The following is a 69191-nucleotide window of genomic DNA, read 5'->3' as shown; positions in this document are numbered from 1 at the left end:
CCGTTATCATGCATAGGAAAATGAGGAGGCACCATGTGGTAGTGTTGACTGTTGAGCCCTTTTACACCGAAAGAAAACCCCTTTTGCATCAATGAAGCTAAAGCCAATTTTCTTAGAACAATCACGCACATGCATAGGAAAGTAACAGAGTTTTCAGAGGCAGATCCAAATGAGTAATAATGTAGGACTAACATTTTGCCTTGAAAGTCTAGCCCAGTCCTTTTGCTTTTTGAATAGATACACACATCTTTGCTTTTTGAGAAACAGAGCATGGCTGGAGAAAACAGAGCCTACAGAGGCTATTATATGTGGATAACAGACTAACACGCATCGTTTCAACGCTTAACCAAGATGACTTGTCGTACATATTTTTTCTAATTAAAACGACTGTCGTATAACAGATTCCAGAGGACCAGAGTGTTTAAATTCAATACATTTCAGAGAAAAATAAAAGAATGCTGAGTGGATCCGATACCTGACTACATGATGAACTAATTCAAATCAATTATATTCAAGCAAATATAAAAAATAGAAAATCAATTCTAATTTTTTTTTACCCACTCATTTTGTTTTATTTAATAAAAACAATGATAAAGCAAGGAATTTTTTTTTCCACCTTGACTATCTGGGTTTTCTTGGGGAATGTGGAATTGGTAAAAGAAAATGTACAAAAGCACAACTTTTACAATAATTTTGAAAAATTTTAGTGGCAGTGTGAGATAGCACTGATCGTTAAGCATAACTTTATTTTTATTTTCCATTGCACCAAAGTCTAGTGCACCATGTGAGCATATACCTTGGCCCTTCTCTGCATGATTACACCAATTTATGTATAATATATATATATATTTGTGCTCCATTAAACTAAGGACGGATCCACAGGGAGGGGGCCAAGGGGGCTCAGCCCCCTGGCCCAAAGAAAAAAATTGTGCCTCATTCTTTTAAAAACTTAGACTCCCTCTCTTTTAATTAGCCTAGCCTAAATAGTAATTACCAAACTCAAAAACTTAACAAAACCAAAATTAAAAAAAAAAAAAAAAAACTCAGTTAGCCCAATATTAAAGTACTAGCATTGGGTGTTCTAAATGGTAAATATTGGGGTGTTTGGTACATGTTTTCAAACAACAATTTTCAATTTTTAAACATTACACGTAATTCCACACCTATTTTCACTCACACGTATTTTTACACATATTTTTAAATAACAATTTTCAGTTTTTAAGTGCATGTACCAAACATCCATTTAGAACACCAAAATCAAAAATACTACTGTACGAGACATTTCAAATGCTATATTAAAGTAGTTAAAGTAAGTTTTGGTTTGTGAATATATATATATATATATATATATATATATATATATATATATATATATATAATCAACCAAGATCAATACATAAAATCATTGTTTCTTAATAAATTGTTTTTTTTTTGTCCCGCATAGTGTCTTTTCTTCCAAAAATATTTTTTGAAATGATCTCTCCTTTTTGTTGAACAAGCACAGTTTTTCTCATAGCACTTTATCTGCAAATCTTTTCTTTTACAATTGTCTTTAAGTTTGCTATGAACCTTGTCAATTTCTGAATATATATATATATATATATATATATATATATATATATATATATATATATATATATATATATATATATTCATTCTTGCAACAATTGATGCTCTTAAGAACAATATTATTTTGTATTTTTTTTTGTCTTTTTTGGTAAAATGATTACATCTTAATGTATTAAGAAACACTTATTTTATTTATTGATCTTGGTTGATAGTTTGTTGGTACCATATGAATACTTATTTGGATTTTTTTTTTCTTTTTATACTTCGGCCCCACTAGTTTAAAATCCTAGGTCTGCCCCTGCATTAAACACTATCTAAAATGACATAAGAACATTCACATTAAGGGTTTTAAAAATTTTAGCATCCACATCGAGTAATTAACTATATCATACATCACATTCCTCAAAATTCTAATGCTAGAGCATTAGCACCAAATGTTATTAAAAAAAAAAAAAAATTCTATTTTAAGATACAGAAAATTTACTTAATCTATTTTAGCACAGCATTTAATATTAAACCCTACATCTTATCTCTTATTTTAACTCGTCACTTATGAAAATAACCTAAAAAGACACCTACCATCTAGTAGAAGTGTCCTATAGCATGTGTTAATATAATTTGGCATATGACACATGTGATGAAGATGTATTTTTGGTATTTGATGTTTTAGCATTCGACACACCTCATGATGCCAATGCTCTAAATTTTCTCTGATCAACTATAGAACTTGTGTTTTTTCTCATGTAAATTTGAAAATAGACAGTAAATAAGTTAACATTTATCAAGTAGTAAGTATTCAAATTTGACTTGACATCGAATTACAAATATAAAATATTTAAGTTTAGTTGATAGTGAATGTAAAATGTTTAAACTTGGCTTAAGCTTGAACCAATCCTATAAATAATGTTCACATTCAAGTTCAAGCTCATTAAAAAGTTTAAAAACTTGAACTTGGCTAGATCCATTAGTCAAGTTGAAGCTTAAACTCAAGCTTAATATCAAGTTTTTGAGCTTAAAATCCAACACAAATATATTATTAAGCCCATATAAAGCTTATTGGTTTACACAAGTAATCACTTCTCCTAATTACTTAAAACCTTAATAAGATAAGAGTGTAAAGGGGAAGAAAGTTACCGTTACTAGTTTTCCTTTATGAATTTCTTAGAAAGTTACATTAATCATGCACGGCTTTATGTGTTTTCTAAGAAATTTACCATTACTTCTAGTCTTCCTTTATGAATATTCTTAGAAAGCACTAACTATATCTAATATCCAATCAAATCTATACACACATCGTTACAACACTTAACCAAGTCGACTAGTCATATATATATGTTCTAATTAAAACGACTGCCGTATAACATATTTCGGAGGATCAGAGTGTTTAAGTTCTGTTTCTCAAAAACGAAAAAAGAAAAAAGAGTGTGTAAATTCAAGAGAAAAAGAAATGAATGCTGAGTGGATTCGATACCTGACTTCATGATGAACTAATTTAAATCAATTATATTCAAGCAAATATAAAAAATAAAAAAATCAACTCTAATTTTTTTTTTACCAACTCATTTTGTTTTATTTAATAAAAACAATGATAGAGCAATGATTGTTTTTTCCACCATGACTATCTGGGTTTTCGTGGGGAATGTGGAATTGGTAAAAGAAAATGTACAAAAGCACAACTTTTACAATAATTTTGAAAAAAATTTAGTGGCAGTGTGAGACAGCACTGATCGTTGAACATAACTTTCTTTTGATTTTTCATTGCATCAAAGTCTTGAGCACCATGTAAAGCTTGTCAGGCCCAATATGAAGCTTATGAATTTTCTTAGAAAGCTACCGTTATATCATGCACAACTTTATGAATTTTCTTGGAATGTTACCGTTATCGTGCATAGGAGAATGAGGATTGAGGAGGCTCCAGGTGAGAGTGTTGACTGTTGAACCCTTTTGCACCAAAAGAAAACCGTTTGGACCCATATAGCTACCTTTTTGCATTTTCGAAGCTAAAGCCAGTTTTCTTAGAACAAGTATGGTCATGCATGGGAAAGTAACCGAGTTTTTAGAGGCATAGTAATAATAAATACACATATCTCTGTTCTATTTTATATATACTAGTTACTGATCCGTGCGATGTACGGAAAAAATTACTTAAAGAGATTTAAAAAAATACTAGTAATATTTTCAAAAGATTTGTTTACTATGATGTTATCAAATTAAAGAGATTTAAAAATACTTAAAGTGATTTAAAAATAGTAGTAATGTTTAAATGTTAGTAATTATAAAAAATATATATATAGAGAGATAGTGTGACTGTCATGTATTTCTTGATATAAAACATAATATAATCGATATAAAATATAGTTGTTACCCCAATGCCACCAACCATAACAATACAAAGAAAAGTATATAGGTCACAAATTCGAGAATACAATGTTTTCCAATAAAAATTGGTAGTAGAAATAGAAATAGCTATCATTAGAAACTTAGATAACACATTAAAAACATATATAAATCCCATACATATTTTTTTGCTTGGTAAGTGGAGGAAAAGAAATAACTTTTAGTCTTGTGTTTGATACTTATTTGGAATTTAACTGTATTGACATTTATTAATTTATTTTCCTGTTTTCTTTTTTATGAGAAAAAGGTTGAAAAATAGAATTCTTTTTGGGTATTTTATATTTTATTGTTTTTGAAGAAAAGAATACTTAAAACTACATGTTGCGGCGAGAACAGAGCATATATAACAATGTTATTAATATTGTTTTGGTTTATTTAGTGGAACAAAATATTTCGGTACTGGTTAATTTCAGCGTATCATTTCAAGGTATTTTGAAGTTTCTATTACTTTTTTTTGTATATATAAAAACGTAATTTTTTTTTTAAATATATAAAACTTGTTATTTTAAAATTAATCTAACCAATTCATTTAAACTACTATTACTTTAGTTAAAATACTAATTAATTTTTTTAATGCAACAAAGAAAAATTCGAAAATAAGGCTGGACAGTGGCTTTATAATTTGGCTAAAGCACATTGCCCAAGCCAACTCTCTTTACAACATTTCACTTTCTTCTTATTTTTAAAATATTTTTCTCTTGTTTTTTCTCATCCATACAGGTTTTCCTTTACGAATTTTCTTAGAAAGTTACATTAATTATGATGACTTTATGTGTTTTCTAAGAAATTTACCGTTACTTCTAGTCTTCCTTTATGAATTTTCTTAGAAAGCTACCAGTATATCATGCATAACTTTATGAATTTTCTTGGAATGTTACCATTATCATGCATACCTGAATTCTTGATGAACTAATTCAAATAAATTATATTCAAGCAAAATTTAAAAATAAAAACTCAAATTTAGTTTTATTTTTTACCCACTCATTTCTCTTAAATATTAAAATAGATTGTGGGGTCAGTTTTATGTCTTTTTATTTTATTTATTTAATTTTTTTATTAAATGAGACTCATATTAGTCCAGCCTTAATAAGCACTGCATGCTACTTGTTAACATTTGCTTTTAATAAAAACAATGATACTCCCTTAAAAAAAAAAAAAAAAAAAAACAATGATAAAGCAAGGAAATTTTCCACCGTGACTATCTGGCTTTTTGTGGGAAATGTGGAATTGGGTAAGAGAAAAGGTACAAAAGCACAACTTTTACAACAATTTTTTAAACATTTAGTGGCAGTGTGTGACAGCACTAGTCTTTGAGCATAGATTTATTTTTATTTTCCATTGTATCAAAGTCTTGAGCACGCTTATCAAAACAAAAAAAAAAAAGTCTTGAGCACCATGTGAACATAGACTTGGCCATCTTTACACGATTACACTATTTATAATTAAATATGTATTTATTATACATTACATCCATCAAAATTCTAACATTAGAGCATTAGCACCAAATGTGCTTAAAAAAGAAAATTCTATTTTAATATACCAAAAAAATTACTTTATCTATTTTAACATAATATTTAACATTACACCTTATATCTCATCTCTTATTTTAATATGTCACTGATTAAAATAACCTAAAAGAACACCCACCATCTATTAGAAGTGTACTATAGCCTGTGTTAAAATAATTTGACGTATGACACATTTGATGGAGATGTATTTTTGGTATTTGATGTGTTAGCATTTGGCACACTTGATGCATCTTAGTTATTTCCTTTGACCAACTAGTTATCTTCTTCTTTAAAATAAAAAATAAAAAAGAAAAAAGAAAAAAGAAGAAGAAAGAAAAGACAAGTATAACTTTTTTTTTTCTCATGTAAATTTGAAAATAGACTATAAATGAGTCAACCTTTATCAAGTAGTAAGTGTTCAAATTTGGATCGACAATGAATTACAAATATAAAATGTTTAAGTTTGGCTCGATAATGAATGTAAAATGTTTAAACTTGGCTCAAGCTTGAACCAATCCTATAAATAATGTTCGAGTTCAAGCTCATATTTTGAGCTCAAGCTTAAACTCGAGCTTAATTTCAAGTTTTGGAGCTTGAAATCCAACACAAATGTATTATCAATCCCATATAAAACTTATCGGTTTGGACAAGTAATCACTACTCCTAATTACTTAAAATCTTAGTAAGATATGAATTTAATTGTCAAACTTATATCAAGCTTATTACTGAGCCTATAAACTAGTTTAGGGTCAACTTGTTTTGTATTGAGCATTAATGTTCACAAGTTCGTTTATGAAGATCTTTTTTTATATATATATTTTTCTACTTAGAGCTATCTCGTTTATTAAACAAGCAAAAAATTTAGGCACAAGCTTGATTAATTCAAGTCTAAGCTATTTATGAATGTTTTGATTCATTTATAACCCTACTTGAAAATCAAGTAGGTTGGGTGGTGCAATATTTCTAGTAGTAAAGAATTACAATGTTAATTATGTTTGTTTAAGATATTTATAATTCATTCAAGTCAAGAGTCTTGTAAGTTAGTGATATAGTATGTTTTCTTTTATAAGGATAATTAGGGTTTAAATCCCCCTCCCCTGTATGTACTATCAATTATTATTATTATTATTATATATATAATTATAATTCATTATCTTTTTAGAGAGCAACCCAAAATTAATTAAATTTGGATTAAATTAGGTTAGTTCTTTTCTACAAATTTTCTAATTTAAATTTGTATTTATTAATACATATTAATTAAATATGTATCATGCATAAATATACTATTGTCAAAAGTTTCTTGTAGATAGCATGGCCAATTATCACTAGTAATAATAGTCCCTTCGGGGACATCCGATAAAATTGGAATATCACTAGTAATAATATAAAACTAAAGCCTACATTTTTATTGAAAGTTTACATTTTTCCTAGTCATCATTCTTTTACACATACATACATACATACATACATACATATATATATATATATATTGGTTTTTGGAGTTACAAAATAGTACTAATTGAACCATATAGTTTAAACTAATTAAAACTTATTGTTTTATTTTTTGAATGGTAAATAGATTCTACCTTAAATTGAAATTTATTTCTTTAAATAATTTCTAATTAAATTTGGTAAGTTATTTTCTACAAAATCTCTAATTTAATTTTTTATTTATTAATTTATTAATTAAATATGTATCATATTTATCTATATTTTTTTCAAGCAACGTGACTAGTTTGAAAAAGTTTGGTTAAGGCTTAAAAACATCCTAAGAAGATACAGTAAGCATGCAAATATGTAAATGGGAAATGCACAACAAATATTTAAAGAGAAATTTTGTATTTTGTTTGATAAGAAACATATATTAAAATTGTGTTGTTACAAAATTTGTTTATCTCTTTTATATAAATTTGATTTAATTTCAAAGTTCTGAGTAATTAGTTTCGAATTTTCAACTTTAATTAAAGAAAAGGAAAGATGAAACTAAGTTACGAATTTGTTTTTTTTAAAAAAAAAAAAAAGAAAGAGTAATGCTACAGCTACACACTTTTTTACAAACTATTGTTGTGGTCAATTTCCTATTGGTTTTTATTTGAACCTACCATAAATATAATTTTTTTTATTTACCAATAACCATTCACCACATTAACAATTTGTAAAAAAATTTGTATCATTAGCATTTTCCAAAAAAAAAAGAAAAAAAAGACTAGGCTTCTTCAGTTATGTCACCAGGAATGCCAATGCATTTGATTGTGGGAGTAAAACAGACAGAAACGATATAAATGGAATGTACATAAAACATCAACTAGAGCAAACAATATCACAATCATCTCCATCTTTTTCTTTAGGTTGAGAATCATCTCCATCAATTCAAAACTTCAAAACACATACAATCACCAAAAAAAAAAAAAAATTACATGACTGTTTGCTTGTGCTCATTGTGAATTTCCCTAACAGTACTGCTGAACCATACTCATATATATGCGCCTTCCAAACCACATATTCCCTTTCATTTTTTCCATGATAAACCACATGGGCTTGGTCTATGGCATGGAGGATAAGTCATTACAGAGCTTAGAATAGTATGGGTCATAAAGCCTAAGGTCGTTTTGTCTAGTAGGATTTTATGGGTTTCAAAGCATTTTATGGGTCTTGAACACATTGTGTGATCATTACATCTATGGCCTTCATTGGGCTTGAGGCCCAATACAAATATGTTAAGTGAGAAGTCCAGTTCGTGTGAAGACCAGTAATTAAATTCATGTTTCAATCTATTCATTGACTATAATTTGCTTCAGCAGATAAGCAGAGTCCATGAAACCGTTATAGGGCTAATTGACATTCAGGATGTTTTTTGACATTTGAGTAAGTTGTATAAGATGGAATTATCAACAAAAAAAAAAAGTTGTATAAAATGGAAAACTAACTTGTTTTGTTGATAACATAAACAACATCAATTTCTATTCTTTTGCATCACTAAGAAAACATTATATAGCATTGGCATTCATTCGTTGTGATTGTAAAACATCTAGAAAATAATTAATAACAAGATAAATAGATAATAATCATGTTTTACTTAGGGGCTTCGAAAGTATTTTCCTAAAAAGCTAAAACATGGTTCTAATGTGGTTTACACAATTGAATATAATCATAACCAATTCATAAAGTGGTTTTAGGACCAATTTAGAAGTATACTAAACTAGTTTTGATAATTTGGAGGGTTTGGGCATTTGAAAGGCATTCATGCACATTTAAAAAAAGCTTTATTAGCTTAGTAGAACCAGATGATATATAATCTTCTACTTCATTTTCATCTAGCAAATCCTAAATATCATGCTTAGTGTATGTCAAATGAGAATCCAATCAATCTAAAATGACATCTTTAATAGTGGGTGTGTTTCCATGTCTTTTCAGTGTGCATGAGCATATTTGGACAGACACCAATGAACTTGTTTTGCAACCTAGAAACCCAGTGCTTCTTCTGGAATCTACGCTAAGCACATTAGGTAGATTTGTGCAATGCACAAGAATTTGAAGTGCTTGAATCAGTTTAATGTACTTTTCACCTTGTTTATGAATTTTTTAGTAACAAAAACCACTCGATTCAGACTAAGCAATTTTGAGATTACATCCTGTTATTGCAACAAGTAATCTTAAGTTATTGACTTATTGAACCTCCTAATGTGTTCCTAAATTCTTTTACCTTTCTTTTTTTTCTTTTTTTTTGGGTTTGTTTGTAAAGACTTTATGATCAAGTTATGTGCCATGATATATACTGATGATGCACAAAAATCGTCAGTGAGTTGATCGTCCACACATGCGTCAATGGGTGCACCTGAAGGACAAAAGAGAAGAACCAATCAAAGGGCACCGATGGGGTACCGGCCAAAGACCCTTTGAAGGTTAAGTCAGAAGAGAGTTCCAACAATGCTAGAGAGTATGAGCTTTAGAGAAATTGTGCGTACCTTTTTTTCTGAGGGCCTTTGGGTTTTTATAGTAGTGTAGAACCAACCACCGTTTCTTGTGTAGCAAGACATTTCCTTATGGAGAAGATCATCATTAATGGGTAGATATTATGAGATCCTCCTTATGTTAGGATTCTATTTGTATTGGGACTCTATAGGCTAGGGTTAATCGTGAGACGCAAGTTGTTTCCATTTAGGATTCCTTGGAGATCACTAAAACCAGGTGGATGCCACGTGGCCTTTAGATCCGTCCACTATTTGTCCATGCATTTTGGATCCGTCCACTATCAGCCCACTGATCTAGCACTGTCAAGTTTATTTAAATGGATCCATCATCCCTAATTTTACCCTCTTCAGTTGCCCCCTCACTCCATGGGTTTGTGATCTCTAAGTGGACGGGCCTGTGGAGTGACGGTTCAATTTGTTTCCTAAAAAACATACCTAGCTTGACAGGCTGGCTTAGGGTCATTAATGTCGTACGACACGTGGCGTCTATCTAGTGGCTCATCCCTTGGAACGAAGTGTCCCTTCATCTTCCGCGTCGTTCCCTCTATATAAACTTGAGCCCTGTTCTTGAGAGCGAAGCCTTTACAAAGTCTTTGACTTCATTGAAAGTGAGACTAGTCGCCTTGGCTTATATCGCCCATGTTTGCATTGGCAATTGTGGCGCCTAAGAAATATGTACCCCCTTTCTTTTAAGCTTTAACGCGATCCATTGATATCATACACAATGCATGAGCATATAGATCCCTACCAAGTAAAGGTTCCCATCTGATCAATCCAATGGCATGTTGTATGGCTTTTGAGAATACCAATGAGGTAAGTGCTATCATTTGAAGTCTTCAAGAAAGAATAGCTCCATTGGTAGCCCCCCCCCCGGATATTCCTGAAATCCTTGCTAGCTTATGGAGGTCTGTGGGGATGATAGCTTCCATGTCATAGACTAGAGAGAAAAGGCGAAGCTTCTGTGGCTTGTAACTTGAGATTACAATGAGCCCAGAGGGCTGCAAGGAGCTCCTTTGTGTTTGCTATGTCTCATGGAAGATGGGATCACCATCACCTTGACAAGCTAGATAGCGATGATAATAAGCTATTTTACCCACAAGTATGCATTAAGTTTGATGATCATTCAAAGTAAATCATGTTTGATCCATAGAATTCCAAGAGGCAACATAAGGCCATGCCTTGCATAATGGCTAAGAATTAGCTTTGCTAAACGAGTCATGGCTGTCATGAGAATTTTGTATAACACAGTAGTCCTCAATGGCTTGATAAAATATCATTTCAAGGAGTAAGTAAATTGTATACCACACATATATGGTTAGTAGATGAATTTAGGTCTTCATGAAAGATACTGGGGTAAACTAAATTAGCCCCCTAGTAATTACCCAGAATCAATTTGTTCAATAAAGTATTTTTTTTAAAAGGCCTCCATGGGACTGCCAAAAGCAAGTTTAAAAGACAAGACTGAATTACTTTCATCCAGTATAAATTTCGCGAAGATAATTTTCATTAGTGATGAAAGATCAGCAAGTAAATCAGCCACTGAAATTATTGAAGGCAGTCATGTAGTCAAATCTATACATAGTCCCAAGCATGTGAAATGGAAGGATTTACTCTCCGATTAAGCAAAAAGGGATACCATAATTCAATAGAAAGCTATTCATGCTTTTAAGAAAGAGTTAAGGAACTTCCCTGAATTTGTAGCTCGGGAGGCTAGAGATCATTCCCATTATTGGCGATAAGGTTCCACAATGCTGCCACTGAGTTAGTAGTCACTAATTGCATTCTTAAGGCCATTTGGGCTCATGCCTTGACAAGTTGTATGGTCACTATCTTTCCCAAACTAGATTGATTAGCTCAAAGCGACATCCAAGCACTACAACTAAATAGTCAAAATATTTGTGAGTGTCCTGTAATGTCATTACAGATTAGCCATAAGGCATAAAAAATAATTTACTTAACCTGCAAGAACAAGATTAGTACCACTAAATAAAGCTAAATCAGCCATTTAGCCTTGTGTAGATACAGGTCCATGGACAGGAAACCATAATGAGAAAAATTAAATCTTGTAATCATATATTAAGCTTGTCAAAACTAGTCTTGAGAGAAAATACTGTTTAGGCAACTCTCAACTCAAACAGTCATGTTTCTAGCAGTATATGAGAAAATTTCAAAGTGAAGAAGCTTCCTTCGAAACACAGATTGGAGATTTTAAGAACCTGCCCTCACATTAAGTGGATGCTAGCTTTCTATGGGAAGTATCTTTGTCTCTCCTTTCAGCTTCTATTGGTGAAATAATGCCAAATGTGATGAGCTTGGTGCTGCACACATAAAGCTTGTTGCAGGCAATCCCATAGTGTTCCCGTTGTTAATGATGTGGAAGATGAGACCATCTTTAAGCAATTAAGCTAAACACCTTGATAGCGAATATCTAGTGTGAGTATACTATGAGTATATATATACTTATTTCAGCAAAATAGAAGCAAGTAATATAAGTCATGTCTACTACATAAACATCTTCAAAACTGGTGGCTACCTGTTAGGCCAACCAACATCGGCTTCAAAACGAATTAACAGCAATATTTTACTTTCAACCCAGGTGCGAATGTGATTAAAAGCACCTTAAAGCTTCACAAGAATCTTAAAGAAGAAAATAAATAAAAGGTAACATAAGCCAATGGAAGCTCTTAGCTGCAGAAGGTAGTAAAGTCTAGCTTAGGTATCATCCAAAAGGCTTAGAGAGAGCATAACACTTTCTTGAAGGTGTTCGTAATAAATAAGCTGACTTTGAAAAGGCTAATAGTGATTGTAACAAAGCAAGGACCATATTTAATATATAATCATAACAAAAATGCCTTGCAACCATGAGCTTTTCAGCTGGAGCCGTGATTGAGTTAAGGAAGGGAAAGAGCTTTCTCTGTTTCCCAATCCCTTTTTTTTTTTTACTTTTTTTTTTTTGGGAACCGTTAACCTGTCACTAAGCAGAGAGAATTTTTCAATCCTAGAAGGTTGAATGTTTCGTTTTCAAATGTTAGGAGGACCAAGGCTCTTCGCATAATATAACAACTATTAAAACACAACCAAAAATTAATGATTTTATATTTTGATGACCTACTGGTCTAAATCAAAACTTGAGTTGAAAATGGCCAACAACACATCATTGAGCGTGAAAAGGGCACTATAGATTAGAGATTGGAGAATCGGTGGACACTGGAAAGTAGCCAAACATGCGCACAAGTGACAAACCACAAAAGACTTCTCTGAAATTATCGCGGCAAAATCAAGACTTTCCGTCCATGTCATAATGACGCACAACATGCGCACCATACGTTACTTTTTTTATACCAACTAATCTCACCCGTCATCTAAAGAGCATCAAGCGTGCGTAGTTTCTATGAAGCCAAACTAGTCAGATAGCATGTTTAAGTGTAACAAGCAACGATGTTAATGTGGATGCCTTTTTCCAGTGTATCCGTCCACTAGTGGGTTAGATGTACTTTATTATATCTCTTTCATCCGTCCACCATGTGGACTTAGTTAATGTATCCGTCCATCCTGTGGACAAACTTGGATGCCTTTTGACACAACTGTTCATTTTGTGGACTTAGTTTATATATCCGTCCATCTTGTGGACTTATAACATGGGTTGGCAGCCGTCCACTTTGTGGATTTTATAAATTTTTGATACTAGTTTGTATTTGTCCGTTCTATGGGCTTAGTAAATATTGGATGCTAGTTTGTATCCATCCATTCTATGGATTTAGTAAATTATTTGGATAATAGTTTGTATCCGCCCATTCTATGGACTTAGTAAATTTTTTGGATAATAGTTTGTATCCGCCCATTCTATGGACTTAGTAAATTTTAGGAGGGTCGTTTGTCACTTTGGTGACTTGGTTGGATGGTTTTTATTTGAGTCAACCATCTTTGGAGGATCACTTGGATCGTTCATCACCCGGATCATTCATCACCCTATAGGTAGAAATATTTGGATCTTTTACCAAGGTATTTGATAGTGGATTGGTTCGTCCGTCCACCCGTAGGTAAGAAATCCTTTTTTTTTTCTTTTTTTTTTTTTAAATTTTTACCAAGCCACTTGTGAAGGGCTTGGTTTGTCCGTCCTCCAGTAGGCAGGAAGATTTAGACTTTTGTCCAAGGCACTTGTAAGTGACTTGGTTCGTCCGTCCACCCAGAGGCAGGAAGACTTAGGATTTTGTCCAAGGCACTTGTGAGTGGCTTGGTTCGTCCGTCCACCCCACTCGTAGGTAGGAAGACTTAAATTTTGTCCAAGGCACTCTTGAGTGGCTTGGTTTGTCCTTCCACCAGTAGCTAGGAAGACTTAGCATTTTGACCAAGGCACTTATAGGTGACTTGGTTTGTCCATCCGTCCACCCGTATGTGGGAAGATTTAGAATTTTGACCAAGGCACTTGTGGGTGACTTGGTTCGTCCGTCCACCCGTAGGTAAGAAGACTTGAAATTTTGTCTAAGGCATTTGTGAATGGCTTGGTTTGTCCTTCCACCAGTAGGTAGGAAGACTTAGCATTTTGACCAAGGCACTTATAGGTGACTTGGTTCGTTCGTCCACCCGTAGGAAGGAAGACTTAGAATTTTGACCAAGGCACTTGTGGTGACTTGGTTCGTCCATCCATCCGTAGGTAGGAAGACTTGAAATTTTGTCCAAGGCACTCGTGAGTGGCTTGGTTTGTCCTTCCACCAGTAGGTAGGAAGACTTAGCATTTTGACTAAGGCACTTATAGGTGACTTGGTTCATCCGTCCACTCGTAGGTAGGAAGACTTGGAATTTTGACCAAGGCACTTGTGGGTGACTTGGTTCGTCCGTCCACTCGTAGGTAGGAAGACTTGGAATTTTGTCGAAGGCACTCGTGAGTGGCTTGGTTCGTCCTTCCACCAGTAGGTAGGAAGACTTAGCATTTTGACCAAGGCAATTATAGGTGACTTGGTTCGTCCGTCCACCCGTAGGTAGGAAGACTTAAAATTTTGACCAAGGCACTTGTGGGTCACTGGCTTCGTCCATCCACCAGTAGGTAGGAAGAGTTGGAATTTTGTCTAAGGCACTCATGAGTGGCTTGGTTCGTCCTTCCACTAGTAGGTAGGAAGACTTAGCATTTTGACCAAGGCAATTATAGGTGACTTGGTTCGTCCGTCCACCCGTAGGTAGGAAGACTTGGAATTTTGACCAAGGCACTTGTGGGTGACTTGGTTTGTCCGTCCACCCGTAGGTAGGAAGACTTGGAATTTTGTCTAAGGCATTCATGAGTGGCTTGGTTTGTCCTTCCACCAGTAGGTAGGAAGACTTAAAATTTTGACCAAGGCACTTGTGGGTGACTTGGTTCGTCCGTCCACCCGTAGGTAGAAAGACTTGGATTGTCCAAGGCACTCGTGGGTGGCTTGGTTCGTCCTTCCACCCATAGGTAGGAAGACTTAGAATTTTGACCAAGGCACTTATAGGTGACATGGTTCATCCGTCCACCCGTAGGTAGGAAGACTTAGAATTTTGACCTAGGCACTTGTGGGTGACTTGGTTCATCCTTCCACCAGTAGGTAGGACTTTAATTTTGGATGAGGATCATGTGCCCGTAGGCATCCTTGACCGTCGGTCCCCTTGGTTGTCGATCCAACCCATTGGGATGAGGATTAGGTTCCCATCGGCTTCCTTTTGTAGTGTTTAGCCAAAGCGTTGGCATTTATCGTATGCTTTTACGTAGGATTGGGCATCCTTCTACACGGTAGGCCACTAATACACTGCCCCCGGGACACGTGATGCCCGAACTTTCAACCTTCAGGACGTGTTGTAGTCCTCTAGAAGCATCCCCTTCTTAAGGTAGAAGGTGATTGGACTCATGCAACTAATACCTGCTGGTATCACTTGTATTTCCAGTTCCTTAGTGATGACCAATAACCATGTGTTCGGTAGAAACACCCTTGGCCAATTGATCAACATGTTCTTTTCTTCCCTTGGTACTTGTACAAACTCTACTGCAATATTTTTATCTGTCCGTCTCTTGACAATGCTAAGGTACTTCATTCGCTCTCCTTTGGTTTTGTAGTCTTCGTTGATAGTCCTCTTAGTATAACTTCGTACTTAGCTTCATTATTGGCCGTTAGGAACCGAAGTCGGATGGTGCACTTTATGATGTCCTCTTCAAAAGATTGTAGGACTACCTCGATCCCTCCAACATGTCTGTTGGATGATCCGTCCGTTCAAACCTTCCATTGGGCTGCTGCCCTATTCATCATTTTGATGGTTCAAATACTATTCGTTCCACTGGCCCAACTTTTGCTCCAGCAACTTTCCAAGACGTTGGGCAGGTTCTCGGTCTCTTGGTTGATGGTAGCCATTGACAGTCTGGACCATGCAACTCTTTGTCTTAGGAGCGGTGATATGTCTGATCACTAATCTTCCCACAGACGGCGCCAACTGATGATGTACAAAAATCGTCAGTGAGTTGATCGTCCACACATGCGTCAATGGGTGCAGCTGAAGGACAAAAGAGAAGAACCAATCAAAGGGCACCGGTGGGGTACCGGCCAAAGACCCTCCGAAGGTTAAGTCAGAAGAGAGCTCCAACAATGCTAGAGAGTATGAGCTTTAGAAAAATTGTGCGTACCTTATTTTCTGAGGGCCTTTGGGTTTTTATAGTAGTGTAGAACCAACCACCGTTTCTTGTGTAGCAAGACATTTCCTTATGGAGAAGATCATCATTAATGGGTAGATATTATGAGATCCTCCTTATGTTAGGATTCTATTTGTATTGGGACTCTATAGGCTAGGGCTAATCGTGAGACGCAAGTTGTTTCCATTTAGGATTCCTTGGAGATCACTAAAACCAGGTGGATGCCACGTGGCCTTTAGATCCGTCCACTATTTGTCCGTGCATTTTGGATCCATCCACTATCAGCCCACTGATCTAGCATTGTCAAGTTTATTTAAATGGATCCATCATCCCTAATTTTACCCTCTTCAGTCTTGTCTTTTAAACTTGCTTTTGGCAGTCCCATGGAGGCTTTTTAAAAATAAATACTTTATTGAACAAATTGATTCTAGGTAATTACTAGGGGGCTAATTTAGTTTACCCCCAGTATCTTTCATGAAGACCTAGATTCATCTACTAACCATATATGTGTGGTATACAATTTACTTACTCCTTGAAATGATATTTTATCAAGCCATTGAGGACTACTGTGTTATACAAAATTCTCATGACAGCCATAACTCATTTAGCAAAACTAATTCTTAGCCATTATGCAAGGCATGGCCTTATGTTGCCTCTTGGAATTCTATGGATCAAACATGATTTACTTTGAATGATCATCAAACCTAATGCATACTTGTGGGTAAAATGGCTTATCATCATCGCTATCTAGCTTGTCAAGGTGATGGTGATCCCATCTTCCATGAGACATAGCAAACACAAAGGAGCTCCTTGCAGCCCTCTGGGCTCATTGTAATCTCAAGTTACAAGCCACAGAAGCTTCACCTTTTCTCTCTAGTCTATGACATGGAAGCTGATGAGGTTGAAGATATCACCAGTAAATTGCAAGCACTCTCCAACTCGAATCAAACCTGCAAAAAGAAAATAAAGAGACCTAAAAGAGAGCACCGGTGTGGTGCCGGCCAAAAACCCTCTGAAGGTCAAGTTAGAATTTCTTCTCAACCCTAAAGTGTTAGAGTTGAGTCAAATGTGCGTACCTTTAGTCATGGGGGTTTTGGATGTATTTATAGAGGCGTAGAGTCGGCCCTTTCTTCCTTGATTACCAAGCTCTTTCCTTTCATGACCAAAACTCTTTCCATTCTCGTACCTTCAAGAATTCCTTTCCTTATAAAATTCCTTTGATTAAGGCTAATGTGTAGCGCAAGAATTCTTCGTTTTTACGTTTACGTGAATCACACTCAAGGCCATGTCAGCCCTAATCTCACAGCGTGGTTTGAGGGGGCCTGGAGAGCGATGTATAAATTCTTTCCGTCCGTCTACCACCGATCCGTCCTCTCTAAGCCATATTACCCGTCACCTTAATTTAATCATACCAGCCAGACCGTCATGTTAGTTTTACCCACATCAGATGCCCCCTCATTCCGTGATACCGTCATCTCTACGAAGCGGTTTCTCGGAATGACAGTTATAGTCTCTGACGGACAGGCTGGAAGCTGTCATAAATGCTCAGGGACACGTGGGGAGATGTTACTGGTCGTTTGCTGGAATCGAGGCGTCGCTTCGTTTATCGCGCCGTTCCCCTTATATATATATCACCCACCGTATTCATTTTTACACTTTTTAGAGAACTTTCTGATCAGAGCGCAACCGTCACCTCTTCTCAGAGAGCAACCGTCTTCTTTGGAAGCCGAGAAACAACGTGGTGACAACTTTCTCCGTCGTGCGCGTCTCGCCGTCTACTTGTAAGTTTTTCTCACCGTCTGCTTGTAAGCTATTTATACGGCGTTTCATTCCTTATTTTTCTTGTTAGTCCCGTCGTCGGTATAAATCTAGAGCCTTAGGTTTCCTTTACCCGTCGCATGTAGGTGTCAGATGTCTAGTGAGGCGTCGAGTAGTCAATCTTGTGCCCGCGAGGGAGCGGGTTACGAAGAGGTGTTTCCGTCAGGTCAAGCAGACCAGGACACCTCCAGCGAGGGGAGGGAACCGTCATCAAGCTCTCCTTCCCATGAGGAAGACGAAGGGCAGGATGGAAATGGGTCAGAGTATGATTCGTCCGATAACCTAGACGGTGTCGACCCTCCTATTCAATTCGTCATTGGACCTGACGGCTTCAGGGAGTTCGTCCTGCTGCCTTTGTGGATGGTGAATGACTTCGTGTCAACTATTAAGCCAGCGCACTTCAACACGCTGAGGCAAAAGTATCAAATACCCGACACCATATCCATCCGTCTACCATTCAAATCAGAAAAGTGTTATTACCGCGGCCTCGAAGACGTTGGTGTCTATGAGCAAATGCTAAAAGCGAGTCTCCGATTCCCCTTAAGTGCATTGCACCGTCGTCTCCTCCAGTACCTAGGTCTAGCCGTCACCCAGATATCTCCGAACGCATGGAGGGTATTCCTGAGCGTCGAGGTACTATATGGCGTCATGTCTGACGGAGCCAGACGGTTAACAGTGGAAGAATTTTTTCATTGTTACCGTCCGTCCGAAATCACAAAGTCCAAAGGGATGTACAACTTTGTACCGAGGAGTCCGGTACTCAGGCTAGTATCCGAGACCCCAGATTCCAACCGTAATTGGAAGGGTCGTTACTTCTTCCTTCGAGGGGATAACTGGATGTGTCGTCCAGGCGACGACGACTACATGCCGGTTGATAAAACGTGGGGTATAATGCCCCCGTCTGGTACGAGCCCGTCTATTCATTAACCGTCATTTATTTCATGAATTTTCTCTTACCTTTTTTTTTATTTTTATTTTTTTTTTATAGCAAGGGACCGTCCACCTATCTCGACCGAACAGTTTGGTTTCTTAGAGAAAATTTTCCAAAAGACGAAGTTGTCTGAACGGACCTGGTCGAAGCTCGTCACCTTGGACACGTTGCATTGGTACTGTGAAAGTCCTGAACCCACACCCGTCGCCAGGAGATACGACACAGGTGTACGCAAACGTAAGTGCTGGAATCCTTCCGTCGATAGTCTGTCCTTATGTTGCTTTTTATTGACCGTCTTCCTTTGCAGAAATGGACGATGCTAGGAGACGGGCGCTCATCAAACAAGCAGCCAAGAAGAAGAAGGTGAGCGATGCTCCAAAGGCAGATCCGTCACAGCCAGCACTTAAAAGGCCATCCGTCGAGAGGTTGGACCGTCATTCGAAGAAGCAAAAGCTTGTGACGGGTCTACCTGCCGGTCAGGGGTCCGGCATGGCGAAACCAGCCCCTAAGCTTGGAATCGGCAAGGGGAAGGGTTTAATGACCAACCCGAACCCCGCGAAGGAGAAACCCCCCGTCCTGCTTCGTGAAGACCCCCAATACGCTCTCCGTCGTATAGGTTCCATCATCACCGACGACGATTATGAGGACTTGGGGAACCATGCCACCGAGACCATGGGGGACTCTTGTCTGTATAGCTTAGCCCAGGTTAGCTTCCGTCATAAGCCCATAACTTTGTTTAGTTTTTTGCCATCATGAACTGATTTCTAGTCGAACCGTCACAGGGTGTGTTAATGGCCAAGGGCTTGTCAGACCGTTGCCTTGCTCAGGAAAGAGCCCTCGAGTGAGTTCGTGCTAAGGCAAAGGCGACGGCGGAAGAGCTGGACGAGTTGAAATTGTGGAGGGTCCGTCATGAGAAGAAGCTGACGCTCTCCGAGCAGGCTCGCGAAAATTTAGAGAAGGAGGTGGAGCTGCTAAGGAAGAAAGTGAAATCTCATGACGACGACATTCAGCAGGCGAAAATTGATGCCGTCCAGGAATATCGAGATTCCGACGCACTTCTGGCGGAGCTGGGTTCCTCCTTTAACGACGGGTTCGATGATTGCCTCCGTCAGGTTAAGGCATCGTTCCCTGACTTGGACCTAGCTCATATAACCATAGACGCTGATGCCCGAACCCCTGCTCACACCGTCGACTCTGAAGGGACCGAGGAACTCTTCGGCGAGGTTCCGGATGACGACGGGCTTGTTAAAGCAACAGAAGAAACTACCGTCATTAAGTCTGTACAGCCGTTGCCTGATGTTCCTGAGGAACCCGTCATTGTTAAAGATTAGTTTAATTTGTAGCTATAAGGAACAAGTTCATTTTCTGTATTCTGTTAAACTTTTGCGGACTCCTTTTTGTCGAACTGTACGGTATCATTTGTAATCCGTTAATATTTTGATCCGTCATTTTATGCTTTGCTTGATATCTTCAGTATGTCTTGGACTATCCGTCCATTTTGATTGAATTTCGCTTTTTTGCTTATTTATTCAGCTCTTCAGTGGATCCGTCCACAGATGGTTTTTGCCCTTCTAAAAAACCCGTCCTCTTTGTGGACTTGTATATTTTTATCTTTTCTTTATCCGTCCACTTTGTGGACTTGTTGGATGATCCGTCCACTTTGTGGACTTATAGTGTGTTCATCCTTTGGATGGTCCGTCCACTTTGTGGACTCGTAGGTTGTTCATCCTTTGGATGATCCGTCCACTTTGTGGACTCGTAGGGTGTTCATCCTTTGGATGATCCGTCCACTTTGTGGACTTATTGATCCGTCCACTTTGTGGACTCGTAGGGTGTTCATCCTTTGGATGATCCGTCCACTTTGTGGACTCGTAGGTCTCTCATCTTTTGGATGATCCGTCCACTTTGTGGACTCGTAGTTCTTTCATCCTTTGGATGATCCGTCCACTTTGTGGACTCGTAGGTCTCTCATCTTTTGGACGATCCGTCCACTTTGTGGACTCGTAGTTCTTTCATCCTTTGGATGATCCGTCCACTTTGTGGACTCGTAGGTTTTTCAACAGCATGCATTCCGTATTTTCTAAATAAAAATTCCTCTCATAAGTTTAACAAACTAGATTGTCAATGGAAAAGAAAACATGAGTAGAAAAGTAAAAGCTATGACTGTCTAAAAATTAAACAAAAAATTAGGCAGTAGATATCGTCTTTTGATTGCTGCACTATTGGTAGTACTTCTTCAGGTGCTCCGTGTTCCAGGGATGGCCCAACTTCCTTCCGTCTAACGTCTCTAGGTAGTACGTTCCTTTCCTGTGCCATGAGATGATTCTGTACGGGCCTTCCCAGTTAGGACCCAGCTTTCCTAGGGATGCATCCTTCGTAGCGCAAAGCACTCTTCGTAACACCAGATCTCCAACCTTGAAGTCTCGGTGCCGGACCTTGGAGTTGTAGTGTTTCGCCATCATGTCTTGGTACCGTGCCAATCTCTAGGCTGCTGCTGCCCTAACTTCATCGACAAGGTCAAGCTCTAGACGTAATGCTTCAACATTCTTGTTCTCGTCATAGCTTTCCACGCGGTAGCTCGTCAACCCCACTTCTGCCGGTATGAGGGCCTCAACACCAAACGCCAATCGAAACGGTGTCTCTCCTGTTGGCGTCCTTGCCGTTGTTCTGTACGCCCATAGCACACTTGGTAGTTCATCTGGCCATATGCCTTTTGCCCCCTCGAGTCGGGTCTTGATAATTCTTAGCAAGGACCGGTTCGTGACTTCGACTTGTCCGTTGGCCTGTGGGTGTGCGGGCGACGAGTAGTGGTTCTTGATTCCCAGCTGAGAGCAGAAGTCTCGAAATGCATCGTTGTCGAATTGCTTTCCATTGTCGGAAACGAGCACTCTCAGGATCCCATATCGGCAAATAATACTTCTCCATACAAAGCCGCGAATGTTTTTCTCCGTGATAGTCGCAAGGGCTTCGGCTTCCACCCACTTGGTGAAGTAGTCGATGCCAACCACCAAGAACTTCAGTTGCCTTGCTGCTATTGGAAATGGGCCCATGATATCTAACCCCCATTGTGCAAACGGCCATGGGGCCGTCATGGGTGTGAGTTCCTCCGTCGGCTGTCTAATGAGATTGCCAAACCGTTGACACTTGTCGCAGGCTCTGACGTACATATGGGCATCCTTCTGCATTGTCGGCCAGTAGTACCCCGCTCGGAGTAGCTTGTGCACCAGAGACCTTGATCCCGAGTGGTTTCCACAAATTCCCTCGTGAACTTCCCTCATCACGTAGTCGGCTTCGTCATGGCCGAGGCACCTTAGATACGGTCGGGAGAATCCTCTTTTGTAGAGGATGCCTTTAATCAGTACGAATCGGGCAGCCTTAACCTTCAATTTTCTTGCGTCTTGCCTGCTGTCTGGCAGCTTCCCGTCCTTGAGGTACGCCACGATCGGAGCCGCCCAATCGTCCTGAGTGCTTAATTCCTGTATCCGAACGTTATCTAGTAGCGATGAGTATTGGACGAAGGACAATACCTGTTCTAGAGCGGTCATGGGTTCGGCCGAAGCAGCCTTGGCGAGTCGGTCCGCCTCTTGATTCTCTTCTCTTGGGACCTGAGCTATCGTGAATTGGAGGTTACTCGCTAGTTCCTTCACTTCTTCAAGGTACCTTCTCATTCGTTCATTCCTGCAATCATAGCTCCCATTAACTTGGCTGGCTACGACTTGAGAGTCGGAGTAGACTACTGCCTTCCTTGCCCCAGCTGCTATTGCAAGTTCCAATCCTGCCACCAAGGCCTCATACTCTGCTTCGTTGTTCGTAGTGGGGAACTCTAGACGGATCATGCATTCAATCTTATCTCCTTCCGGTGTGTGGAGTACAACTCCGACTCCTCCCGCATGCTTATTGGAGGACCCGTCTATGTGAATTCTCCATGTGGGTGTCTCTTCTGCCCCCTGCTCCTCAGTCGTAGTGAATTCTGCGATGAAGTCTGCCAATATTTGCCCTTTCATTGCTGTTCGTGGCTGGTATCGGATATCATACTCACTCAACTCAATCGCCCATAAAGCCATCCGTCCGGAAGTTTCAGGATTATTCATTGCCCTTCGCAGGGGCTGGTCCGTTAGGACTATTATGGGATGTGCTTGAAAATAAGGCTTCAGTTTTCGTGCCGCGGTTATAAGAGCGAAGGAAATTTTCTCTATCCGTGGATATCTCTCCTCTGCACCCCTTAGCGCTCGGCTTACAAAGTACACAGGCTTCTGCATTTTTCCTTCCTCCCTAATGAGAGCCGCACTTACGGCTGCTGACGAGACGGCAAGGTACAGGAACAATTCCTCCCCTGGTGTGGACGGACTAAGCAGCGGCGGGGCGGAGAGATATGCTTTTAACTCCTCAAATGCCTTTTGGCATTCGTCCGTCCATTCGAAAGATCTTCTTAGTGTTTTGAAGAAAGGCAGACATTTGTCCGTTGCTCTTGATACAAACCTGTTTAGAGCTGCTATCTTCCCCGTCAAACTTTGCACTTCCTTCACTGTCCTTGGAGGAGACAGCCCCATAATCGCTTTCACTTTCTCGGGGTTGACCTCTATGCCCCGCTGGGACACCATGAATCCTAGGAACTTTCCAGCGGTCACTCCGAATGCGCACTTGCTTGGGTTCAGTTTCATTTTGTACGTTCGAAGAGTGTTGAAAGTCTCCTGTAGATCCCTCAGATGATCCGACACCTTTACGCTCTTCACCAGCATGTCGTCTACATAGACCTGGACGTTCCGGCCAATCTGGTGCGCGAACATTTTGTTCATCAATCGCTGGTACGTGGCTCCTGCATTCTTCAGTCCGAACGGCATCACTTTGTAGCGGAAAAGCCCTTGGCTTGTCACAAACGATGTTTTCTCTTGATCTGTTTCCTCTAACTTGATCTGATTGTACCTTGAGAAGGTGTCCATGAAGCTCAACAACTCATGTCTAGCGGTGGAGTCCACTAAGGCGTCAATGCGTGGGAGCGGGTAACTGTCCTTAGGGCACGCTCTATTCAGGTCCGTGAAGTCGACGCACATTCTCCACTTCCCATTAGACTTTTTGACCATCACCACGTTTGCCAGCCAGTCAGGGTAGTATACTTCCCGTATGAAGTTTGCTTCCCGTAGCTTCTGCACTTCCTCTACTGCTGCACGATCCCGTTCGGGGGCAAATACGCGCTTCTTTTGTCGAACTGGAGGGAACGAAAGCGACACGTTCAATTTGTGGACAATGACTGCCGGATCTATTCCTGGCATGTCATCATGGCTCCATGCGAATACGTCTTGGTTCTCTTTGAGGAACAGCAGAAGCGCATGTCGACCCGTTTGGTCCATCGAGGTTCCTATCCTGGTGGTCCGGTCGGTCCTTGAATCGTCCAGTTGCACCTCTTCCAATCTCTCCACGGGTTCTGCCGCTGTTCTCTGTTCCTCGATGTTCATTGCTTGTACATGGTCATCCATCTCCATCATGGCCACGTAACATTCCCGTGCGGCCACCTGATTTCCGCGCAGTTCTCCAACTCCATGTTCGGTGGGGAACTTGATCATCAAATGGTAGGTAGAAGTGACGGCCTTCCATGCGTTGAGAGTGGGTCGCCCGAGTATGGCATTATACGCTGAGGAGCAATCAACCACAAGGAAGGAAACATTCTTGGTTATTTGCTGCGGGTAGTCTCCTACCGTCACCGCCAACGTGACGGATCCTAAAGGATGGACCCGGGTTCCACCGAAGCCGACGAGGGGTGTGCATGCCGGGACCAGTCGCTCTTTTGCAATCCCCATCTGTTGGAACGCGGGGTAGTAAAGGATGTCTGCCGAGCTCCCGTTGTCCACTAGAACTCGGTGGACGTTGAAGTCTCCGACCTGTATACTAACCACAAGCGCATCGTCATGAGGGTGGTGAAGGCGCCGGGCCTCTTCTTCAGAAAACTCGATACTGGAGCCGTTCCGCCGTATTCTTTCAAGTGAAGAGCCCGTTGACTGGACATTTTGTACTGCCCGTAAATAGGTCCTTCTAGCCCTTTTAGACGACCCCGTTGGAGTACTGCCCCCTATTATCATCCGTATGTCCGCTACCGGTGGTCTGGGACGTTCGTTTTCCCGTCTTTGACCCTGCTCCTGGGGTTGATCCGTTCTCTCTTTCCTCACGAACCTCTGCAACCTTCCTTGCCTGATGAGGGCTTCGATCTGTTGCTTCAGGTCGTAACAGTCCGTCGTATCATGGTCGTGGTCACGATGAAAGCGGCAGTATCTATCTCGTGGCCTTTTGTTCGGATCTCCCTTCAATTTGCTCGGGAACGTCAGGGTTCCTTCATCTTTGATTTGCATTAACACCTGGTCAATCGGGGCGGTGAGGGGGGTGAAACTCGTAAACCTCCCCGAAGGTGGTTTGGATCTCCGATCTTCCCGTCGATCTCTGGTTCTTGCCGTTTTTCGTCCATTATCTGGTTTCGTATCCTCCTGTCTTTCCCTTTTCCTTGGTTTATAGTCGTCCCTGGCCAGCAGGGCATCCTCTGCGTTCATATACTTTGTCGCCCTGTAGTATACATCGGACATAGTCTTTGGGTCATTTTTACATAGAGAGAACAAGAACTTACCCTCTCGTAGCCCGTTCGTGAACGCTGCCACCAATATCTTGTCATCTGCGTCGTCTATCAAGAGGGACTCCTTATTGAAGCGGGCTATATAGGACCTTAGTGTCTCGTCTTCTCGTTGCTTAATACCCAGTATACAGGCAATAGACTTCTTGTGACGATGGCTTCCAATAAAGTGTGACACGAACTGTGCGCCTAGCTCCTTGAAAGTGCCGATGGAATTTGGCGTCAGCCTTCTGTACCAATCCCTTGCAGGTCCTTTCAAAGTAGTGAGAAAAGCCCTGCACATTATCTCATCCGGTACACCCTGAAGATGCATTAGGGTTCGGAAGGACTCCAAGTGATCCACCGGGTCTTTAGATCCGTCGTAGTTTTCCACATGGGGCATACGAAATTTCGGAGGAACGGGGCACGTGTTCACCAAAGCCGTGAAGGGCGAATCCGTTCTATGGACTAGGTCGTCCAGGTTGCTGGATACCCGTCCCTTAAGGGCGTTCATCATCGCATCCATGCGTTCCCTCATCTCCTGCATCTCAGCGGTGATATGAGGTGGCATGGAGTCCAAAGCAGACGGCGGGTTTGTCTCCTGCCGCTCCTGTCTTGTCGGTGCGGTGCTACCTTCAGGCCTGACGGCATCCCTCCCCTCCGGGCTCGCGACTTCCTGGTCCTCCTGTGGTGCACTTTGGCGCGCGGTCATCTGCCGTAGTTGCTCTTCCAAGTCGTTATTCTGCTTAGTGAGGCGCTCGACAGCAGCAGCAAGCGTCTGAACTTGTCTTTCTAGCGCTGTAGCATGCGGTTCTTCGCCCTGATTGTTGACTGTCGCCATTGATCTGGTGAGTACCATGCAACTTTTCGTCTTTGGAATAGAGCAAAGGCTGAATCAGTTTTCCTTTCACTCTCGTTTCCCACAGACGGCGCCAACTGATGAGGTTGAAGATATCACCAGTAAATTGCAAGCACTCTCCAACTCGAATCAAACCTGCAAAAAGAAAATAAAGAGACCTAAAAGAGAGCACCGGTGTGGTGCCGGCCAAAAACCCTCCGAAGGTCAAGTTAGAATTTCTTCTCAACCCTAAAGTGTTAGAGTTGAGTCAAATGTGCGTACCTTTAGTCATGGGGGTTTTGGATGTATTTATAGAGGCGTAGAGTCGGCCCTTTCTTCCTTGATTACCAAGCTCTTTCCTTTCATGACCAAAACTCTTTCCATTCTCGTACCTTCAAGAATTCCTTTCCTTATAAAATTCCTTTGATTAAGGCTAATGTGTAGCGCAAGAATTCTTCGTTTTTACGTTTGCGTGAATCACACTCAAAGCCATGTCAGCCCTAATCTCACAGCGTGGTTTGAGGGGGCCTGGAGAGCGATGTATAAATTCTTTCCGTCCGTCTACCACCGATTCGTCCTCTCTAAGCCATATTACCCGTCACCTTAATTTAATCATACCAGCCAGACCGTCATGTTAGTTTTACCCACATCAGAAGCTATCATCCCCACAGACCTCCATAAGCTAGCTATAAAGCTAGCAAGGATTTCAGGAATATCCCCGGGGGGGGGGGGGGGGGCGTACCAATGGCGCTATTCTTTCTTGAAGACTTCAAATGATAGCACTTACCTCATTGGTATTCTCAAAAGCCATACAACATGCCATTGGATTGATCAGATGGGAACCTTTACTTGGTAGGGATCTATATGCTTATGCATTGTGTCATCTAGCATGATATCAATAGATTGCCTTAAGCTTAAAAGAAAGGGGGTGCATATTTCTTAGGCGCCACAATTGCCAATGCAAACATGGGCGATATAAGCCAAGGCGACTAGTCTCACTTTCGATGAAGTCAAAGACTTTGTAAAGGCTTCGCTCTCAAGAACAGGGCTCAAGTTTATATAGAGGGAACGGCGCGGAAGACGAAGGGACACTTCGTTCCAAGGGATGAGCCACTAGATAGACGCCACGTGTCCTACGACATTAATGACCCTAAGCCAGCCTGTCAAGCTAGGTATGTTTTTTAGGAAACAAATTGAATCGTCACTCCACGGGCCCGTCCACTTAGAGATCACAAACCCATGGAGTGAGGGGGCAACTGAAGAGGGTAAAATTAGGGATGATGGATCCATTTAAATAAACTTAACAGTGCTAGATCAGTGGGCTGATAGTTGGCGGATCCAAAATGCACGGACAAATAGTGGACGGATCTAAAGGCCACGTGGCATCCACCTGGTTTTAGTGATCTCCAAGGAATCCTAAAAGGAAACAACTTGCGTCTCACGATTAACCGTAGCCTATAGAGTCCCAATACAACTAGAATCCTAACATAAGGAGGATCTCATAATATCTACCCATTAATGATGATCTTCTCCATAAGGAAATGTCTTGCTACACAAGAAACGGTGGTCGGTTCTACACTACTATAAAAACCCAAAGGCCCTCAGAAAATAAGGTACGCACAATTTCTCTAAAGCTCATACTCTCTAGCATTGTTGGAGCTCTCTTCTGACTTAACTTTCGGAAGGTCTTTGGCCGGTACCCCGCCGGTGCCCTTTGATTGGTTCTTCTCTTTTGTCCTTCAGGTGCACCCATTGACGCATGTGTGGACGATCAATTCACTGACGATTTTTGTGCATCATTATATACTATCTTGTGTTGTTGGTCATAGTCTTAACTTTCCCTGAGCTATGTATGTCTTAAGCTTTTTGGGGTTTTGCTATGGCACATGCACGCACCATTCTTTAGCAACAACGTCTCAAGTAATTGTGGGAGCAAAGTTTGGTGGACAAGCTATTTTTTTTTTATTTGACTTTTGGAAATATAAATAGTGCTAAATATTGAATTTAAACTCATGATTAGAATTTTCTGTCTTTTTGAATAACATAATCCGATACTAAACAAATTTGAATTAAATAACGCTTGATCTTCTACAAATAAATTCTAATTAAATTGGTAGGCTCTTTTCTATAAATTCTCTAGTTTTTCTTTCTTTCTTTAAAAAAAATAAAATAAAAAACTAATTAAACATATAGTCCCATCATATATAAATATATTTTTTCAAACTCTCTCTCTCTCTTCAGAGCAATTTGCGGTTTCATTAACCCAATAGGATCAACATTCAAAATTTACATTGTAAATAATAAAAACTACATACATGAAAAAGTAAGTAATCTATATGCATAAAATAAGACAGGTACCGTGTTTTCTTTGGAACAAAATCCTCTCTCATCGGTAAAAAGATAACCTTATATGCTGCTGGCAATACTTCAATTTCTTTTAGATATATTATATTTTAACTCCTCTATTTTAGGTAGTTTAAATCAACCCTAAAATTTTATAAATTTCAAATTAGGCTAATTCTGGTAATACACTCCTTGTTGCACACTCTCACACATCCCTTGTGAAATTGTGTTTTGAAATCTCAATTTTAGTTATAGTTGAGAAATAGTAAAACATGATTTCTCAATTTTAACTAAAAAAGCATGATTTCTCAATTTTAATGTGGCATTGTGTGTCTCATATACACTGAGCATAACTATCACTGTTCTTCAAATTAAGTGTTAAAATTTAAAAATGTTATAAGAAAAAAAAAATCATGTTGTGTCCTTTTCAGTTGCAATTAGTTCCTAGACGGAAAACTTCTTGTACCTGCACCAACAAAAGGATGGTTTGCTACCCGTGGATCCCCTGCAAAACATAAGTCCAAAACCTACAAAACAAGAGGACAACAAAGGGAACAAACAATAAATCATATAATTGATTTTAATTTTGTTCTTAGAGGATGTAACATTGCTTATATTGTGTTGATTAATATAGTCATGCATTTACATTAAATTGATTTAAGGTTGAACACTTAAGATTCGATATTTAAGTTGTGTCCTCTTAAAATGTGCAAAAATGGAGAGAGAGAGAGAGAGTATAATATAGTGGTACGTTAGTATTGACTGTTGCAACCTAATACTATGAATACTAGATGATTGGGAAGTGTAAGAATTCTAAGTCATAATGTAATGGTATGGGAAAAAGGATAAGTAATGATCTTTTTATGTGATCATAGGTAAGTGGAGTATTTTTAGAATGAAAGGAGATGAAAGGAGACGCTATTCGGTGTTTGGCTCTAGTTATTGGAGAGCATGAGTTATTCCTCTCTTAAACAAGAGGGAACTCATTCAGAGAATAGAAAAAGGTTGGCATGTGAGACTTTCTCACATTTTGGGTAAGAGTAGGTAAGCGACTTGATCTTTGCCCGAAAATGGAATTCCCATGTTCCTTAAACCCTTTTGATTTTGGTGTTAAAATGATGATTCTTAGCCGAACCGAGGATTTTGACCTCAAATGGGCTATATGGCCGATTGAACTCAAGAGAGCCAATTAGTTAAGGGATTATTAGCCTTCATGAAACAATGTTACAGTTTGGTCTAAGGGATTATTCTGATCACTTGTCTGAAATCAACCACAAGAGTTGGAATCAAGTTCAATTACAACTTGGATTTAAATACCGAGTTAACTAATTTGAATTAGACCATTCTTTAATGCCCAAAATTTTGCCATTACACTCATTGCAAACCCAAGCTTTTGAGTGTCCACTAATTCAGTTTCAATTAGAGTCATGAATTAAACCCCTCCCTCTGCTTTGCAGGGATTACCTAAGGATGATCCATTTGTATTTGACTTGAACTATCTAGTGGTTGGCTACAACTAGTTCCAAACTTGTTCAGTATGGTAACTTTCATAATGTGGGATTAATTCTTAATTTTCCAAATTGGCATACTATACAAGAACGAAATACTCTCCTGAAAAGCTAAAATATGGTTCTTAAGTGATTTATACCAATTGAATATAATTATAACCAATTCATAAAGCGGTTTAGTTTAGAAGTATCTTGATCTAGTTTTCTGGTTTGTCAAACACAATAAGTTGGAGGGGTTAAGCTATTGATAGGCTTTGTTGAATGTTTGACAAGGTTCTTTATCAGCTTAGTAGAACCAGATGGTGTATGAAAGCTCGGATTTGTGTTAAAAACACAAGAGTTGTTTAGACCCCAAATTAAAAGATTACGACTCGATTGATTTTACTCTAACTTAAACTAAGTGCGGAATAGAGTAAATGCGAGCGAACAAACAATACAACTACTCTAAGCCATATTCAATAAAACACAGCAGTAAAATGAAAGCTAAAAGAGCAAGGAAGAGAGATGCAAACACAAGATAACACGCCAATGTGTTATCGAAGAGGAAATCGAAGAACTCGGCGAAAAACCTCTTCGCCGCCCTCCAAGCGGTAAATCGATCCACTAGACAATAAGTTGGGATACACGAATAGCAAAAGACCCTCTAAGCCTAGTCTATCCAATGCACCTAAGCCCTCCAAGCTCCTACTCCAACAAGGCTTCTCAGAACCGTATCTTGTCTAGTTTTCTGAATCCTGCAATGCGCCTGATTGCATCCGCCAAAGCTTGGCTTCTTCCAATGCTTCCATACAGCACCAAAAAACTCACTGGACACTCAATATGGGTGTGGTAAGTGTTTGAGCTATCAACCTCTCAAGGATTTAGAAATGGAGAGGTAGGAGTAGAGGAAAACCACAATGAATGGTGTGTAGAATTGTGGGTATGACAATCTCACACTTTCAAGGGTTAAGGCTAGGGTTTTCTCTTCTGAAAAGCTCTCTACTCAATATGTGGGTAATGATGGTATATATAGTGTGTATGAGGATGTAGTGGAGCAGATATGACAAAATAGCAAAATAGACTGTTTTGCGGGTATCTCGCGGGAAGACCTTACCTATGAGACACTGGCGAAAACTAGTTGTCACCATCTGTCCTGACTCTTCGCATTCCAATCATGTGTAAGGCACATGCATCACTTTGCAGGATGCTTAGTTGCGAGCTATCCACGAAAACTCTTCTGTCTTCAAATGCTTGAGTCTTCACACTCTCTCTTTATCACACAACCCTTACAATAAAATTCCACAATAAATACATGGTATAAAAGATTGAACAAAATTACAATCAAATTTGACATGGAATTAAAGCCAATATAAAATAGTTGTAAATCACAACTTTACAGTGTATAACCTTAACCTTAACCTTAACCTTGTACTCCCTTTTCATAAAGTATACAAGGTGCTAAGCAGCTAGCAAATCTAATGTTTGGTGCAAGTTAATTCTGAATCTAGTCAAATCTAGAATGACATTTCTGATAACTAATGTTTTCAAGTCTTTTCAATGTGGATCAGCCTACATGTATGAACAAACCCCGACAAAAGGGATTTGTTTTGCAATTGGAAACCCGGAGGAGCATTAGGCAATAAGTGCTTCTTCTGAAACCAATGACAGAGCATGTCTAGCTAGGTTTGTGTGATGCAACAGAATTTGAAGGTCTCTAATGTATTTCATCTTGTCTATGTATTTTCTAGTAAAAAAACACCTCTGGATTCAGAATCAGCTTTTGAGATTCATGAAATGCATCTTAAACTTTTTGCAGCTGACTTTGCTCAGGCAATTTGGATACTATTTTTTGTCCTTTTTTTTTGGATGAATGAAAAACCTATGTTAACACAGAAATTTTTTTACATGAAGTTCAAAAGACAGAACACCACACTTCAACAGAAAACACAGCTAGCCCCAGCTGCAACAAGACATGCTACCAAGCTAAGCTAAAACAGACAGAGAGACCCATATAGTAAACAATATACAGCACCCTAATCCGTGATGAAATTTTAAAACCCTGGCTGTCATGTTATCTGGATCCTAGGGGGGCAAATAAAGCAACTCACTCTCTAGCTAAGTGGTCCTTTTTGAACAATGTTTTTGGGTCTTTTGGTATTGGTTTTGGCCCTCCCTGTTTTGAGCTTATCATTAAGGATGAGGCTTTTGTTTCCTCTTTGTAATTCTGTCTTTGTTTTGTGAATAAAATTCTTGTTCATCAAAAAAAAAAAAAAAAATTTAAAACCCTTGCAAGCTCTATTTTTAACCTGCACGTCATTTTTATCAACTATATGGTCCTATTCTCACTACGAATCGGATCATTATGGATTCTTTCATTTCTTTAAATCAAAATATGGTAGATAATATGTAATTATTGAGAAAAATTGCCAATAAAAACAATAACATGCAATGGATTTTTTAATATATATTTTTTTGTATGCAAATTCAATAGGAGCTTCGACAAAAGTAGGCATGTGCAATAACTAACACAAATAGAAATATCTAGCAACAATCCACAATCAAGACACCAAATTTTTATGTGAAAAACCCTCCAATGAGAAGGGAAAAACCACGATACCAAGTCCAATAAAAATTTTCCACTATTGGATAAAGAGTGTTTGTTTGTTTAGACCCCATAAAACATATTGTTTAACCAAATGAATTAGACAAGTGTTTACTTAGGTTAATTATGGGATCTAGGTTAAATAGTAAAAGATCATATCATGCAAAGCGGAAAAGTAAAGAACACAATGATATGATCACCTAGGAAAACCAATGAAACAAACCGTTTCAAGGTAAAAATTTAGGGAGGATTTGACCTAGCTATCCTCAAGGTAAATAAATCTACTAATAGAGAATTGAAATTTTTACATTAAGATTTAACCCTAAATCTATTGCTACCTCTAGTAGTAACTTACTGACACAACCACGTGTAAGCTCCAAATCCACGAACTCTTCTCTCTTGGATTTGCAGCACACAAACTCCCATGCTTATGACTTTGAGATCTCACTCAAAGGTTTTAGATCATCAGTTGTTGATTTTGTTGCAGCAACTAGAGATTTCACCAGCACTTGATTGTAGATCTTGTTCCGATAGATATTTGTGGAGTTAGAAGGTACACAACCTCTTAAATCTCACAAGAGTAACTCACAAATCTTCCAAGAATCTTTAAAACGTAGTTAGGGTTTTTCTTTTATACTTAAGAATGTTGGATTAAAACCCTAAACATTTTCACGAGCTTGGGCCTGATTTAAAATTCTGTAAAAACTTATTTACTGCAATTTTCGATCAGTTGAATGTAATTTTCGATTTGTGGAGCTTCACTAAAATTGAACTCTTCTTTCTGCAGCTTACATATTCTTAAGACTTGACTTGTCCAACCTTGAGCAACGTATAACGCCTAATATAGACATGTTTTTGTTCTCGGTTTGCCAACATAAACAAAATAGGACTCTAAACATTTAATCCTAAATCTTTAGAACCTAACAAAGAGTTTACAACAGTCTTCTCTTAAACAAATGCTCAAGACTACTAAAACATCAAGAACATTCATCACACTAAGGTCGATTTCATCAATAACAAGAACACCAAGTAGGCCTTAGCATCTGTACAAACAGAAAGGAATTTCAAGCAACAAGCTGCACATTAACAAAGTATGATTTCAAAACTAGTAGCCTTAATCTTCTAGTAAATGAGTAATCATAAAAGATATGATCCCTACAGCATTCCAAATGCTCACTGCAGTTAGCGGAACCAGGATTTTAGTTTAGGGGGGGCAAGATTAAAAGATAGTATTAAAAAAAATTAATACATTAATTAATTATAGTAACAAAATCAATCAACAATTGTAAACAAATTTAACAAAAAGTAAATGTTGCATATTGTTAAAAAAAAAAAATGACATTTCACTGTTTATTTATGGGACAAGTCATTTATGAGATATGAACAAGAAAGACAAATGCCATGAATAATGTAATAGATAAAAAATAAGAGATATGCTATGTACACAATATTTTTTTTAACAAATCTTAGAAAACAAGTTGTTATTAGTATTAAAAAAAAAAAAAAAAATTCAGTAACAGGTTCAAATTAAAACCAATTACATCTTACATATATAATTTGTTATAAAAATATTGTAAATATAACCCTTCTTTATATCTTTTATCATTTTTTTTTTACTTTAGCTTTTCAGGAAAACATTTTTCCTTACTTTCTGGTCTGCTTCTTTAAGGGTGAAGTGGACCAGCTTTTTCTCTTTTTCATATCAAAAGGGTGGGTCAAAGTGCCAAGCAACTTAAATAAACAGTGAAATGCCCCCCTACAAAACTAGTAGTTTGGGGAATTTTTTTACAAAGTCAAGGGGGGCAATTGCCCCCCCCCCCCCCCCCCCTCGCCCCATGTTGGCTCCGCCACTGCCTGCAGATCACACAATATATCAGCATTGTAACCCGAATTTACCAGCCTGTCATGAGTTATTACACTAATTTACTAAATATGACATAGAAATCAATACATGCACGTCGAGCATCATGTAGTTGTACCATTTTTACACAACACATCACCCCTGTATTATTAGTAAAATCACTATTGTCAACATTTAAAAGGTCAAGTTTCTCCAATAAAAAATCTTGTAGTAGTACTTGTACCATCCTTGCCTCACATGACTATTTGCTTGTGCTCATTGTGAATTTCACTAACAGTAAAGCTGAACCATTCATATATATTCCCTTTTATTTTTTCCATGATAAACCACATGGGCTTGGTCTATGGCATGGTGGATAAGTAATTAGAGAGATTAGCACAGTATGGGTCATAAAGGATTTTATGAGTTTCAAACTTTCAAAGCATGTTACGTGAAGTCAAGACTTGTGTGCTAAAGAGCCCAGTCCGTGAGGTAGAGATATAGATGAACCTTCTCTCTCTCTCTGCTTTGTGCAAATTCAGTAGGAATTTAAAAAAATTCAGGCAAGCACTATCAACACAAATAGAAATATCTAGCCACAAACCACAATCAAAATGCAGAATTTTTACATGGAAAACCCTCCAATGAGAAGGAAAACCATGGGACCTAGTCCTGTAAAAAAATCTTCTACTATTGAATAAAGAGTTTACAACACTTTTCTCTAAAAAAAATTGCTAAAACTACCAAAACATGAAGAACACAATTTTTAGATTACAACAAATCTACATCATACTAAAGTCTATTTCAAGAATAACAAGAACACCAAGTGGGCCTTAGCATCTAAACAAATGGAGAGGAATCTCAAAAGACAAGCTGCAGTTTAACCAAGTACTTTTCCAACACTTGCTGCCATAATCTTCTTTTAAAAGAGTAATCATTAAAGAGATGATCCCAAGAGCTCTCCAAATGCTCCCTGCAGATAACACAAGATATCAACATTGTAATTCCAATTTACCAGCCTGTGATGTGTTATTAAAAAAGGTCCATACAATCCCATTGACAATGCATGTTGCATCCTCAAGCTAGCCAAAGTTTAACAGTGGCAGGGAATTGTGAAAAATGGCCATGAATCGGTTTTTCAAGTGAGACAAAAAGGCCAAATTTTTTTCCCCCAAATTTGTAACAAAAAGCAATGGGAACATAACACAAAATGTACAAAGAGATTCCATCCATGAAAATTGTGCATGCTTCCAATGACATGAAAAAATTGACGTTAAGTTCTAGACCATTAAACTATGGTAGAAAATAGGATCATATTAGAGACAAAATGTTCTTTATAAAAGATCAACACGTGTCAAATGTTTGTCATGTGACAACATCCCAACAAGTCCAATGCTTTTGCATACTGGATCCAATCCTTACCTTAATTATTTGTCATACATTTAGTATAAAATCTACAAATAATTATATCTTTTGAAAAATACTATGGAAAGAAGCTACCCAATATTATGTTGTACCTAAATAGACACAAAATTTGATCAATTATTTAATTTAATCCTGTATATTCACTTGAATATTTCCATTAATCATTTCATTCATATTTATTTTCAGCCGTTAAAAATGAGTTTTTAATTCTGGTATTTATTTTTTATTTAAAAAAAAGTTAAAACATTTTAAAGTTCTTTTTTTTTTCTTTCCTAAATTATTAAAAATGTTACACTTATCAATTTTCAATTTAAAAAGTTCTTTTTTCCACCTAAACTTTTGTAAAACATTTTTTCTTTGGTCACCAAACTATTGGTAAGAATATCTTTAATAAGTTTGTGAATGAAAAATTAATTTTCTTTATTAAGTTTAGCAATGAAAAAAATTTAATTCATGTAAATATTAGGGAGAAAAACAATATTTAGGCTAAAAAAAAACACTCATTCAGCTTTTGAGTTTGAACATATAAATGCTATGTACATAAAACATCAACCAGAACAAACAATATCACAATCATCTTTGGTTGAGAATCATCTCCATCGATTCACACACATATACATTTATATTAGGCTAGAGTAGAATTTCTATCTTGTATAAAAAATAAAAATAAAAATAAAAATACTATTGTCAACATTTAAAGGTGAAGTTTGTGCAATAAAAAACCTTGAACCATCTTTGCCTGACATGACTATTTGCTTGTGCTCATTTTCAATTTCACTAACAGTACTGCTCAACCATACTCATATATGTGCACCTTCCAAATCACATATTCCCTTTTATTTTTTCCATGATAATCCACATGGGCTTGGTCTTTGGCATTGAGGATAAAGGTCATTGTGCCTGGTAGGATTTTATGGATTTCATACTTTCAAAGCAAGTTAGGAGAAGTCAAGACTTGTGGGTAAAGAACTAAATGTGTGAGGTAGAAATATAGATGAACCTTGAGTCTTGAAAGCATTTTGCGATAAATACATCTACCCGAATATGTTGTCTGAGAAGTCCATTTCGTGTTGAGACCACTAATTAAATTCAGCTTCAATCTGACTATGATTTTTGCTTCAGTAGATAAGCACATAGTCCATGAAACCATGATAGGGCTGTTTGATATTTTGGATGTTTTTGACATTTGAGCAAGGTGTTTAAGAAACTTAAGATGGAACTGACCTGCTTTGTTGGTAGTATTAACAACATCAATTGCAATTGCTTTTGCATCACTAAGGAGACCTTATATTGCACAGACATTCGTTATATAGATTGTGTAAAACATCTAGAAAATAAAAAGATGATAATCACTTAAAATTTTTTTTTTTCTGAAAAGCTAGCTAAAACATTGTTCCCACGTGATTTACATAATTGAATATAATGAAAACTTATTCATAAATTGGTTGTAGGACTGAACTAGATTTGTAACTTTTCATACCCAATAATTTTGGAGAAATTAGGCTATTGAAAGGCATTCATGCATGTTTGACAACAAGCTTTATTAGCTTTGTAAAATAGAATGTTATATGACCTTAAACAATATTTCAAATAAAAGGAATCCCCCCTTATTCCTGCTTATCTAGTCAGGAGGGAATTTATAACAATGGCCTCATACCAACTCACAGAACAAAATAGCTTTTGTTTTGAGATGTTTATTGTACTAGTAATTAAAAAATTAAAAGAGAAAGAGATGGATATTGAATTGGCTTTTGCTTTAACAAAATGTTCTTTATAAAATGTTTTGAATAGGCTAAGATATTTATGCCTGGTTTCGTTTTGTGCTTCCAATTTGTTCTGCATCTAGGATCAAATCAAGTGAGAAATTGGCTCAAAAAAAAAAAAATCAAGTGAGAAATCATCACACAAGAAGAACTGAAGAACAAAGAAGAAGAGGAAAGGAATTAGCATTTGAATAACCCTCACCCCGCTATACAAAGTTCATTGGAAAAATCAAGGACTTGAGCAAGGCATTTTTCATGTAAAGACTCTAACAGCACATCCATTAGCTTCTCTAAGGTAAAAATCATTATAATAAAGAAGCAAATAGCAATATATGCATTTTTCATTTTAATTTTTCCTTTTGGGCCCCTTCTTAATGTGTGAATCAAATATATAGAATGAAATTTACCCAAAATATTCAGTGACCTTTGATTATAGAGAGTGTAACCAAGTACCTTTCGTATCGTACCCCACCATCAAGAATTCCTAAAAGTATAAAAGCGATGCGTCTTGCCACCATATGCCACAAATGATTCATCACATTAACAGTACTGTTGATAGAACACAGGGCATCAAATTAAATAATATTAATAACAACAGAACTTTGAAACAATTCAACAGTTTGGTTGCTGAGAAATCAAATTGGCCAAGATTCTATACATCTTAGATTTTTTTTATTATTAGAAAACTCTAGAAAACCAAAAGCTTTGCTAAGTGAGACCCATTCAATTCTATACATTGGTTCCTATATTTTTGAAATCTAGAAGAAAAAATCCATTCTTTTTTTTTTTTTCAAAAAAATTGTATTGAAATCAATAAATGATAGGGAATAGAATTCTAAAAAGGTTCAATTTCTTTCATTTTAAACTGTTTTCTCAACTAGCAAACAAAAATTCAATACAAAAAATGGGTATAAAGAATGTGTACCAGAAGTGATATGAGCAATCTTGTGCCAATCCTGACCGGTGTCTTTTTCACATCTTCTCAGTAACTTGGGACAACGGAAAATCTCCAGCATTTGTAAAGACGTGAGATCGCGCATCTCATTAGGTAGTGATTTCAGATTGGGATAGTAATCAATTTTAAGCCGTTCAAGTAAGGTGAATTTGCGAATCCACTGTGGCAAAGTTTCCAGATTCTCACAGTGTATAATTAAGAGCGTTTTCAGGGTGGTAATGTGTTGAATTTTTGAGTAAGCATTTTCCAATTATGCTGAAATTTTGATAGTTAGTGTTCCTCTGAGGTTGTTTAGCCCATTCAATTTGCCTAGTCCACCATTATTCCTCACAATGAGTAATGGTAATGATTGAAGACTAGTCATTTTCCGTAATCCTTGAGGCAATCTTAACTTATAACAATCCCTATTATCAAGGTGCCTGAGGCTAACCAATTTTGTGATGCCCTCGGAAATTGTTGAAGATTATGACATTTCGAAAGTTTTAGTGTTTGCAAATTCAACAATGTAGTAATAGAATTAGGAAGAGTTTCAATAGGATTAAAAGAAAGATCTAAGTACTTCAAATGCATTAACTTCTGTATGGAATTTGGCATTATTTTGATCCTCAATCCATGAAAATATAATGCACGCTACCTTGGGAAACTCTCAGTCAGTATACTCAACGTTGACTCATCCATGGCACCAAATGCATGCTTACCATGTGTTAAAAGAATTGTATGTATCTTACTGCTTGCTTTAACCAAACTTAATGATCTAGTAAAAGATGTGGCACTAGAAATGATACGTGATGAGTTTTTCCATCCAAATAGTCAAGTCTACAATACGCCCCTGCAATTGATAGTGCAAGATCATGATATAAATCATGCATCTTGTATGTTAAGCATTGTCTAAAAAAATCACGGCTTACTTCTTCAAAAAAGGACTTGGAAAGTAGATGCTTGATGCACTTATCTGCAACATCTTCTAATTGCTCTACATTATTTGACAATTGGATTAACCCATGTGCCATCCATAGTTGAATCAGTGTCATCTTATCAATCTCGTAAGCTTTAGGAAACAAAGAACAAAAGGCAAAACAATCTTTTATGTATGATGGAAGAGGATCATAACTCAACCTTAAGTTTAAAGAAGTATTACAGTAACGTCCCAATCAAAGTTTTTTTTAAAAAAAAAAAAAAGGATCAAACTTTATGGTCACACGTGCCCCACCTGCCCATTTGTTCCCCACCACACATCCTTACTCAATATCTCCCTCACACTTTGGCCGGCTCTACCTCTCACTTTGCTCTCTTTTATTTTCTTTTCACACAACACTCTTCTTTCACTCTCTCATCCTCTCCCGCCAGTACACTCCACGTCACCTCCACCATTTTTCCGTCAAGATCACCGGAAAACTCCATAGGAAAATGGTAAGGCTCACTCACCTCTACTATTTGAACTAAAAATTTCTAATCTTTTTGTGGGTTTATATGCTTTTGCTTGAGGTTATGTTTATCTAAGTATTAATAATGATACCCATGAGATTTATGAGCATTAGAAATGATATTTATGTGTTTTTGTGCATGGATTTTGGTCTTAGTGGATGTATTTGATGAGTGAGTTTATGATTTTTGCAATGGTGGTTAGCTAAGTGGTGAAGATTTGGGAGTTATGGCTTTTTAATGTGAAATAAATGGTGAATATAATTTTTATGGTTTAGTTGGAGCTAGTTAAAGATTTAAATTGTTAGTTTTGAAGGATATTTTGATTTTGGTGTCATGGGTCTCTTGATGATGTTGTGAAAATCTTGTGGAAACTACTCATAAATTATTGAGGTTTTGATGCTAGAGATAATACCTTGAATGATTCATGAGTAAAATGGGAGTCTATGCCTTATAATGAAATTGTTGAGAAACTTTGGAAGTGGAATACATTATTTGTAAGGTTAATTACTAGGCTTGCCTAATTTATTGCTTAGTTAGCAATCTCTAATTTATAGCTAAATGCAATGTCAAGCTTTATGCTTATTGTGATAGGTTTGCTTAATATTGTTTAGGCTCTAGCTAATCTCCTTTGGAGCTTGTAAAGTTAGGCTTTTTGTGGGTTGCAAGGTAAGTAACTTTTTAATGAGATCTTTTTTTATTTTTTTTTTTTTGTGGAAAATAATCATATTGCATAAACATTGTTTTTGGGTCAAACACGTTTTGGAAAATCATTTGTTGAACTATGTTTTCTTAAAAGCATTGTGTTGTGACCATATTATATATGACTATTTATGTATAGTGCATCATATTTGGTAATGCGAATGGGAAATGCATCATATTTGGATTCTATGGATTTATTGCATTATTTGCAAATTCTAAAGATGTTTTATCTTGACTTATGATATTTGGGAAATTAATAGAAAATTTTATTGACAAGAAACGAATTTGGAAAACTTGAGAACCTTGTGAATATATGGGGTATTTCAAAGGTTTTTGTGAAACTACTTGAAATTGAATTGTGTTTGATTACATGTAAACTGTGAGCTCTTCATGTTTTTACCCTTGGGCTGTGACACGTGATTACCCGGTGATTACCCAGCCGGATTCTGTAGTCTTTGTGACATTGGTATCTTGGCGCCCCGTCTTTGTGGCGGATTGATGTCTTTGTGGCATAACTGATGTCTTCGTGGCATAACTTGATGTCTTTGTGGCATACCTAACGTCTTTATGGCGGATTGTCATGTGACCTTGGGTTGGATTTTCAAGTTTTAAAAGAGTGTTTTGATAGCTCACAATAAATAGTACATAGTACATAGTTTTGGTGCTGCATTCTTTTAATCATTCTTGTCATTTTATTAAGAAAAAATGGAGTTGCTAGATGTTCATGGAAATTCCCAAATTATATCACGTTTTGTAAAATGATTATTATCATGAAACTTACATTTCTCCCACCCCTATTGATTATGCTACTTACTGGGCTCTGTCTCATTCCATTATTTTACAAACTTTTTCAGAGTAGGCAACTATCGTTTTAAGACAGCTTTTTGGTGGCTAGCAGTAGTTAGACTAATTGCTGATGGAGGTTGACTTTTGTGATGGAGATAATTGATAACGTATAACTTAGAGTAGGCTTGACTCAATTCTTTTGTATCTAATAGTGGTTATGACTTTATTTCCACTAATGAGACAAGTTATTTATATGTAACTGTATTTATTCAAACCTCCATTCTTTTGTGGCTAGTGGTCATTGTAATTGTTACATAGAGCTCTGACTTACCTTGAGAGTATATTTAATGAAATTATTATGATAATTCTTGATGTTGGTACTTGATATGATTTTATTTGGATTGAATTGCCAAAAGAAACAAAATCTACAAGTACCTTTGAGATGTTTTTCTTATGCTTTGGACCCTTTCGGGTTTGGGGCGGGACAATTACCACCCCCTTGTTCAATTACATTTCTTGTACATTATCCTTGATATTTAACCACCCGTCTTTTTTCACAAAGTATAATGCATTTCCAATGGACTCTATTGCAAGGGGTATTCCTTGACATTTGCCTACAATCTCCCTTTCAATTTCTACTAGTTTAGTGTTGTTGGTCTCTTGCTTGTTTCTTAATGCTATTTTCTCAAATAAAGACCAAGCTTGGTCTTTAGAAAGAGCTTTAAGAGCATATGTAGAAATAGGACGTGTAATCTCTGCAACCAATTTGATACACGTAGTTATTATAATCTTATTTCTCTTTGCACAATCGATTAAAAGGCTTTTAAAGTCATTCCAATTTTTATAATTTTCATTCCGCAGATCATCCAACACAAGTAAAAATTTCTTTTGATAAATTTTGATAACAACTTCCCTCAGTGGATCCATGTTGTGGACTTGACCCATGAGGACTTCAGGATTAAATTTTGCAACGTTTTTTCTGCATTAGTTTCATGCTATTATCTTTATCAATACCATTTATTACTTTTTCAGCAATTGTTTTCACCTCGAAGACATTTGAGACACACCCATATTTTTAGCTCAAAATGTGTATTAACTTTTTCATGATTGTATACATTTTGAGCAGGTGTGGTCTTGCCTAACCCCCAATTCCCACAATAGCAATAACTGAAACATTCTCTTCATTATTAGGTTCCAATAAAAGTTTTATGATGGCATTTCTATCATCATTTCTCCCAATAACTTCTTTATTTGGTAAACATGGATAGTCTCCCTGTTCTGACTCACTTGAGGCTTCACATGGCCATCATTAAAATGAAAGTTATTTCTATCTTCCGCCATTGCAATTAGTTTTCGCCTCAATTCTATTATTCTAAGACTCATCTTATGATTTCGAAAAACAAGTGCGATACTTCTAAAGAAATTGCGTACCTTTTCTGCAATATTCCCACTCGTCTCTTCTTGCTGCAAAGCTAATTCAACGTGGAACTTATACTCACCCAACAAGTCGTCTGCATCATAAAAAGCTTCCCTGAGCTTTTCAAGCTAGTCCCTTTCTTGATGGTTGTGGTTCGGCTGCTCCACTGCATCCAGAAGGACAGCTTGTATTCTGGACACTGTTCTTGATGCTTTCAAGGTCATCTTTAAGACTTCAACATACCACAGTGGTTCAAACTTTTCAAAAGCTGCAGAGCCCAAATTTTCAATTACGATCTGTGAAACACTGCAGAGGATTGCTACAGCCATTTGTTCGTAGTGAATGGAAAACTTTCTATAGAGAGTGTGCTTCAATGCTAGAGCGTGAATGGAAAACTTTCTAGTGAGCGAAAGACAGGCTAAAAGAACTAGAGGAATGTTACCGTTACTAGTCTTCCCTTATGAAATTTCTTAGAATGTTACCGCTGGCATAGGAAAATGAAGAGGCACAATGCGAGAATTGACTTTTCATTGTTAACCGTGTGGACACACGATCCCTTTCAGCATCTGCGAAACTAATGACAATTTTCTCACAACGATCCTACACGCTCATATACATAAAAAATATATAATAACAAAAGTCTCAAACCCATGCGTTGTTAGTTGAGATTCTTCAAAAAAAAAAAAAAAGAGTTGTTCGTAATTGTGACCACTTGTAGGACTATCATTTAGCCTTGAAAGTCTAACCCAGTCTCTTAGATTGATTTCTTGATACATTGCATTTTAATTATGGGTCACGTTAACGCAGATGACCTTGGGCTAATTATTTACACATCATTTTAGAAATAAAAAGAAGTTATCAAAACGTTAAATTACTCTTTTGTTTCTCAAAAAAACTTTTTAAAAATGGTTCACTAATAAATACTTTTAAGACATCCGTTAACATTTCCTTTTAATTATTTATTAAAATGGCATTTAATGCCATTATAACAACAAAAAAAAAAACTAATTATTGTTGCTGAGCAAAAAAAAGAAAAGAAAAGAAAATGTTATTATTTTTTCTTTTGATTTAGTCATACATATATTTTTTATTATTAATTTCTTAAATCTATATTCATTGTTAAGGAAATTCAACTATGTCTAACTAATTGCTAAGCATGCCTATACGTGTAGCACAAGCATCCATACATCTCAGTCCTCAAGCGTGTCACCTGCCTGCCTCATGGTTTCATTAAAAAAAACCCAACCCAACTACGCCAAAAAGCCAACTGAAATGTCAACTATAACTTTTCATTCAAAACGTGAGAAACATATTGATCAAGTTATGTGCGTAGATATACACTATCCTGTGCTATTGATCATAGAGTCTTAACTTTCTCTGAGCTATAAGCTATGTTCGTACTTGTGCTTATTCGTGCCCCTAGTGGCATGGCATGAGCTTTTTGGGGTTTCCTATGGCACATACATGCACCAAAGAGAAGTTTTTAGAAGCATATATTGCTGTCCTTGCCCTGCCCACACACACAAGATAATTACTAATAAGAGAATTTACTACATGATATTCCTTTTTTTAATCAATCAAAAGATAATATATTAATTTTAAATTGGAGAATTACATCTAAGTGATTCATTAATCCAAGTCTAAGTTAACCCATTTTTAGTTGCATTTTTCCATAACCTCTTGAGTTAACCCATCAAACTCGAGTTCCATGCAAAAACACTGCTATAGGGCTTTCAAATGCCACTATAGGCCTCCCTGAATGTAGCTATATGATCAAACTTTAAAAAAAAAAAAAAAAAAAAATTTGCATTGAACTCAAGTTCAAGGAGCTCGAGTTCCATGTAAAAAAGCTGCTATAGGGGTTTAAAACACCGCTATAGGGCTCCCTGAATGCAGCTATAGGTATGGGGTGATCAAACTTAAAAAAAACTTGCATGGATAAACTTTAGTTCCATTAAAAACGCCACTATAGAGCTCACTGAAAGCTATAGGTATGGAACGATCAAAATTAAAAAAAAAAAAAAAAAAAAAAAAAAAAAAAAAACTTGCATGGATGAAATAAAATGCCACTATAGTGGCGTTTTAAAGCCCTATAGCGGCTTTTTGCATGGAACTCGAGCTCCATGAACTCGAGTTCCATGCAATTTTTTTTTTTTTTAAGTTTGATTGCCCTATACTCGATTCTTTACAAATCGAGTTTTACAATGAACTCGATTTTGAGAAAATCGAGTTTCAAAAGAGGGGTATTTCCCTAATTAGTTTGGGAAAGGGGGCAAAATGCTAGATTTTTTGTGTGAAATGGGCATTTGCCCATTTTGGCCTATATATATATATATAAATTTCTCAAACAGATGTATAAGTTTCTAATGAAATATACCAACTAATTAAATGAAGGAACACAAAGATGAAGAGTTCCCTAAGCGCACCAAACAAAGAGAAAATGGAATTCCTTGTGAAAAATTTATCTTTCCCTAATGGATATTAAGAACCAAACAGAACCTAAAGCTTATGCATGGAATGTCTCTCATTATCTATCGACTGTTTCAGCTTCTCTCTTACAATCTCTCTCTCCTTTCTTAGCTATTCAAGTGGATTTGTAGTAGTTCTGAGATTTCGGAGCTTCCAAAGTTGAATAGACCACCATCTGAGAGTAGTTCTATAAACTTCATGGAAACTAGACTGAAATGGATTGAATTGATTGAACTGGACCGAATAGACTGAAATGCATTGAATTGGCCCCAAAAGGAGCAAACTAGACCAAATGCACGATAATTATTACTAGTGATGCACGATTTCTTTAAACAAAAAACTCACAAACATCCTTCCTCAGCTCCTTCAATATTGAAAGAGGAAGGGAAACTTATTACAAAAAGCAAAAGACCATATTAGCATAAGCAATCCCTTTTTTCTTTTCTTTTTATTTGAGATAGTTACTATATGTTGCTAACTTTGTAGTTCAAACTCTTAAAAAGTTTGATTGTTTGTGTTGTGTATATCACATGTGAGTTTGGCCTAGTACCTCTGTACTAATGGCATAGTGCATTTACTAGCTTAGGTTGTTAGTATGCACATTCTTTAAGTGTGAGCGACATCTAGAAATCTACGTTTGATTGTTGTAAATAGATCTTCAAGCTTGTCATAAATGATTGATCAATAGTCTTACTTGATCTTGATACATGCGTAGACTTGTACCTATATATCTCCTCACAATTATTTTTCTTTTTCAAAAGAGCTCTACAAATGTCAATCTATAAAAAGAGAAAGAGCTGAAAAAGCCTTACTTCGAAAACTAGTTTGATTAGGAAAAGGTGGAGCAAATATATATTAAAATGTCTGGTGCCAAAATCAAAGGCTTATTTGTCAAAAATATGTCAAAAATTTCATGGCATTTTTTCTCAAGAATTTGAGTTGTATTTGATCAAAAGTATGAAAAATGGAAGCCAAATGAAAAGCTTTTAATCAAAATGTAAACACATTGGTGAGGGGTCATATATGTTCATTTCTACAAGTGAGATAGGTCACTTGACTTCGTACTAGTTGTGTATGACTTGATTGAATTGATCATTGAAACTTCATACTAGACTATGGACTAGTTCATACTTGATCCACACACACAACACACAAGTCTAATGTTCAATGAATGCCTATTCCATTTGTGTGATTGTACGTGTTCAAATGTGATATATATACTCAATTGCTTGATGATCAAACACAAAAATATTTTTGAGTATTTTATATGTTTTTGAAAGTGTTTTTATGTTTTTGTGTTCAAAGTTTTTCCAAATTGTCCATTTCAATTTTTGTTGAAAAACTCATTCAGATGCATTCTTGCAAGTAAGTCGCGAGTAAGAACCTACCCACGAAAATGAGGAAGCAAATTTCAGTATTTTTTGAAATTTACACAGAAAACTTCACAACTGCTACGCGAGTAGAAGCTATCCGCGAAATCTGTCAAGGCGCTTCAGAGGCCACTTCACGAGTAACTTTGCAAGAAGCTTACCCGCGAAATGAACGGTTTTAAAGTTTTTAAAGCCAAACAATGACAGTTTTTCAAATATCTCTATTTTGCCTCCTACATGCCTCTTTCAACCCAAAACACCTTTTCTCTCAAAATCTCACCCAAAACTCAAGATCAATCCTTCCTAAGACACATCTAAGGTATGTTTTAACATTTTTTCACTCTTCATTCTTTAGATTAAGTCTTAGATTCTAGGATTTCTATGGTTGGGTTATTTTTGAAAAGGGTTGGGAAAACTTACTTTTCTTGCAATTTTTTTAAAATTTCTTGATTGGGCTGTCCTATTGTGTTTGTTTGTGTGTGTTGGCCCCAAGTGGCATTTTTAACGTGTATTTAGGCAAGATTTCATCAAGTTCATGCATTGTTTTACATGTTGTGGTTTGTATGCACTCTAAGTGTTTGATGAAATGCCCAAATGACATTTTTTCATTGTTTTGGACTCCGATGAGTATCAATTTTTGGGGATTACTATGTTTTTTCATTCTTAACATGTTTTAAATATTGATTGCATGTTTCACACACTTTGTCCCATGAGTGCCATGTCATCCATTGCTCATGCATCTCACATGCACACAACATGCACACTTGATGCACACACTAGGCAAGTCTTGTTAGACGTTTAGTACTTGAAACATGTTTTTGTGACTTTGTTTGCTTGCTTTTATGTTCTTTCTAGGGCTTTTTGTTCCTTTATATGGACTAACTTGTATTTAATCAAGTTTGTTTCCTGTTTGTGTTTGTCCTTGTTTCTTTGTATTTGTGCTTGTTTTGCAAATGTCTCCTATTAAGAAAAAAGGCACAGAGAAGCCTTCAAAGCGTCCCCGCACCTTCTCAGATTCATTCTGGAATGATGATGCTGATATGGCCTTCAATGATCACTACAAAAGGGCCCCAATCATTTTAGAGAGGATTGTGGACTTAGAGTCCTTAGAGGGCACTTTCATTCCAGAAGTGTTCAAAGAAAGAACATGGAAAAAGTTGCTAAATCCAATGGGCAATGTATATGAAGATGTCATTCGAGAATTCTTTGCCAATGCCATTGTGGAAGGAAATCACATCAACTGTTGGCTATGAGGGAGATAGTTCTCAATCTCAAGGGAATTGATTCAAGAGATTTTGGAGATTTGTCCAACGACTCCTCGCACATCTCTACAATATGATGAGAGAAGGGTCCTTGGACGACTCAATAAGAAGGCCTTGCACACCATTATGTTCACCTTAAAAATGCTAACTTTGGCCTACATCATGATCTTCAACCTCTATCCGGTGAGGAACTTGACGAACTTGTCAGCATCGAGGACCATTTTCCTATTTGATCTCTTCACTCACAAGGAGATCGACATCTGCAGTCACATTTATCACATCTTCACCAAAAGCATCACAAAAAGGAATTCAAGGCTAACTCTACCATTCCCAAGCCTTGTCATGTCTCTTATTTTAAGGGCAAGGGTGAAGATTCCAAGTGGACTTCAAGTAATGCAAAGAGAAGATCCTATTAGTGCGCAAACCATGATCCGAAGCAAAGCACATATTCTTGGACCATCTGTTGGTGTCTCTCAAATTCCAAGAGATGATGTTGCAGAAGAAGGAGGAGACACTGAAGAGGAAATTGAGCACTTCACTTCTATTTCGGAGGACACTGCACAACCTTCTTCCTATGCGTGTGCAAGAGCACCCGATCGCCTTGATCATCTATTCAGAAGGGTTGAAGAGTTGCATGTAATGCTAGCTTCCCATATTAGCCACTCCACATCTTAATTCACCTACCTTGAAGGCTAGATCATTGCCCTCTCGTCTCAGATTGATGACATGATGAGGAAGTCAGAGCCAGAGCCGGAGTTAGATTCGGAGTCTGATGCATTCTAGTCTCTTTAGCCATTCTGGTAAAAAAGGGGGATTAGTTTGAGGGGGAGTACAGCTTGAAGGGGAGCATATTTTTAGTATACATTGGTTTATTTTGGTGGTTTATAGTTTACTTTAAGTGTTTATAACTTTTGGATATTTACTATGCTTTTGTTTAAAGCTTTCAAGTACTTTAGTTTAAAACTTAGTTTTCTTTAGTACTACTTTGTACCTTGGTTGTTATAGCCATTTCTTGATGCTTATCGCTTTCTATTGCTTATAGGAAATTGTGAACTTCACTTCAGTTTCGCAAGACACTGCACAACCTTCTTCCCATGTGCGTGCAAGAGCACCCGATCGCCTTGATCATCTAATCGGAAGGGTTGAAGAGTAGCATGTAATGCTAGCTTCCTATATCAGCCACTCCACATCTCAATTCACCTACCTTGAAGGCTAGATCACTGCCCTCTCGTCTCAGATTGATTGATGACATGATGAGGAAGTCAGAGCCGGAGCCGGAGTCAGATTCGGAGTCCAATGCATTCTAGTCTCTTTGGCCATTTCGAACAAAAAGGGGGAGTAGTTTGAGGGGGAGTACAGCTTAAAGGGGAGCATATTTTTGGTATACATTGGTTTATTTTGGTGGTTTCTAGTTTACTTTAAGTTTTTATAGCTTTTGGATATTTACTATGCTTTCATTTAAAGCTTTCAAGTACTTTAGTTTAAAACTTAGTTTACTTTAGTACTACTTTGTACCTTGGTTGTTATAGCTATTTCTTGATGCTTATCGCTTTCTATTGCTTATAGTTGTAGTCTCTTTAATGCATCATGTGTTTGTTGGACATGCAATTGATTTTAGCATTGCTTTTAATTGTATTGCGTGTCCGGATGATCATTTACTTGATGAATGTTCATTGTGGTCATTTCTTAATGACTGTTCATGTTTGATCAAGTTATGCTTTATAGTTTATATTTCTTTTGGTATCTTGATTGCTTTTTACTTGTTCCTTATACGTACCTTGTGTTCTACTTGTCGTGAGCTTAATAAAAGTTTGTTGTATGTGCAAGTGTTATAGGATACAGGAGTATACGGTGCAAGTGCTTCACAACTTCTAGAATTAGGTGTGAGTGAGTTTTGCCTATGTTCCCAAACTCACGTTTAGTCTTGAGTCTGTTTAGGGGTTTTGTCTCGGAATAGCCAAAGCGGGAGATTGTAAAGTTGTGATTTCCAACTATGTTGTGTTGGATTTAATTCCGTGCCAAATTTGATTGTATTTTATTCAATCATTTTCCCTATATGTATGTGGGATTAATTGTAAGGGATAAGTGTAAGAGATCGGTGAAGACTTAAGCTTCAAAGGATATACAAGTGGATTTCACGACTGTCACGCGAGAAGCTTACCCGCAAAAAGAGCCACGTGTACAGCACATGACTGGAAGATAAGGAGTCATGCCAGGCTGTATGTTTTCGCAAGTGTCTCGCGACTAAGGCCAACACGCGAAGGACCTATGAAATTTTTTGTTTGGCAAAAAGTTATGTTTTGCTTTACTATGTCTTTATCCACACTATATATACCCTCATTACCCACAAATTGTAAGTAATACTTTTCAGAGAGAAAACCCTAGAAAATCAATTGAGAGTTATAGATTGTTATACCTACAATCATCTACACATTTCCTTGTGATATTCCTTAACTCCTACTCTCCATGTCCATATATTTGAGAGGTTGCCAACCCAAACACTTACCATACCCATCTTGAGTGTAAAGTGAGATTTTAGTGCTATTGGGAAGCATTGGAAGGAGCCATTCATTGGCGGATGCAATTGGGCTGACTTGCAGGATTCGAAAAGCTAGAGAAGATAAGGGTCCGAGAAGTTGGTTGGTAGCAGGAGCTTGGAGGGCTCAAGTACATGGGGTAGACTAGGCTTGAAGGGTCTTTTGTTATTTGTGTACTCCAACTTTATTCTCTAGTGGATCAATTTCGACTTGGAGAGTCGTGGAGAGGTTTTTCACCGAGTTCCTCAATTTCCTCTTTGATAACACGTCTCAGTGTTATCTTGTGTTTGCGTCTCTCTTCCCTACTCTTTAAGCTTTCCTTTTATTGTTAATAATGGATGAATATGGTTTAGGGTAGTGATAATGGTTTTTTGCGCTTATTTACTCTTGTTCCGCACTTTGTATAAGTTAGAGTAAAAGCTATCTAGTTGTAATTTTTAATCGTGGGTCTGAACAAGCTCTTGTGTTTTTGCACAAATCCGAGCTTTCACTGTGTTTTAAATCAAAGTGGACAATGAGATCAATTGTTGAGTGAGAAGCTTCAAGTTGAGGCCCTATAGCTAAACCGCACTTATTCCTTATAGAAATTTTAAAATAATTGCAAGCTCTAGTTCTAGCTCTCACATCATGTTTAATCAACCATATGATTATATCCCTACAATGAATATAAGATCACTATGGGCTCTTACATTTCTTTAAATCCAAATATGGTAGATGAATGTTGCCCAAGCAAGCTTGGCTGCTTGGGCATGGTAACCCTGGGGAGACTATTTGGAATAACCAATTAATACAACAAATACAATGAAATTATTTTCTTTTTTTTCTTTGTGATAATTAATCGGTTATAAACTTGTTATATACTAAATAATTTTTATATCTCTTTTAGCTAAATATTATTAGTTATATACTTGTTATATATCTTATTATATGTTTTCTTATAATTTTAAAATGATTAATTAATTGTTTATAATATCATCAGTTTAACCATCAGTCCAACCCTGGTTGAACTAGAGAACCAAAAATCACTCCATTCTCTGGTTTTTGATCTGTCCGGGTTTTAATTTAAAACCTTGGGGCTAACACTCAATTTTCAATTAACTATGTGGCACAATTATTCAAATGAAAGAATAGAATTGTAACATGGCTTCAATCTGTTCATTCAGTCTTATGGCTTTTGTCTCTTTCATTTTTTTTCTTTTATCTTCTTTTACTTCAAAATTGTCCCTTGTGCAACCTCATAAGGCTATTATGGCTTTTGTCTCTTTCATTTTTTCTTCATCTTCTATCACTTCAAAATTGTACCTTGTGCAACCTCATAAGACTCTTATGGCTTCTGTCTCTTTCATTTTTTTTTCTTCATCTTCTATTACTTCAAAATTGTCCCCCTATGGAACCTCATAAGCCACTTATGACTTTTGTCGCTTTCATTTTATCTTCACCTTCTATTACTTCAAAATTGTCCCCTGTTCAATCTCATAAGGCTCTTATGGCTTTTGTCTCTTTCATTATGCACAAAATTGTCCCTAGGCAATGGTTTTTTTTTTTTTTTTAGTATAATCTGTTTTGGTCATTTTTTTCATCCTTTTATTTTTCCCTCATTTATTTCGTTTCTTGTACTTAGAAAAAAAAAAATAAAGTGCAATCCATACACAATTTCTTAATTAAAAAAATAATGTTTTTTTTTTTTCTAATACTGAAAAGTAGAATCAAGGAAATATAAAATATTGGATCCAAGCCCCATGCCTTGAAAAGTTCCTAAAAAAATGGATTGCAAAGATTATAAATTTAATATTATAAGAGATATTATATTGGGCTGGCTGTAATTAAATTATAAATTCATAATATTATAAGAGATTAAATTTTTATTCAGTTTGGTAAATTTGTAAAATATGGCACTAATTCTTAAAATATTATTTTTATTTACAAAATAGTATAAAATATTATTAACTAACATTTTTTAAGAGTAAGTTAAAAATTAAATTAAAACAGTGCTTGCCTTTTTGATGCTTTAATTTCACATCTTCCATTTAAATACAAAAAAATAATAATAATAATGTGAAAAATGAAAACCCTTCCTTTTTTTTTTCCTACATTATATTTATTCTCCATCTTACATCAAAATCAAATCATCAAAAAAAAAATATATATATATATAACCAGAGACTCTAGAACATAAGGGGCTGTTTGGATTTATGTTTTTCATCGCTCATAACTCTGTTTGGATTTATGTTTTTCAATGTCATTTTTGTAATTAAACACACATTCATGGGACCCACGGCTAGACACAAGTCACATCAGGTGCACCTTTTTCTTCTTCTTTCTTTTTCTTTCTTCTTCACAAACTCACTCCAACGGCCATTTTTTTCTTCTTCTTCATTCTTTTTAATTCATTTCTTCTTTACAGAAATACATATACTTTATCAAAAAAAAAAAAAAAGAAACACATGGGTACCGATTTCTCAAACCCAGAAAATCAAACCCATAAACACATGAGTTAGATCATACACAAACCCACAAACATGTTCACCATGGGTCTAACTCCATAGCCGCCGCTGCTTCACGATTTCATAAACCCACAAAAATCCTCCGTGGCTGCCACCCTCTCCCTCGCCGCTGCTACTTCACGATTTCACAAACCCACAAGCAACAGAGACAAAGAAAGGGGCATGAACAACAATAGAAAAAACAGAGCACAAATAGAACAATACCCACAAATTTTTTTACAAATTTCTCCGATAAAACTTAAGGGATCTATGAAAAATCAAGCCTTGGGGTTTTCAAAAATCAACACTGATAAAACATAGAGATCAGCGCTGGGCTGAGAAGGTGGGAGATCGGTGCCGATCAACGCAACTACACGTCAGAGGTGAGAGATCAACGCCGCTGCTACACCGATCGGCGCCGCCGCTACACCGATCATTTTCTATCTTACCTAGGTTTGAGTTTGTGTTGGAGAGTAACAGGGCAATGTTTTGTGGAGAAGAAAATGAAATGAAAAGGTGAAAGGAGAAGAAAATGAAATGGGTGGGTATGCTCACTGACATTGTGCTCAGGCAGTGGGTCCCACGAGTAGTAGAAAATTTTTGAGTGATGTAAAGTGAAAACAAAAAACCAAACGGGTGTTATTGTGAAATTGAAGTATTTTAAGTGATGAGTGATGAGTGATGAAAATTGAGTGAGGAGTAATGAGTGATGAGAAAAAAAAAAAAAAAAAAAAACCAAACAGCCCCTAAGGTTTTGCCATATGGCTCTCTAATCTTGCATATAGCCATCCCTTTTCACCTTTGAGTCTCTAACTCTTCCAGTTCTTCAGATGCTTCAGCTACAACTCTCGGAATTAAATTCCTTTAAGATTTCCAATTTCTCTTTCCTTTCACATTGTTTTTTACCAGTACGAATTCAAGGTGAGTTTTTCCTCTTTTCCTCCCATGATTTTTTATTTTTTATAATGGATATGTGGCTAATCCGCTTTAGATGTGTCTAGCCATGCACAATTGGTTTTCCCTGTGCTATTTTGTTTGACAACTTTGTACTTTTTGGATTCACAATTCCAGTTCGATGTATAATCTTTTGGTATTTTATGGCATTAATTTGTTTTGAAAATACCATCTCTTTTTGCTTCAATCAGTGGAGCTTGGGTTTGGTTCTATCAGCAATTGCAACCCCAAATTCTTTGGTCCGCAATGAAGAGGCTTTCAATACATTCTTGTTAACTGTTAACTATGTAGAAACAAATCAAAGAAGGAGCTGTAATGGAGAAAGGAAAGGAGCTCTTTGAACACCCTAAGAAATAGGCTTTTGCTTAGGTGTAATATTTGGGTGGATTCATGTTGCAAAACATTCATCTTATTCCCATTTGGAACATGCAAATCATGTGGTTGATAAAATGTCTCACTCACCTTTGCATTAGTTTAAGTCAACTTCACACAAACACTCATATTATAGCTAAAGCTGATTATGCCATACATTTACGACGACTTCCAAATTTCGTTTTCTCACGTTGATTAATGGTTTAATTTTGTAGGATTTGAGGATCGGTTAATAGCATGTTGTGTCTATGGAGAGCTATAGTATAATTACAATTAATTCCAATGTCACAAAAGTTGAATGGAGTTCACTATACGTAAATTGCCAAAAAAAAATTTGCGTCCAAAATACTCTCTACTGGCAATGACAAAGTGAGATTTGATGGGCTTTTTTTTTTCCCTTTCTTTTCTCAATTCCTCCAATAGAATTCAAAGAAATCCTTGAACCAAATTTCCCCTACCTCTATCAAAAAATTTCTACATTTGCAAAGATTGTTAATATGGACATGCAATTTATATTGGAGTTACATGCACCAAATGTGTGACATACAAATTAAGGAGATGTTTTATTAGTTAGTTAGTGCCAATAATTTACAAATATTTATTCTTATCTTAATTAGAATGTAATAATGCTGGGCTTTTTAATGGATTGCAGCATTTGGGTTAGTAATGAGCTTGAGGCAGGACATCCATTTTGTTATACCAATGGTAACAGATCATAGAGAACACATATCTTGAAGAGCTAAGGGAAAATGGAGAGGAACAGATGTTGCCATTAAATGAATGAACAATAGTTATTTTACGTGTTGCTCATTGGAGCAATGAGCAAGGAAGAATGTTGAGATTTCTTTCATTTGATGTTTCTATCAAGTGAAAGTTAATGATTAATTGTAAGCATATGAACGAGTCAATTATGAAATTTTCAATTGCAATGTGAAAGTCAAGGTGCCTATTTAACATTTCATTTATTTTTCATGAATTATGATCTAGAAGCATAGGAAATGAGTTTTATTGCTAATTTTCTCCTCTTTTTTTTTTTTTTGGAATCAAACACTCACACACAAGGGATTCTGCCTTTGTGTTTGATTCTCTTCTTAATCTATCTCAAATCATGAATAACTATTAATATTTGTGATTCTAAAAAAAAAAAAAAAGTTCATGATAATATAAGGAGGAACCTATATAACATCATTTTAGTATGGAATAAGTCTAACTCACCATCTCTCGACTCTATCTCTCTACATCACCAACATCAAGTGAGCTTCTCATATATGTAACTGATTAGCTAACATCACTGGTACAAACAATTCTAATTGAAAATTTAACTGCAAGTATTTTTTTGGAATTGCGAAAAATGTTTTACTTCATGTTATTACTTTAAAATATGTTAAACATTCTACATAACCTTCTCATGTAGCGATTTACAACATTATCATTATCCGCGCATCACGCGGGCCTCTTGACTAGTTAAGTTCAAAAGACAGAACACTACATTTCAGCAGAAAAAACAGCCAGCCCCTGCTGCAAAAAGACCAGCTACCACACTAAGTTAAACGGACAGAGAGACTCATATAACAAAACAACACCCTATTTGTTATTGACATTTTAAAACCATTGTAAAAGCTCTAGTTCTAACTCTCACATCATTTTTAAATCAACTATATGAACATTCTCACTGTGAAATAGGATCATTATGGACTCTTGCATTTCTTTTAAATCCCAAGATGGTAGATGAATGTTGCCCTAGCAAGCTTGCACAAGGTAGACCTTGAGCCTTTTCCCATTGAAGAATGGATCCACTATTTTTATTGGGGACAATTTCCAATTGATACCATAACACACAATGGAATTACTTCTTTTTTTTCATTTTTTCTCTTTGTGCAAATTCAATAAGAATTTCAAAAAAAAAAAAAAATCTGGCAAGCACTATCAACACAAACAGAAATATCCAGCAAAAACCCAAAATCAAGACATCGATTTTTTACGTGGAAAACCCTCCAATGAGAAGGGAAAAACCACGGGACCTAGTCCAGTAAAAAAAAAATTCACTATTGAATAAAGAGTTTACAACAATTTTCACTAATACAGATGCTAAAAACTACCAAAACATTGAAGAACCCAATTTTTAGATTGCAACAAATTTACATCACACTAAAGTCAATTTCAACAATAACAAGAACACCAAGTGGGCCTTAGCATTTGAACAAATGGAGAGGAATTTCAAAAGACAAGCTGCAGATTAACCAAGTACTCTTCCAACACTTACTGCCATAATCTTCTTTGTAAAAGAGTAATCATTAAAGAGATGATTCCTATAGCACTCCAAATGCACCCTGCAGATAACACAAAATAACAGCATTGTCATCCCAATTTACCAGCCTGTAATGAGTTATTATAAAAGGTCCTTACAAGCTGCCCTTTTATATATGTTCAGTTCATTTTGTCAAATGCATATTGCTAGAGGCCAATCAAGAACGACTGCAATGACAATGCATGTTGCATCCTCAAGCTAGCCAAAGCTTAACAGTGGCAGGGAATTGTGAAAAATTGCCATGAACCAGTTATTCAAGAGAGACAATGGCCAAAAAAAAATATTTTGTAACAGTAAGTAATGGGAACATAACACATGTACAAAGAGATTCCACTAAAATTGTGTATGCTTCCAACCACATGAAAAAAATTGATGTTAAGCTCTAGACCAATAAACTATGGTAGAAAATAAGATCATACTAGAGACAAAATGTTCTTTATAAAAGGTTTTTAATAGGGATATATGCATATTTCATTTTAGTTTTTCCTTTTGGGTCCTTCTTAATGTGTGAATCAAATATATGGAATGGAAATTTATTCAAAATATTCAATAACCTTTGATTATAGAGAGTTTAACCAAGTACCTTGACTACTCCACCATCCAAAATCCTAAAAGTATCCGAGTTGTATTTCAACTGTTGACAGAACACAAGGCATTGAATTAAATAATAATAATAATTACAGAACTTTGAAACAATTCAACAGTTTGGTTACTTTGAAATAAATCAAATTGGCCAAGATTCTATACATGTCAGATTTTTTATTATTAGAAAACTTTTTAAAACCAAAAGCTTTGCTAAAGTGAGCCCCATTTAATTATATACATTGGTTCCTATATTCTTGAAATCCAAAAGAAGAAAATCATTCCTTTTTTCAAAAAAAATGCATTGAAATCAATAAATGATAGAAAATAGAATTCTAGAAAGTTCACTTTCTTTCATTTTCAACTGTTTTCTCAGCTAGCAAACAAAAAATTCAATGAGAAAAAGGTATATAGAATGTGTACCGGTAGTGATATGTGCGATCTTATGCCAATCCTGACCGGTTTCCTTTTTGCATCTTCTCCATAACTCGGGACAATCGAAAATCTTCAAAGTTTGCAAAGACGTGAGATTGCGCATCTCATTAGGCAGTGATTTCAGATCAGGACAGCCAGTAAGTGTAAGACTTTCAAGTGAGATAAGCTTCCAAATCCACCGCGGCAAAGTTTTCAGATTCTCACAGTCTATAATTATGAGCGTTTTCAGGGTGGTAACGTGTTGAAGACCTGCAGGTAAGGAATTCAGTTTTGGAAGGCTCTCGAATCTCAGATAACTGAGGCGATTGAGGTTTCGCCATTCCATTCCATCCACGTCACCTTGTAGATTTAACTCCTTGCAACCAAGAATATATAAAGATTCAAGAGAAATTAGACTCGACGCCCACCCATGTGGTAGAGACACAACATCCTCCATACCCCATATTTTCATATGTTTTAATTTGGAGAGAGGAAAAGAAGAGGAAGAGGAGGAAGAGAGAAGTATTGTCTCTTGAAAAGGCTTTAAGCTAACGTTATGTAGTGATAGCTCTTTTTCAAGAAAAGGAAACAAGGGCATGGTAGTCATATTAGGAGAACCATCCATCTCTAAAGAAGAAAGACGAGGAAATGAAGGCAGTGACTGGTTATGCTGACTCTGTTGATGATCTGGAGTTGATGCGCTCCTCCACCATCCCTTTAAGTTAGAGCAATCCCAAATGTCAAGTGATTTTAATGATGGGAAGAAGGATAAAGCAAAAACCTCTTCACTCATATCATGATCTGATATATATTCCAAACCTTCCATTTTAGAAAGACATAATGTTTCCAAAAATGGGAGTTTAGACAATGGTGGTAGGTGTTTGCATCTGTAACATTGATCTAAAGTTAAATCAACAAGATTTTCAATGGAAGAAAGCCAACTTGAAAATGTCACACCTGTGTACCACCATACTTTCAAATTTTTGAGATTTGGATGTGGCTGGAGGCTATATAATAACATCTCATCATGTCCTTTTTGATTAGCCCAACTTAATTCGAGTCTCTCAAGATGTTGCTTTTCCCTTAAATATTTTGCCTCAAATTCTAAGTTAGCATCTTCCAACTGTTCTGAAATTTGGATCCATAGTTTTCCTCTGAGGTTGTTTAGTCCATTTAATTCGCCTAGTCCACCATTATTCCTCGCAATGAATAATGGTAATGATTGAAGACCAGTCATTTTCCGAAATCCTTGAGGCAGTCTTAACTTAGAACAACCCCTATTATCAAGGTGCCTGAGGCTAACCAATTTTGTGATGTCCTTAGGCAATTGTTCAAGATTATCACAATCCTGAAGTTTGAGTGTTTGCAAATTCAACAATGCAGTAATTGAATCAGAAAGAGTTTCAATAGGATTAAGAGAAAGATCTAAGTACTTCAAATGTATTAACTTCCCTATGGAATTTGGAATTATTTTAATATTCAATGCATGTAAATCTAATGCACGCAACCTTGGGAAACTCTCAATTAGTGTACTCAATGTTGACTCATCCATGGCATCAGATGCATACTTACCATGTGTGAAAAGAATTGTACGTAGCTTGCTGCTTGCTTTAACCAAACTTAAAGTTTTAGCAAAAAATGAATAGCTAGAAAATGATACATGACGAGTTTTCCAATCCAAATTGTCAAGTCTACAGTCCGACCCTGCAATTAATTCTGCAAGATCATGGTATAAATCATGCATCTTATATTTTAAAGCTCCATATATATCCCTTACTTTCTCAAAAAAATTATAGAGTAGATCCTTGAAGTATTCATCTGCAACATCTTCTACCTGCTGAGTATCATTTGATAATTGGATAAACCCATGTGCCATCCAGAGTTGAATCATTGTCATCTTATCAATCTCAAAATCTTTGGGAAACAAAGAACAAAAGGCAAAACAACCTTTCAAATGAGATGGAAGATTATCATAACTCAACCTTAGAATGGGAAAAGTACTACCCCCTTGTTCAATTACATTTGTTACTACCTTATCTCTGATCTTTGACCACTCGTATGGTTTCTTAGAGTATAGTACATTTGCAATAGACTTTATGGCTAAGGGTACTCCTTGACATTTGCCTACAATCTCCCTTCCATAACCTACTACTGTTGGGTTTTTGGTGTCTTGACTATTTTGAAATGCTAATTTCTCAAATAAAGACCAAGAATAGTCTTTAGAGAGGCCTTCAAGAAAATATGTTGCATCAGCACGTGTAATATCTACAACTGATTTGTCACGCGTAGTTATTACAATTCTACTTCCCTTTGCCCCATTGATTAAAAGGCTTTTAAAGTCATTCCAATTTTTACAATTTTCATTCCAAAGATCATCCAACACAACTAAAAATTTCTTTTGATAAATTTTGTTAACAAGTTTCCTCAATGGATCCATGTTGTGGACTTGATCCATGAGGACTTCAAGATTAAACTTACAACGTTTCTTTAGCCTTAGTTCTATGCTATCATCTTTATCAATACCATTTACTAGTTTTTCAGCAAATGTTGTCACCTCAAAGACATTTGAGACACACATCCATAATTTTAGCTCAAAATGGGTATCAACACTATCATCATTGTATACACACTGAGCAAGTGTGGTCTTGCCTAACCCCGCAATCCCCACAATAGCAACAACTAAGACATTCTCTTCATTGTTAGGCTCTAGTAAACGATTTATGATTTGATTTTTCTCATCTTCTCTCCCAATAACTCCATTATGAGGAAGCCATGGGCGAGTCTCCCTATTCAGACTCACAATACGCTTTACAGTATTGCGTTCTTTCCAGTGAAACTTTTCCCTATCTTTGGCTATTACATCTAGTTCCTGACTCAGTTTAATTATTTTAAGACTCATCTTATGACGTCCAAAAACAGCTGAGATTAAACTTAAGAAATCGAGTACCTTTTCTGTAATACTCCCACTCGTCTCTTTTTGCCGCAAAGCTAATTCAGTGTAGTACTTAGACTCATCCAACAAGTCATCTGCATCAAAAACTGCTTCCTTGAGCTTTCCGAGCCAGACTCTTTCTTGATTATTGTGGTTCTGTTCCTCCGCTGCATCCTGGAGTACAGCTTTGATTGTGGAAACAGTTTTCCTGATTTGTTCAAGGCCATCTTTAACATTCCAAAGCGATCCAACCTGTTCAAAAGCAGCAGAGCCCAAATTTTCAACTATGGACCCAGCAACGCTAGAGAGGATTGCTTCATCCATTTGTTAGTGCGTAGTGAGAGAAAAATGAAGGCTAAAAGAGAGAGAGAGAGAGAGAGAGGCTGGGATTCAAATGCTTCAATGCCAGGGTGTGAAAGGAAAACTTCCTAGTGAGTGAAAATAGGCAATAAGGGCGAGAAGAAAGCTGAAGGGTGAGAGCTTGAAGTGCTTCAATACGCTAGAGAGTGAAAAGGAAGGCTAAAAGAGCGAGAAGAAAGCAAGAGGGTAATGTTGCTGTGAAGAAGGAGACGAGGAGGACCGATTATTTAAAGGGGGAAAATTTCCGTTACTAGTTTTCCTTTACGAATTTTCTTAGAAAGTTACATTAATCATGCACGGCTTTACAAACATTGTACCTGGTTAACAATTGCGTTTAGTAAAAACAAAGATAAAGTAAGGGTTTTTTTCATCGTGACTATCTGGCTTTTCGTGAAAAATGTGGAATTGGGTAAAAGAAAAAGTACAAAAGCACAACTTTTTCAACAATTTTTTAAACATTTAGTGACAGTGTGTGACTGCATTGATTGTTGAGTATAAATTTATTTTTTATATTCCATTGCATCGAAGTCTTGACCATATCAACATAGACTTGGCCCTTCTTTACACGATTACACTATTTATTATAATATGTATTTTTGCCCCCATTAAACACCATCCGGTACGGCATAAATAATTAATAACTATATAATACATCACATCTGTCAAAGTCTTAAGCACCATAGACCGTCACATCCATCAAAGCCTTCAGCACCATGAGAACATAGACCGTCTTAAGCACCATGTGAACATAGACCGTCACATCCATCAAAGTCTTAGGCACCGTGTGAACATAGACCATGGCCCTTGTTTACAAGGCTGTATATCATGTTATGGATATATGATGTATTTTTTCCTTCTTTACACGTGAGGGGGGAGCACTTATGTTACATAAACATGATGCATTTTCTCCTTCTATAATCTTTACACGATTAATTATAATATGTATTTGTGCCCCCATTAAACACCATTTGGTACCACATAAGTAATATATCATAAGTCACATCCATCAAAATTCTAACTCTATTGCATTAGAACCAAATGTTCTAAAAAAAAAAAATTATATACTAACATACCAAAAATTTATTTTATCTATTTTAGCATAGAATTTAACATTACACCATTTATCTCATCACTTATTTTAATGTCACTGATTAAAATAACCTAATAATAAAAGAACACCCATCATCTATTAAAAGTGTACCATAGCATGTATTAAAATAATTTGGTGAATGACACATGTGATGGAGATGTATTTTTGGTATTCAGTGTTTTAGCATTTGGCACACTTGATGCCTCTTAGTTATTTGATTTCCTTAGACCAACTAGTTATCTCCTTCATTAAAATTAAAAAAAAAAAATAGAAGAAGAAAGAAAGGACAAGTATAACTTTTTTTTTTTCACATGTAAATTTGAAAATAGAATATAAATGAGTTGAACTTTATCAAGTAGTAAGTGTTCAAATTTGGATCAACAATGAATTACAAATATAAAATGTTTAAGTTGGCTCAATAACGAATATAAAATGTTTTAACTTGGCTCGAGCTTGAACCAATCCTTACAATGCTCGAGTTCAAGCTCGTTAAAAAGTTTAAAAGCTTGGACTTGGCTAGATTCATTAGTAAAGTTGAGCTCAAACTTAAAATCGAGCTTAATATCAAGTTTTTGAGCTTGAAATCCAACCCAAATGACAAGTAATCACTACTCCTGATTACTTAAAATCTTAGTAAGATATGAGTTTGTCAAACTTATATCAAGCTTATTACCGAGCCTATGAATCAAGAGAGTCAATCTTGTACTGGAGGCTGTACCAGTTTAACTAGTGGAACGATATATTTCAGTACCGGTCAATACTGGTGTACCGTTTCAGATTTACCGTTATTTTTTATATTTATAAATATATGTGTGTGTGTGTGTGTATTATAATAAATATAAAAGTTTACCATAAAACATTATTTCAATTCAGAACAAATTATTCATGGTTTTAGACTTTCGCATCAATTAATAGAAAAAAAATACAATATAAAAAATAGAAAGCTTAATTGTTCATTGTATACTAAGAAAACAAATAATATTAATAAGTTATTACAAATAAATTATCATTCTGTCTTTACAAAAATTCAAAAATTATAAAACTAAAAAAAAAAAAGACTTTTTTTAAATTTCAACAAAATAAGAGGATTTCTAACTGACACCAAGTATTCATTTGGAACTTCTGACCAATTTAGCTACGAATTTTCATCTTTCATTAAGAAAAGAAAATATGAAACCAAGTGCAGAGATCACGTTGCTTCAAGAAGAAATGACCATTCATTAAAAAAAAAAAAAAAAAATGACCAGGCTGCTTCAGCCTTCATTCATGTCACCGGGAAGACCAATGCTTGTGATTGTGGAAAAACTCAGCAATAAGTGACAAATGGAACCCAAAAATAAAAGAAGAAAAGGGGTCATCACAAGTTGATAGGAAATGGCTTAGGTACGTTGGTTTTATCTTCTCTTCATTGAAACAATGTCAGGCCTCTTGTGACACATTGAAATTATTTTGGGAAACAACCATGCAAATCCGAGCCAGTTAGACTTTGAAGACTTTGAATATTTACCCAATGGGTCGTCAACCATTTTGGTCGTGGTATTATAGATCAACACTCACTTTTCAATCTTATATGCTCATCCAATTACTCAAAATGGATTGAATTATATAAATGGTTTAAAATTGTTATAATTTAATTATTTTATTAGTTTAAAAAACATATATGAGATATACTTTTTTATTTTTTTAAACTTTAATTTATTAAGAATAAAAAACAAGTACAATAATCAGTAGATTGCAACTATTACTAGAAAACAAGCTTTAAGAACAATAGAAAGTTTAACAGCAGAATAAACTGCGAAGTTAAGAGATTTTCTAACCTAACAAAATTCACAATTAACATAATACAAACTAATCAAAAGCATTACTCATGAGATTGCACCAATTTTGTATCACTTGGTTGTTCTTCTTTAATCAGAGTATCAAAACATACTTTTGTATCCTTTCCCACTATGACATTGCACCAATTTTTAGAACTAGGCAAGTTTAAACTTTGAAGCCCACAAAATTACAACTATTTTAGCTTCAATAGGAGTGCATAAGTCATAAATCTGGGTCCAAACCTTTAACAGCTCACCAATTGTATTTTTTACCACTACAGTTAAAGAGGTGAAATCATGTGATTATGTGAGACAATAGCATATACATCTAGTCATGGAAACCCCCTCCTCCTCCTAATGTATTACAATTTAGGAGGGGGTTTCCATGACTATGTGAGACAGCAAGAGTAAAATTTACTCTTAAATTTTACTCTTGCTAATAACCATAAGATATAAATCATAAGTGTAATGTGACTATATAAAACATCTCAACATGAATTATGCATATATAAAAAGAATAAAATTTAGTCAACAACCATGAGATTTGGGCTAATGTGAGCTACATCCAAAATATTTCAAAACTGACCAACTCGATCCCTAATCACCATGAAAAAATGGAGAAAAATGAGTAATGATTTAGGAACCAAGTTGGGTTTAAGAACTAAGTTTGCTAATTAAAAAATATCTTGAACCTGGCTAGCATTGGAGTAAAACTTTGAAGAGTTAATTGTATTTTACCTTATAAAAAATGACCTTTACAAATTAACAAAATATAATGAATATTCTAGCTATGTACTAGTATTTGGATATTAAAATAGTACTTAATATTCACGTGAGGATAATTCTATAGTCTAGAATAATTTTTAAGTAATGCGCACACACACACACACACACACATATATATATATATATATATATATGTATGTGTGTGTGTGTGAAGATTTTGATACTCCAAATGACGTGGTTTGGATTATTTTAGCATGTATGGTTAAATACGCTCAATAATTGATTTTTTAATTATAATTTTTGTATATTTTTCATACTAATGATATCAAAGAGTAATTTTTGTATCACATAAAAAGTTACAATTGTTATCACAACAATTTTACATAGCAGATTTTGACTGGTTGCATGTCACTTTCACATTAACACATTACTTTTTTTCTACCACTTATAGACTATCACATAACATTTACGGTGCTTTATTATGCGATCTTAGAATTTTTTGGTATCAAAACTTTATAAATCTGATTTTTAAGAGATAATAAACGTTTAATTTGTAATTTTTTATTGATTTAATTGCTATGTCTTTTCGTGTCTTTCCAATCTCTCACATGGCAATATAAAAATACAAGTCTACAAATAGCAAAAAATAGCTGAACAAAGCTCAGGGCCCATTATGTAGCAAATTCCAAACATCGTTGTTTAAAATAATGTGAAAATTATGGTTTAAAAAGTGTTGTGGAAACACATATTTCTAGTGTTCATAAAGCTACTCTCTAAAGGCTTCAAGAGGGTACTAATGTGACAAGGATCAATACCAACAATCTAATCTACACGTAGAGGGTAGAGATGAAAGAAGAAAGATAGTATAAAATAGAAGTGAGGCCCTGAGAATGGGGGATTGGAGAATTGAAAGAGATATACTCTAGCAATAAGTGTTGTACTTATAATCAACTTCAAGAATTATATACAAGAACTGATCTCCTCGGACTATGTTGAAGACAATTTTCTTAAATAAAATCAGTCTATCTTTACTTTCTTGCCATCTGGATCCACTATATTTGTTACCCAACTTGTTAGAGCCTAGTTTTTCATTCAACTTTCTACAAATTCATTGTATTGAGCTCTTTAGGCCTAGGTCCTTTTACCTTTTGGAATTAGGACTCAAATTGTGTCCTTACAATAGTTATTCATTAAAAAAAAAAGTCTATTTGAATAGTCAAATTTTATTCAAGCGGAAGTTTATTAGTCAATGCACTTGTAGTAGTTTAATTGATAAAGTTTTATTGTACATAATAAATCTTATCCATATATAAAAAATCATAATTGGTATCTTAACATGTTTTTTATTTATTTATAATCATAATTTGTTAATAAAAACAAAGTTTTTGTTAAAGGTGCCAAAGTGTCATTGCTAAAAAGGGATTTAGTAGGTCTGCCAAGAGTTTTATAGTTCAATTAAATTGACACTTTTCAGAGTTTTTTAAAAATTCAGAATTCAAATCTATTCACCGTCGTTATAACCATTAAATTATAAATAAATAAACACTTAAAATGAGGAATCTAGTGGATCCCACTTCATTGGGAAGTAGTAAGAGCTAATAAAAAAATATGCTTTAACTAAGAGTTGCTCAACTCTCTAAAAATATATGATTGCAATAAAAAATCTTCAACCTTAAAAAATGTACTTCATTACTCATTAATGGAACCGACAATCATCAAAGGTTCCAATCCAATCAAATTTATCAAAAAAGTGCATAATACATTACAGACAATATCCATAATAAGGTAGAACATTAAAGAAATAAGTCCAAAACCAACAAAACAAAAGGACAACAAAGGGAACAAACTATATATCACACAATTGATTTTAATTTTGTTCTTAGGTGATGTAGCGTTGCTTATATTGTGTTGATTAATATAGTCATGCAATTACATTTAATTGGCGAATTTAAAGTTGAACACACAAGATACTATAGTTAAGTTTTGTCCCTCTTAAAATGTGTGAAGATAGAGAGAAAGAGACTATCATATGGTAGTACATTAGTATTGACTGGTGCAACCTAATACTATGAATACTAGATGATTGGGAAGTGCAACCTAATCACTTGGGAGCTCCATTGTCATAAGAATATAATGGTATGTGAAGAAAGTTAAGGAGTTTTTTTTATGTGACCTATAGTAGTGCTTGAATATAATAGGTAAGTGAAATATTTTTAGAATGAAAGTAGACACTAATCGGTGTCTAGTTGTAGTTATTGGAGAGCACGAGTTGTTCCTCTCTTAAACAAGAGGGAACTCATTCAGAGACTAGAAAAAGGTTGGCATGTGAGACTTTCTCACATTTTGGGTAAGAGTAGATAAGTGACTTGACCTTTGCCCAAAAATGGAGTTCCCATGTTCCTTAAATACTTTTGATTTTGGTGTTAAAATGATGATTCTTAGCCGAACTGAGGATTTTTACCTCAAATGGGCCTTTATGGCTGATCCATTAGTTAAGGGATCAGTAGCCTTCATGAAACAATGGTAAAGTTTGGTATAAAGGATTCTTTTGATCACTTGTCTGTGATAAGGCACAAGAGCTTTGAGGGGTCTAGTTATGGGGTTGGAGTTGGAATCTAGCTCTATCTCTATTGCTTGGATACTGAGTTAGCTAATTTGAATTAGACCATCCTTGAAGCCCATAATTCTGCCATAACATTCATTGCAAACCCAATGGCTCTTGACTGTCCTCTAATCCTGTTCCATCAAATTCATGAATTAAACCCCCTTCCTCTACCTTCGGGGGTTACCTAATGATGATACATCTATGTTTAACTTGAACCATCTAGTGCTTTAAAAATAGTATTACTACAAGAAGTTACCATATTACAGGTCCATTAACTATGTGGCACAATGATTCAGACAAAAAGATAGAACTATAACATGGTTTAAATATGTTCATTGACTATGATTAGCTTCAGCAGAATAAGCACTACTAGTCTGTGAGACCATGATAAGACTGTTTGACAGTCAGCGTGTTTTTGGCATTTAAGTAAGTTGTGTAAGATGTAACTGACCTGTTTCTTAGGTAGCATCAAACTTATTTAATACATTTTCATTTGCAGTGTTGTAAACAACATCAATTACTATTGCTCTTTCATCACTAAGAAAACATTATATACCACAAAAATTTGTTGAGGATGTAAAGCACGAAGAACATAAAAAGATAACATTCACTTCTGCACATGGGCTTTGAAATGAGACCTTTAGCCGTAAATCTTTTTGATAATCTAACAAGTAATGGCACTAAACTCTTAAGGCTCTTGACTAATGGGGTATCCTTTGAGAAACCACAAAAGTGGTCAGCCGTGAATGCTATGACTAGTTCTAAACTTGTTCAGTATGTGGAATTAATTCTAAATTTTGGCATTAAAATTAAGTACAAAATACTTTCCTGAAAAGCTAAAATTATGTTCTTATGCGGTTTACACCAATCAAATACAATCATCATCGACTATTCATAAAGAGGTTTTAGGACTAGTTAAGAACTATATTAATCCAATTTTGTGGTTTGTAAAACACAATAATCTGGAGGGATCAAGCTATTGAAAGGCATTCTTGCATGTTTGACAAAATGCTTTATCAGCTTAGTATATAACCTTCGACTTCCCTCTTATAAAGTACTAAGCAGCTAGCAAATCCAAATGTTTGGTGTAAATCAATTCATAATCCGGTTAAATCTATAATGACATTTTTAAAAACTAATGTTTCCAGGTCTTTTCAATGCGCATCAGCCTGGATGTTTGAACAAACCCCAACAAGAACTCTTTTTGTAACCTGGAAACTGGTTGGAGCATTAGGCATTAAGTGCTTCTTCTGAAATCAATGCCAGAGAATGTTTAGCCAAATTTGTGTGATGCAATAGAATTTGAAGGGCTATAATGCATTTCAACTTATCTAATAATGTTCTAGTTTTAAAAAAATAAAAATAAAAAACTCCTCTTGATTCATAATCAGCTTTTGAGATTCATGAAATTCATCTTTAAGTTTTTGCAGAAAAACTTAGTGATCAGGCAATTTGTATTCCATTTCTTGTCCTTTTTTTTGGGATGAATGAGGAAATTTTGTTAACAGAAAAATTATTACATGAAGTTCAAATGACAGAAAGACAGAAATCTACACTTCTGCAGAAAAAACAGCCAGCCCCTGCAGCAAAAAGACAAGCTACCAAGCTAAGCTAAAACAGACACAGACCAAAATAACTAAACAACACCCTATCCTTTATTGACATTTTAAAACCCGCTCTAGTTCTAACTCTCACATCATTTTAAATCAACTACATGACTATTCTCACTGTGAATAGGATCATTATGGACTCTTGCATTTCTTTAAATCCAAGGTAGACCTCAAGCCTTTTCCCGTTGAAGAATGAATCCATTATTTCTATTGGGAAAAATTGCCAATTGATACCATAACACACAAAGGAATTTTCTTTTTCTTTTCGTGCAAATTCAATAGGTATTTCAAAAAAATTTG

General features: G+C 36.2%; 1 protein-coding gene and 2 pseudogenes across 1 annotated transcript; all 3 read right to left on the bottom strand.

Moving 5' to 3' along the window:
- Window positions 1-35467: 35467 nt before the first annotated feature.
- LOC142616978 (putative disease resistance protein At3g14460) lies at window positions 35468-39891 on the bottom strand (annotated as a pseudogene).
- A 2143-nt stretch (window positions 39892-42034) lies between these two features.
- Window positions 42035-42577, bottom strand: LOC142616977 (putative disease resistance protein RGA3; annotated as a pseudogene).
- Window positions 42578-56373: 13796 nt separating this feature from the next.
- On the bottom strand, window positions 56374-60690 carry LOC142615408 (putative disease resistance protein RGA3). Its single transcript, XM_075788156.1, has 3 exons — window positions 57761-60690; window positions 57339-57389; window positions 56374-56777 (listed from the first exon to the last, which is right to left on the bottom strand). Exons 1-2 carry the CDS (start codon window positions 60648-60650, stop codon window positions 57364-57366), a joined length of 2916 nt encoding a protein of 971 aa, XP_075644271.1. The 5' UTR covers window positions 60651-60690; the 3' UTR covers window positions 56374-56777; window positions 57339-57363.
- Window positions 60691-69191: the final 8501 nt, after the last annotated feature.

Source organism: Castanea sativa, chromosome 11 (genome assembly GCF_040712315.1).
Source record: "Castanea sativa cultivar Marrone di Chiusa Pesio chromosome 11, ASM4071231v1".
Lineage (NCBI taxonomy): Eukaryota > Viridiplantae > Streptophyta > Magnoliopsida > Fagales > Fagaceae > Castanea > Castanea sativa.
The sequence above is the reverse complement of the archived record's forward strand: the minus strand, read 5'-3'. Positions and strand labels throughout refer to the sequence as shown.

Coding starts and splice junctions, on each gene's coding strand:
- LOC142615408 (XM_075788156.1), bottom strand. CDS start 60,650: ATGAGTCTTAAAATAATTAAACTGAGTCAGGAACTAGATGTAATAGCC. Junction 57,390..57,760: donor GATCGCACATATCACTACCG/GTACACATTCTA, acceptor TTCTGTCAACAG/TTGAAATACAACTCGGATAC.